General features: G+C 35.7%; 5 protein-coding genes and 1 pseudogene across 5 annotated transcripts; 3 read left to right on the top strand and 3 right to left on the bottom strand.

Annotated features, from left to right (window-relative positions):
• Positions 1 to 32,780: 32,780 nt before the first annotated feature.
• On the top strand, positions 32,781 to 37,656 carry LOC107813663 (ras-related protein RABB1c-like). The gene is made up of 6 exons (XM_016638947.2): positions 32,781 to 33,211; positions 34,601 to 34,740; positions 34,952 to 35,034; positions 35,678 to 35,882; positions 36,000 to 36,068; positions 37,314 to 37,656. Exons 1-6 carry the CDS (start codon positions 33,166 to 33,168, stop codon positions 37,404 to 37,406), a joined length of 636 nt encoding a protein of 211 aa, XP_016494433.1. The 5' UTR covers positions 32,781 to 33,165; the 3' UTR covers positions 37,407 to 37,656.
• A 2,314-nt stretch (positions 37,657 to 39,970) lies between these two features.
• LOC107813664 (chlorophyll a-b binding protein 8, chloroplastic) lies at positions 39,971 to 42,365 on the bottom strand. The gene is made up of 3 exons (XM_016638948.2): positions 42,094 to 42,365; positions 41,090 to 41,151; positions 39,971 to 40,698 (listed from the first exon to the last, which is right to left on the bottom strand). The coding sequence occupies exons 1-3, from the start codon at positions 42,235 to 42,237 to the stop codon at positions 40,083 to 40,085; spliced, it is 822 nt and encodes a 273-aa protein (XP_016494434.1). The 5' UTR covers positions 42,238 to 42,365; the 3' UTR covers positions 39,971 to 40,082.
• A 2,916-nt stretch (positions 42,366 to 45,281) lies between these two features.
• Positions 45,282 to 48,661, top strand: LOC107813665 (ultraviolet-B receptor UVR8). The gene is made up of 4 exons (XM_016638949.2): positions 45,282 to 45,644; positions 47,132 to 47,348; positions 47,542 to 47,854; positions 47,935 to 48,661. The coding sequence occupies exons 1-4, from the start codon at positions 45,328 to 45,330 to the stop codon at positions 48,417 to 48,419; spliced, it is 1,332 nt and encodes a 443-aa protein (XP_016494435.1). The 5' UTR covers positions 45,282 to 45,327; the 3' UTR covers positions 48,420 to 48,661.
• Positions 48,662 to 49,070: 409 nt separating this feature from the next.
• LOC107813666 (uncharacterized) lies at positions 49,071 to 51,259 on the bottom strand. Its single transcript, XM_016638950.2, has 4 exons — positions 50,956 to 51,259; positions 50,460 to 50,496; positions 49,739 to 49,860; positions 49,071 to 49,479 (listed from the first exon to the last, which is right to left on the bottom strand). Exons 1-4 carry the CDS (start codon positions 51,193 to 51,195, stop codon positions 49,417 to 49,419), a joined length of 462 nt encoding a protein of 153 aa, XP_016494436.1. The 5' UTR covers positions 51,196 to 51,259; the 3' UTR covers positions 49,071 to 49,416.
• A 5,908-nt stretch (positions 51,260 to 57,167) lies between these two features.
• Positions 57,168 to 59,213, bottom strand: LOC107831826 (pentatricopeptide repeat-containing protein At2g13420, mitochondrial-like; annotated as a pseudogene).
• Positions 59,214 to 61,871: 2,658 nt separating this feature from the next.
• On the top strand, positions 61,872 to 63,664 carry LOC107831835 (CASP-like protein 2A1). Its single transcript, XM_016659630.2, has 3 exons — positions 61,872 to 62,153; positions 63,061 to 63,178; positions 63,314 to 63,664. The coding sequence occupies exons 1-3, from the start codon at positions 61,975 to 61,977 to the stop codon at positions 63,584 to 63,586; spliced, it is 570 nt and encodes a 189-aa protein (XP_016515116.1). The 5' UTR covers positions 61,872 to 61,974; the 3' UTR covers positions 63,587 to 63,664.
• The last annotated feature ends 8,163 nt before the right edge of the window (positions 63,665 to 71,827 follow it).

The following is a 71,827-nucleotide window of genomic DNA, read 5'->3' as shown; positions in this document are numbered from 1 at the left end:
ATAGTAACACTAGAGAGTAAGATTCTTCATTTAATATATTGTGGAGATTTGATGATTGATTAAAGTGGAATTTGACCTCCATATAATGCATAAAACGAATAAAAAGAATGATTTTTGGCTCGTAAATTAAACCACACCATTTTCCTACATTATATATAGCATGTAATAATGTATGGTAAAGTCTCACATTATTTGAGGCATGTAATAAGTATGTATTTCTAAACGTAGATAGAAGAATCCCGAATGAATAACTAACCGATTCATTTAATTAAGAGAGTTTATGATTGATCCAATTTGGTTCTTCACATACTTAGCGGCGGAGCTAGCATGCTGGTTATGAGTTCGGCCGAATTCAATAACTTTAGTCCAAAATTTATATTTTTTCTAAAGAAATTCATTAAAAATTTAGGGCCTTAAAAGTTGGAAATTAGGATTGACTTTCTTCCTCTTTAGGTTCAAGCTAGCTCTCATACAATTCTCAATCTTTGCACTAGACTCAGTGAAATTGATAGAGTTGAATTGACCAAAAAATCATTAATAAAAAAGGAAGTCTTTTGAGTGATAACAAATTTTATCTAAGGCCAACTAAAAATAACATTTAAAAATATAGTAAAGTACAAAAGATTAAAGATAATATATTCATAATTTTTTTAAAACTCAAATTAAAAAGTGCAGGAATTTGATTAACTATCTAGGAATAGTAATATATAAATATAATAATGTCATAAGTCACTAAATTTATAATTTTAGAACGAAATATTGTATAAATTATAATCAAATATTTTTTAAAAAAATCTAAGAATAAAATATTTGAGACATATAGAGCCAGATAATCCAAAAAAAAAAGTACTTGTTTTTTTTTTTCTGATTGTTATGACGGTAGACATTTGATTATTATATTTATAATAATTCTGTGTACTTGGCTCAATTGGTATAAGCTAACTCTTTGGAGCAGTGGCGGATTTAGAGGGAAAAAATAGGGTACGTGAACCTATGATCTTTCCGAAAAATTAAATATTTATGTAACATATATTTTAAAATTGGTATAATATTAACTGTTGGCATCCGTATTTTAAAAAGTTGAATGGTGCACTTGGTTGAAGGTTGAGTTATTTACTAAGAGGAAGACGGATCAATTCTCACTTAATACGTTGCACCCCTTAAGTTTATGAAATCACTAATGAGCCTACCCAAAAAAATTGTGAAGAAAATAATCGAAAAGGAACACTCTAGCCCTCCCCTCCCCCCTCCCACCCCCCCCCCCCAAAAAAAAAGAAGAAGAATCCTCTAATCTCAGGAGTGGAATTAGTGTATCGATTACGGGTTCGATCTAACTTGATAACTTTTGTTCAAATCAAGTATTTGACTATATAAAAATTATTAATTTAGAATTCAATAATTTAAAAAGATTCATAAGCTTCAAATCCTGACTCCGTTTGCACTCCTAAAAATGCAAATAGTATTACTCCATTATCTAGAATGGTTGGACCTTCACCATTAGTATACTGGTAGAAACTTCTGAATAGAAAGTCTGAATACATCACAAAGGTGGTATATAATGTAAAGTTTCAAATTTTGTCTATAACGGTGTACAAAATATATATACACTTAGGGGTTGTTTGGTTGCTAGCTAGGGTTACAAAGGTATAAGCTAAGTAATACAGAGATTAGTTATATATACATGAATTAGTTTTGCATGAATAAGTAAGTAAGGGTTAGTTATGCATGATTTAGTTATTCGGGATTTAGTTGTTTCATCTTCTACCACACATAAAATAATACATAAATTAACGTACTCATAACTTGATAGGTTATGTGACCTGCTATGTTTTGATGATCTAACAAACTTAAAGAACCAGATGGGGAAGCTGTTCCACATCCTCAAGTGCTCAAGAATAACAAGTCTTAAGTCCGTTACATGCCTCAACAATTCAGAGTCAAAAAAACGACAGAGGAAACAAATGGACATTAGTTCCCTTGCTGACTGTACTAAGTCAATTTCCCACAGGTTGTAAAGCTGCTGCAACTGTCCTCTGCACGCACGCAACACCATAAACAGTGCAACAGTCACTTTAGGGGAATGCCTTTGTACCAAATAATGCTTGCATCATCTGTAACACCCCACATTTTTACTAATATTTGCGTTCTTGATTGAGCATCTTTATATTGAGGAGATATTTTACTTCGCACTTCCTAATGAAATTAACATTATACGAAAATTTCTTACTTTAGATTGTGCTAATATTGACAAAGAAGTCCATGATATTGCTATGTGTAACACTTAATATTATTTTGATGAATTATTATTAATACACTATATAATTAAGGTTTTGGGCTGCCACCCTTTTGTATTTATCTAAATATATTTAGTAGGTTGGGTAGCCACATTTTTCATATTTATCAAAAGTTTAGATATTACCTTGGTAGACATGTTTTTCCATACCCTCCTCTCATATTTTATTTTTTCAAGACAAAGAAAACCCCTACCCTCTCTCCTTCTTATCACCTAAAAAATTCATGAAAACTATCATAAATTTCCACTAAACCAACCAGCAAAATTCGTTCTTGGGGAAGCTCAATTGCTCCTCTCTTTTGTGGTAAGTTACTAAACCCGTTTTACACTAGACAACTATTAGTATTTTCTTCATATCATTTTGTATAGAGCGTCGTTTTAAGTGATCCAAGACTTTCTGGAAAGCTATTTTATAGATCTACAATTCTTATGCAGGAACCAAAACCTAGTTTGTCTTTATTTACCCAAAAATAGGTGATGAAGTACAGGGAAGGTGTTGTCCTGATTTTCTGTTTTACAAACCCTCCCTATACTACTATTAGTAATTTTAGCATAATTGTTTGTACAAAATTGATATGGGGGTGATACAAGATGTTCAGAAATGCTAAGACACATATCTACAAATGTAAAGAAGACCACACAATCTAGTTTGTCCTTTTTTATCTTCAAATCTGAGCCACAACACGAAACAGTGATACTGTCCAAAATTTCTGTTTCAAAAATTTTGGGTAATTTTCAACAATATCATATTTAGTTATACATGTTAAATCACTGAACTTATATAGATATTTGATTATGTATTTAAGATATATATACCCTTGTAAAATCTAAGGGGAAGTGTTTGAGGAAGTGGACAGATTTGATTTGTCTATGGCGTAGACGATTCGAACATCGTCAAGTTGTGGTTGAACTGTTTTGTGGTAAAATACCAAGGTTTGTGTATAAACTTTATACTCTTTTTACTTACTGGAATATTTTGAAATAACCTAATATTTTGTTTTTTCTTGTCTTCAATTAATAGCATTGTATTTGTGTTATATCAAGTATTGTAAGATATTTGCTAAATCGCCCACTCGTACGGATTTGCTTAATCATTTTGCATTCTTGTTGGGATTTTGTCCTTATTGTGGCAGTGACTTTGTCACTTATCTTGGCATGCCTCTTGATTTGGATCTTTTGCCATCTTGACTTTGGGTTCGTAGTTCGTCTTAAATTATGGAACTTGTCTATGTTAAGTACGAACTAGGAAGCCATTTTTAATATGGTTCTTGATTCTCTTGACTATTGGGTTTGACCCTACTTGATTTGGGGATTCGATCCATCTTGATATCTTATTATACTTAGTGTGATGGCATGACGTACATATTGGAGAAAAAAATGGATATGTGGCAAACTCTCTTGGATTGATAGTATACGCTTTCTCGACTCTTGAACATTGTTATTGATATTTGGAAATGCTTCAAGGTTTGATATTTGATACTTTTGATATATTTGTTCACTTATTTTAAATTATATTAAATTTGAGCTGCCTATGACTGAAAAGGGGAATTGGAGAATTTAATGGCTCCAAGCCCAAAGTTTATACGCCACTAAGCTTTATGCTTAGCGATAATTGTTTTCTATCATAGGTAATGTACGGAATGAAACTTGAAGACGGTCTTATGAAGTAGTCTTTTTGGGAGCACTTATGGAGATCACATTTGCATATGCACCTTAGTTTGTATACTTTTGGGACATGTACATGATATATATATCACAATTATATATGTTATTTGGAGGTTTGTTGGATCTTAAGACCAAAATCTTGTAACTTGAATTTGATAACTTATTTTACTATTTTAGGGTGTGTTAATAACTCAAGTCTTTTAATATGTTAAATCTACACTTTGTCTTGTAATTATGTACAAAGGAGAAAACTAGTTTTCCTTTTTATACCCGATAATTTGAAATTTATGTACAATACAAACTTGCAGTGATGTTGAATGAAAGTACAATTTTGTTAGGAAGTTGCTTTAATGTGTTGATTATTCAAGAAGGGTTATATCACCTTATGTTGATATTTTGACATTGTATTTTGTTTTTAAATAAAATTATGAATTGTATTTTTAAAAACAAAATATTACCCTTTGAACCTTTATCGCATGAGCCTATTTCCGCTACTAAATTATTTTGAATGTCTTTTTGGATTAATATCTTCTTAATGTTATAAGTAGTAAATTAGATTTGTTTCGTAAGTAGCACCATCCCAAAGGGAGTTGCTACAAGTTTTGGTATCAGAGCTTAGGTTTCTGATTCTAGGATTCTTGTTGTGATCGTACCTAATATTTGTTGTTATTTTCTTTCTTGAAAATGACTTGGAGATTATAAATTTGTGCATACTTGTTTAATGTAATTTATTATATTCCTTGTGCATATGCATAATGTACATGTCCCTAATGGAATATGATCTTATCTTTTATAGGAATTTTAATATGGTCTCTTCTCCGAATAGAGCTATTGAATCCATTGATGAAAGTTAGGCTCATTATAATGCTCCACCTCACCTCTAGGAAGGATATGAGGAACCCTTGCCTAACCTAAATCATTCTCCTGTTAGTGAAAATAAAGTGGGCAGTAATCCAAAGGCAATGAGTCATAGTACTCCTATTATGACTCCTCCATTTCAGCAGATGGCTGAGTTCTTTCGTCACATGGCTGGGACAATATCAAATTCTAGTGAAATGAATTTTGATAAGATAAGGGAAATGGGTGGAGTTAAATTTGAAGGCAATATCGATCTAACGTAGCTGAATAATGGCTCGAGCGCATGGAGAGGATCTTTGAACAGCTAGAGTATACTAATGCTATCAAATTTAAGTATGCTATCTCTCTTTTACGAAAAGATGCTTATGGTTGGTGGGTAAGTGTGTCAACTGCAAAAGCAAAACCTCTGGTGCGGACTTGGGATGACGTAAGCATTTCGTGCGAAATATGTCCCCCCAGTCTATTGTGATGCTAAGAAAAAAGAGTTTCTGAATTTAAGACGAGGGAGTATGTCTATTGCAGAGTATCAACAAAAATTTCTCAGGTTTTCTCGCTATGTTGGAGGTATTATTGATGGTGAAAGAGACAAGTGCAGAAGATTTGAAGAAGGTTTGAATGGTTACATTCGAAAATCTGTGGCAATCTTTCAACTTGAGTATTTTTCCAAGATAATTTTAGCTGCTCTTACTTGGGAAAGAATTAACAAGGAAGAAGCTAGTATGAGAGAAAACAAGTTTAGGAAGGGTAATTCAGATTATGGCGGTCCGTCCAAGAAGGGAAAGTTTGGCTATTCCAAGACTAAACATGCATAGAAGTCATCATATCATAAGCAAAATAAGCCAAATTTCTCTACTGCTAGTAATCCAAGTTATGGCCAAGGCAAAACTTATACACCTACTTGTGCACAATGCGGGAAGAATCATTATGGTGCATGTAGACGAGCTTCTGGTACTTGTTTTAATTGTGGAAGTCTGAATCATAAAGTGAAGGATTGTCCTAATCATAATCCTCTTTCTTATACACATATAGATGGCTCAGTTCAAAAGCCTGTCACTACTCATTCTCAAGCTAATAGCGGTGCAAGACCTAGAAATATGCAAGCAGCAGTTTTGGGTGGAGCTAATCAGGCTAGTGGGTCGAGATCTACTACACGATTTTATGCTATGAGACAAAATAATGACCAAGATGGACCAGACGTGGTTGTTGGTAAATTTCACTTATTTGGCATATCTGTTGTTACATTATTTGATCCTGGATCTTCGCACTCTTATGTTTGCTCATCACTTGCATTTATGGATACTGTTAAATCTATGAGACTTGACTTTGATGTGTTGGTCATGAGTCCATTAGGTCATCAGACTATTGTTAACAAGATTTACCGAGATTATCCATTCATGATTCAAAATCTGGTCTTCCCTGCAGACTTGCTTGAAATACCCTTTCAAGACTATGATGTTATTGTTGGTATGGATTGGCTCCATAGGCACCATGTATTGGTTGATTATAGGTTGAAGCAAGTGACTTTTAGAACTCCTGCATACTCACACATTGTAGTTCAAGGAGAAAGATCATTGACATATAATAATATCTCTGCGGTCTTGGCAAGGAAGATGATTCATCAAGGTTGTGATGCCTATCTTGCTCATATAGTCGATACACTATTGGGGAGTCCAAGTATTAAGGACATACCAACCGTGTGCGACTTTCCTGATGTATTTCCTGATGTATTTCCTGATGATCTTCCTGGGTTGTCTCCAGAAAGGGAGATTGAATTTCCTATAGAGCTTGTCCCTAGAACTGCTCCTATTTCTATCGCTCCTTATAGAATGGCTCCAGCTGAATTTAAAGAGTTGAAGGCTCAATTACAAAAACTTCTTGAGAAAGGTTTTATCCATCCCAGTATTTTGCCCTGGGGAACTCCTGTTTTATTTGTGAAAAAGAAAGATGGCACTCTTAGGCTTTGCATTGATTACCGACAGCTGAACAAGGTAACAATCAAGAACAAATATCCATTGCCTAGAATCGATGAATTGTTTGACCAACTGAAGGGTGCCAGCTTGTTCTCAAAAATTGACTTGAGGTCTGGATATTATCAGTTGCACGTGAGAGAGCAAGATGTTCCTAAAATTGCTTTTAGGACTAGGTATGGCCGTTATGAATTTTTGGTAATGCCATTTGGTTTGACAAATGCTCCAACTGTATTTATGGATCTAATGAACCGTGTATTGATCAATTTGTGGCGGTCTTTATTGATGCCATTTTAGTCTATTCCAAAAATAGAGATCATGATAAGCATCTTCGGATTGTCATGCAAATTCTGAAAGAGAGGCAACTCTACTTGAAGCTTTCCAAATGTGAATTTTGGCTGAGTGAAGTAGCTTTTGGGGAGCATATTGTATCAGCTGAAGGTGTGAAGGTCGATCCTAGTAAGATTCAAGCTATTATTGATTAGAAATCCCATAAAACTCCAACTAAGATCAGAAGTTTCTTAGGTTTAGCAGGATACTATAGGAGGTTCGTGAAGGGATTCTCTATTATAGCTTCTCCTTTGACCAAACTTTTTGGATAAGAAACCAAGTTTGTGTGGGATGAAAAGTGTCAAGAGATCTTTGAAAAGCTCAAATCCTTGTTGACACAAGCTCCAATACTTTCTTTGCCAACTGAAAAGAAAGATTATGTGGTATACAATGATGAATCTCGTTGTGGCTTGGGTTGTGTTTTGATGCAAGAAGGGAAAGTAATTGCTTAAGCCTCTCGAAAGTTGAAATTGCATGAGTTGAATTATCCCACTCACGATCTTGAACTTGCTTCCATTGTTTTTTCCTTAAAAATTTAGAGGCATTACTTGTACGGAGAGAAGTGTCACATATTTATTGATCACAAGAGTTTGAAGTACTTAGGTACACAAAAAGAGTTAAACTTGAGACAACTTAGATGGCTTGAACTCATCAAAGATTATGATTGCACGATTGATTATCATCCTGAAAAAGCCAATGCGGTTGCAGATGTGTTGAGTCGCAATTCCCTTGCAAGTTTAACTCTAAGTCCTTTGCCTTTGCTTCTTGAATTAAGATCCATAAATGCTAGTCTTTCATTTAATTCTAATGGTTCTATCATTTCTAATTTGCAAGTCAAGCTAGCCTTACTTGAGCAGGTCCAAGAAGCACAAAAGTTAGATGAAAAGCTTGTGAAACGGGTTGAAGAAGTCCAAAATAGAAGAAAATTAGATTTTACATTGAAAAAAGATGGTACCTTATTTTATAAAAATAGGTTGTGTGTTCCTAATGATGATGAATTGAGGAAGAAGATCTTGAATGAAGCACATAGTTCACCTTATGTAATGCATCCTGGAGATACAAAAATGTACCAGACCATCAAGGAGTACTACTGGTGGAGTGGTATGAAGAAAGACATTGCATAGTTAATTTATAAAATGCTTGGTATGTCAACAAATAAAAGCTGAACATTAAATCCCAGCTGGTCTACTACAACCCTTGTCAATACCTGAGTGGAAATGGGAAAGGATGACGATGGACTTTGTTTCTAGAGTTCCATGCACTCAAAGGAATCATGATGTAATTTGGGTCATTATAAATAGACTAACTAAGAGTGCTCATTTCTTGGCAATCAGAATGGACTACTCACTGGAACGTTTGGCAGAATTATACATTAATGAAATTGTGAAGTTGCATAGAATCCTTATTTCTATTATGTCTGATAGAGATCCAAGTTTACATTCAGATTTTGGTCTAGCTTGCAAGAACCTTTGGGTTCCATGTTGAATTTTAGTATTGCTTTCTATCCACAAACAGACGACCAATCTGAGAGGGTAATACAAATCTTGGAGGATATGCTTCGAGCCTGCATTATTTTGTTTGAGGGTAGTTGGGACAAACACTTAGCCATGATAGAATTTTCTTACAATAATAGCTACCAATCAAGTACATGCATGCCTCCTTATGAAGCTTTATATGGGAGAAAATGCAGAACGCCTCTTTGTTGGAATGAGGTTGGTGAAAGAAAATTGGTGGGTCCTAAGATTGTGCAACAAACTGAAGATAAGGTAAAAATAATCAGGGATCGCTTAAAAATTGCTTCAAATAGACAAAAGTCTTATGCTGATCTTAAGAGGCGTGAAATTGAGTATAAAGCGGGTGATAAGGTATTTTTAAAGGTTTCTCCATTGAAGAAGATTATGAGATTTGGCCAAAAAGGTAAACTTAGTCCACGATTTATTGGACCTTAAGTGCTTGAGAGAGTTAGCCTAGTTGCTTATAAACTAGCTCTTCCACCAGAGTTAGACAAGATCCACAACGTCTTTCATGTTTCTATGCTTAGAATATACCGCTTAGATCCATCTCATGTACTTTCTATTGAATCTGTGAGGTCAATCATGATTTGACATATGGAGAAGAACAAATCCAAATCTTAGCGCATGAGTTAAAAGAGCTTAGAAACAAAAGTATCCCCTTAGTGAAAGTTATTTGGAAAAAATATTTTGGCGAAGAAGCTACTTGGGAGAGAGAAGAGGATATGCGAGTTCAATATGCACATTTGTTTCGGGACCAGTACAAGGTAAATTTAGGGACGGAATTTATTTAAGGGGGACATAGTATCCAAGTAACATCACTTGGATAATATTAACATGAAGCAAATCAAAAACAAGTCAATTGTACACTTCCAGAACCGATCAAGCTTTCTCTCAAGTGCGTCAATCTTGCAAATGACTCTCAATGTTTCAAGAACAAAGAACAACATAACAAAGGACTAGTTTCCTGCATTGAGACATTACATATCCTTAGTTGTGTTGCACCTTTGTTTAAGTGATTTATTTGTAATTCCTACTTAGCTTAGTTAAGAAGCATTATGTAGGAAATCGTTTGTAAAATTATAAACTTTGTGTTTGTGTCTTGGCTAGAGTTAGTCAAGTTGTAAGCTTTGTAATAGAGTTATTGCAAAGGGGATTGTAACAGGGTTATTACAAGTTAGTGAGGGATTAAGAGTTGAATTCCTAGGTTACAATAGTTTGTAATCTAAAGTTTGCTCAGTAGTGAAGTTGAAATCCTACGAGTATAGTTCATGGTTTTTAATCTTGTGAGCTGGGAGTTTTCCACGTAAAACTCCATTGTGTCATTTACTTACTGTTGTGTGCGTGTGTTCTGTGAGAACTAATATAGAACCTAGTTTTCTATATAGTTTGGTGGACCCTTAGTTTCTATCAATTGGTACCAGAGCAGGTTCTTTCTATCAGGCTAACACCTATAAAAGATCCTCATGGCTGCTCCACCAAACTTTGAAGAAGGTTAGTCTACCTACAGACCACCGAGGTTCAATGGACAATACTACAGATAGTGGAAGACAAGGATGCACGACTTCATCATGGCTGAAGATTCAGAGCTCTGGTATGTTATCTGTGATGGTGCTTTCATTCCTATGACGACCATTGGTGAACCAACAGTGACAATTCCCAAAACAAGAAAGGAATACAATGATAGTTACCGCAAGTCTATAGAGAAGAATTTTCGAGCAAAAAGGATCCTTGTCTGTAGCATTAGACCAAACAAATACAACAAGATTTCTTCCTATCAATCTGCTAAAGAAATCTGGGAAGCTCTCCAAAAAGCACACGAAAGGACAACTCAAGTCAAGCAGTCAAAGATTGATATGCTAACCACTGAGTATGAACTCTTCAGGATGAAGGATGATAAGTCCATTTAGGACACACACACTCGCTTCACATCTATCATCAATGAGTTTCATTCTCTAGGAGAGATTATTCCAAAGAATAAACTTGTCAGGAAAATACTCAGTGTATTACCTGATTCTTAGGAAAGCAAAGTTAATGCTATCACGGAGGCAAAGGATCTGCAAAAGCTGACCATTGGTGAACTTATTGGCAATTTGAAGAGTTATGAGATGAAGAAGATGAAGGATCATGAGAGAAGAAAGCCCAAAAGGGAGAAGAACCTGGTTCTCAAGACAAACAACAATGACTCAAGTGGTGAGGATGCTGATATGGCCTATCTAACAAAAGGATTTCAGAAGATAGTTTGCAGAAATGGAGGTATTCCAAAGAGGGGCAGCTCCAGCAAGCCAAAAGGCTATGAATTATGTCATAAGTGCAGGAAGCTAGGACACTTCATCAAGGATTGCCCTCTCCACAAGCATGACCAGTATAAACACAATACTGATAAAGCAACCAAGAGGAACCCGGTTCTTGACAAAAGATTCAAGAGAAAAGATATCGTTGATAATGTAGTTAAACAGGCTCTTGCTGCATGGGGAGACTCTTCCACCGAATCCGGAGAAGATGATGAGCAAGGTGATAGCTCTATGATGGCAGTAGAAAGTGAATCAGCTGAGTATGACTCTATTTTTTTCCTAATGGAAAAAACAGATGAGGATGAGGAAGATGACGATGGTGATGTGGTAAACTTTTTGGATGTTCAAAGAAATTTAAAGTCCTATTCTCAAAAGAAGCTTATATCCTTGGCTAAAGTTCTAACTGATACATATCACAATCTCATTGATGAAAAAAATATGCTAACTGTGGAACTAGATGAAATAGAACATGAGAGAGATGATTTAGTGGTGGTTGTAGCTGATCTAAAAGAGACCATTGAGAGTTTAAAAAAGGAAAAAGATATCTTGGCTGAGAGAGTTGCAAACGTAGATCATGAGAGAGATGACCTATTAGTAGTAGTTGTAGACCTAAAGGAAATAATTGAGGAACTAAGAAGGGAAAGTAGACATGAGATCACTCAAAAAGGAAAGGAAGTTGCAAGTGAGACATACCTTAGGCTTGAAAATAAGCTAAAATCAGTGAAATCTAGTATGTGTACTAAACTTGAGAGAAACAGACAACTTCAGGAAGATCTAGGAAGAGTTAAGAATGACATAGAAAAATCTCTTAAATGGACCTAGTCCTCTAATGCAATCACTGCTATGTATAAGAACAACGAGGGAAACAGGCAGGGAATCGGGCTCCAAAGGGAACAAACTCCTTACAACCCGCATAGCAGGTATGTTACTATCCCTAATAATTGGCTCTGCACTCACTGCAGTAACACTGGGAAATTTAAAGAAACATGTAAAGCCATATTTCAGTCCCAATAGAAAAAAAAAGTTTTTGCTGAAAACGTAACTACTACTAAAAAACCTGGTCCCTTATATAAAAAACATGTGATGCCTGCTTTGACAAAAAGAACTTTGATTCAACCTTTTCCTCAACCTTTTCCTCATTACAAAGGATCCAAACTTGTTTGGGTTCCTAAGTCTAATCCTTGATTCTCTTGTGCAAGGAGTAGTGAAAGGAACCAACCAAAGATGGTATATAGATAGTGGCTGCTCGAAGCATATGACTAGAAGTACTAATGATTTCCTTTCACTCAGAGCCCTAGAAGGAGGGAGTGTGTTCTTTGGCAATGGAAAAAAGGGATACATTCTAGGTGTAGGAAGAATTGGGAAGTCTCCCACTTACTCAATAAAAAATGTGTATTATGTGAATGGCTTGAAGTACAGCTTATTGAGTGTTTTAGATCAGCGACAAAGGCAACAAGGTAGAATTTGTGTCAAAAATATGCACAATCACAAAACTTGTGACTGGTGAAGTGATCCTGATTGCAAAAAGATACAAAAACATCTATGTCGCTGATTTTGAGTCCCTACATAATAAGTATCTCACATGTCTGAGTGTTGTAGATGATGATACTAAATTGTGGCACAGAAGGTTGGTCCATGCAAGTTTTACACTATTGAACAAGTTGGTCAAGAAGGACCTGGTTCGTGGACTGCCTAAGTCAAGCTTCAAAGATCGCAAGGTCTGCGATGCATGTGTAAAAGGGAAGCAGATCGGGTCCTCATTCAAACCCAAAAAGGAAATAAGCGCCTCAAGGCCACTTGATCTCATCCATATGGATCTTTGTAGACCTATGAGAATGTCAAGTAAATGAGGAAAAAGGTACATCTTTTTCATAGTGGATGACTACTCAAGATTCACATGGACCATGTTCCTCAGAACCAAAGATGAGACTTTTCCAGTGTTTGTTGCCTTTGTGAAGAAGATCCAAGTAAAAATGAGCCATAATATTGTGAGTATAAGATCTGATCATGGCACAAAATTTGACAATGCACGGTTTGATGAGTTCTGTGCTCAAAATGGTATAAGCCATAATTTTTCAGCTCCAAGAACACCCTAAAAATGGTGTTGTAGAGAGGAAAAATAGGACTATTGAAGACATGGCTAGGACAATGTTGATTGACAGTAGTGCTGCAAAAGGTTTCTGGGCAGAGGCAGTTAACACTGCATGCTACTTGGTGAACATGTGCATGATCAGGTCCCTCTTGAACAAAACCCCGTATGAACTGCTAAATGGGAGAAAACCCAAGCTAACACACTTAAGGACATTTGGTTGCAAATGTTTTATCCTCAACAATGGTAAGGAAGCTTTGGGAAAATTTGATGCCAAAAGTGATGAAGGAATATTTCTTGGATATTCATCACAAAGCAAAGCTTACAAGGTGTACAACAAAAGAACTCAATGTGTTGAGGAAAGCATACATGTGATCTTTGATGAATCACACCACCTATTTGGAAGAGTTGCACATAATAAGGCTGATCAAGATGAAGAGCTATCAAATGTCCTTGGTGAAGTCATTGATATGGCAAATGGAAAAGCCGACATGATGAGTCAGGTCAAAGAATCAAACGACCATGGAACAACTGAATTTCCAACTGATGTAGAGGAACCTGGTCCCTCAATCACAATAATTGAAGCAGAGAACAGAGTTTGTGGATGTTGTGCAAGGAACCCCATATGCTGAGGTGAGAAGCAGGACTCCTGAATCATATCCATAAGAACCTGGTTCCTCTCATAATGAGATTCAGGTGTCCAATTGGAAGCATAAGAGTTCATATTCTCTTTAGAATATGATCACTCCTCTTGACTCAGGGATTCAAACTAGATCAAAGTTAAGAAACTCACTTGTCTTCTCAGCATTTCTCTCTCAAATTGAGCCAAAAAATATCAAGGAAACATTGAAAGATGTTGACTAGATTACTGTTGTGCAAGATGAACTCCATCAATTTAAGAGGATAGCGTATGGCACCTGGTTCCTTGACCTGCTGACAGAACTATTATAGAAACCAGGTGAGTATTTATAAACAAACTTAATGAGTTTGGAAACACGGCAAGGAACAAAGAAAGGCTAGTAGTTCAAGGATACAATCAAGAAGAAGGGATTGACTATGATGAAACCTTTGCTCCAGTTGCTCGAATGAAGGCCATCAGAATCCTTAATGCTTTTGCATCTCATATGGAATTCAAACTGATCCAAATGGATGTCAAAAAATGCATTTCTGAATGGTTTTCTAAAAGAAGAAGTCTTCGTCAAACAATCACCTGGCTTCGAATGTCATGAGCATCCTAAGCATGTTTTTAAACTTGACAAAGATTTATATGGGCTAAAGCAGGCTCCTCGTGTATGGTATGAAAGTTTGTCCAAATTTCTCCTAGAAAATGACTTTACAAGAGGAAAAATTGACAACACCTTATTTTTGAAGAAATGGGGGAGGAACTTGCTCATTGTTCAAGTCTATGTTGACGACATCATCTTTAGTGTAACAAATGACTCTCTCTGTGAAGAATTTGCAAAGCTCATGGGAAATGAGTTTGAGATGAGCATGATGGGGGAATTAGATTTCTTCTTAGGTCTGCAAGTTAAGCAAACTCAAAGGGGCACAATGATAAGTCAGCAGAAGTACATCAAAGAGCTTCTAAAGAGATTTGATATGGAAAGTTCAAAGGTCATTGATACTCCTATTGCCACTTCCACTCGTCTGGACATGGATGAACCTGATTTTCCTGTGAACGAGACCATGTACAGAGGTATCATTGGGTCACTCTTATATCTCACAGCAAGCATACTGGATAGCGCTTTCAATGCGGGACTGTGTGCAAGTTTTCAATCTAATCCAAAGGAATCTCATCTAAAGGCGGCCAAGAGAATCCTGAAGTATCTCAAAGAGACGCAGGACCTAGTTCTCTACTATCCCTCAGGAGACAATTTCGACTTGATCGGGTATGCTGACGCTTATTATGCTGGTTATCTGGTGGATGGGAAAAGCACTTCTGGCATGGCACACTTTCTGGGATCGTGTCTAATCTCATGGGGTACAAGAAAACAAAACTCAATGTCTCTTTCAACTGCAGAAGTTGAGTATGTGGCAGTTGCCTCTTACTGTGCTCAATTGTTGCAGATCAAGTAGCAGCTAGAAGATTTTGGTTTGTTCTCAGATTGTGTGCCACTACTTTGTGACGACATTAGTGCTCTTAACATGGCCAAGAATCCCATTCAGCATAAGAGAACAAAACACATTGATGTCCGACATCATTTCCTCAAAGATAATGTTGAAAAAGGGTTTATCTCCATGAAGTTCTGCAGCACGATCAAATTGCAGATAACTTCACCAAAGCACTGAGCAGAGAACACTTTTAAAGGAATCGTTTGGCACTAGGGTTGATCAAATCAAGTTGAGAACATGGTCCCTCAATGATTAGCTATGAAAGAAATAAACAGGTAAAATAGCTAAAAGTATTTTCTGACAAAGTCTCATTTCTATACCGTTACAGGTAGACATGCACGGCGATTACAGGGCAAACAAGAGGCTAATAGTATTGCACTTTGGCAAAGGATGCGGCTCACATCTACAAAATCTGTCAGGGAACCTGGTTCCCTTGACACAGGTTAGTAGTTCCTTTGTGCTCTCATGCATATTTTTTAAACGGCTAAAAAGAGTGCCACGTCATTAAAATATCAGTTTCTCCATTTTTCTTCTTGGAACCCAAGCGTCCTACCCATTATGAAACGACCCGCCTACCCAGAAAAATCAATACCCGTTCCCAATCGGTCCCTCACCCCCTTTAAATTAATCCAAAGGATGTCACTCTCATAACTCGTTGCTACCATCGCATTTGCAACAACAATTACAGTTCCAGGTGGCAACAACAACGAAAGTGGACTCCCCATTTTCTCCATAAATAGTGCTTTCAGCATTTTCGCCATCTCAAATGCAGCATCACTATTCGCTTCTAGTACCTCTATGTTAGTGTTTTTGTCCGTTCTGACATCCCGTTATGCAGAAGAAGATTTCCTCTATGCTTTGCCTAGAAGTCTAATTCTGGATTTGTTCACACTATTTCTTTCCATAACACTCATGACACTAACTCTGGGTGTGTCCAGGGGCGGATTTACCTTGGGTGAAGCGGTGTCACGTGACACCGCTTCATCGGAAAATTTTACTAATTACTTGTAATTAATTAAAATGCAGAACCAAATAAATATATAATTTAATTGAAGTGACATAGATTAGCTTGATTGGCAGGGTAGCTCATTTGGTCAAGCGCCCAAGCTTTCTAACTCGTGTCAATGGTTCGAAGCTGTGTAGCTGCGTTTTGTATTTTAGAATTTTTAAACCTAAACTAATTGGTCAATGATGCTTCCATAAGTGTTTTGCTAATTTTCTATTTTTTTTCCTTTCATTTTCTTCTCGACGGTGATACTGATTAAGAACATTGGCAGATTAATTATGAGTTTTTAAGTGATTGTTTGGTGCCTTTTATAGAAATGAAAGTACATTTAGTATATTTCGAGTAAGGTTATTTTGAATATATTTTAAAAAATAAAAATTTATCAAGAAGAGTTGTAATATAATTGAGTTTTGTTTTACTAATATGATTCGAATTATGATTTTTTTTAATATGATATTATAGAGATTTATTTGTTGTTCATAGTATAAAATTGTGACACTACTTACGAAAAATCCTGCGTACGCCACTGGGTTTATCTTGTGTCTGGACAGAGGAAATCATATGTTCTTGTGCCTGTGGCTACACTCGCTTGTTTACCTATCATCTCCTTTGTGCTTATGCAGTTTCCTTTCCTTGCTGCTATGATTTCTTCGACTTATGGGCGTGGCATCTTTGGCAAGAAGAGTAATCGCCCATTTTATTGAGGAAATTGAATGTGGAGAATCGCATGTATTGCACCTAGCTACTTTATCAATGTGGAGGGCGTAACTGCAGATGTCCACATATGTTTGTGGTTGATCTTAAATTGTCAAATTTATGTATAAAAACATTTGACGGGAGCCTTGGGAGCGACGACAAAGTTGTCTTGGTGTGATCTACGGGTCACGGGTTAGAAGCGTCAAGATAGGCTACTTACATCACACCCCCTTAACGTGTTACCTTTTTCCTGACCTTATGTGAATACAGGATCCTCTGTACACCGGCTTGCCTTTTTTTTTTTATTGCATAAAACATTTGATTGTATTGAATAAGTACTCTTTTCAGCGTATGCCTTTATGAGATAAACCTATTATTTTGTTTGGCTCTCTTGGTGAAATCTATGCCTACAGTTGGATTTTTTTATTTTTCTTCAAAAGGTATCATGATAGTTATGTATCTTGCTTCTGCAATGTTTTCCAACGATCAATTAAGCAAGTCAACCAGTTTGTGCGTAGTATTTTTTACTTAAATCCGAAGAAAATAGCTTAATTCAGAAGCAATTAATGAGACGACTGTACTGGTTGTTATATATGTAATTGCTAAGTAAAGATCCCAGTGAAAAGGTGTGAGAGGTTAGCCATGGTTGGCACGAGGAGAGGTAGAGACATGCCAAAGAAACATTGGGAAAATGTGATAAGGCATGAAATGCCACACCTTACAGAGGATATAACCTTTGATAGGTGGATGTGGAAATCAAAAATTAGGGTAGAAGGCTAGTAGATAGTCGATTGTATTTCTTTTTCATACCTGTAGTGTCAATATTATCCCCGTACCTTCTTATACTTAAGTATGAAAAAGGGCTAAATTACCCATGTCGTTTTGTTTAACCAAAAAATAGGAATTTCGGTCAAAGCCTATTTTTAGAAGTACTCGGGTTACTGATAATCAAGAAAAGGAATATTTTTGCAATAATAAAGGAAAATTAGAATATGAAATAGCGAAGTAAATAAAGCAAAAGTAAATAATTGTATTTCAGTAATAATCAGAACGTGTCCATACAAATGACATTTCTATTCCTTATAGTCATCTCTAAGTACAATGTCTTTTCCCCTTTATGATCATGTCATTATGAACATTAATGACATTAATGAAACGTTATAATGGGTAATCGTAATTGTTTCGTGAAGATTCTATAACGTTTGTAATCATTCATGTTCATTAACTGTAGACCAATGAGCCTGCCCTTTTTACTGTCTTGGTTCATTCCAATGGTGTCTCTTCAAATTACTAAAGAGACTCGAGCAACTGTTTCTTCTCGTCTCTTAGACGTTTTGCTCGTACCTATTAAGACTCTCGTCTTTTTAAGTACTCTTCTCCAGCTGTCACTTTTCTAATGTCCCACGTGTCTTGCCATGTCAGCCACATAATTAATTTCACGTGTAATATTTATTTTTCCCAATATAGATAGTCCCCCCACTTGCCAATTATTTACCAATTGAATATTTGGGAAGTGGATCTCATTTAAAGCGGGAATTTTTGCCGCCGTTTCTCACATACCATTATTCCTTCTTCTGAACTGATGCGTCGTATGTCACTTCCATTTAATGCATGTGACACATGGTAGTCATCGATTGGCTCTGGAACTCTTCAACGGATTCTAAGGCTTTTTTACGGATGCATCAATCACGAAGTGACAGTTTTCATAATGAAGTTTCCATTATTACCTTTTTTGCATGATGGTTGCTTCTGCGTATAAATACATCCTTTGCCTTTACTTTCACGAAAAAGTTTTCTTCAGTATTCTTTATCCACATCTTGTTCTTCAATACATTCTACTTCTCCATACAAGTATGTTTTCTTCAAACCCTAATCCTCAAAAAGTCCTCATTGTAGACGAACTCTCCGTTGGTCCTACTAGAAGTAGGAGAGGTGGTAGGTTGCGTAGTTTAGGGTCAGTTTATGTACGGGGTTATTCTTCTCAACCTAGTTCTACTCCTCCATCGTCTTCTAGAAATATGGCTTCTTTTTCACATAGATCTTCGGCTAGAAATAGAGTTTCTAGTGAACAAATTCCTGAACCTTCTGTTGATGAGATCATCCCTACTGAACTTTCCTTCTATTCTGATAGAGAATCGATTAGGAATCAAGTCACTTCTATGACTTCTCATGATCGTGCTAATGTTTACCCTTCCCATATTACTGAGGGTTTGATTTTTGTAGTACATAGAGACTGTCATTGGAAATTTGATTTCCCAATTCTGTTCCCCAATGATAACCAAAGGATCACTTCCTTTAAAGTTGGTTTTTCTTTTGTGTATACATATCCCTTCACATTAGGTTTTAAGCCTCCTATTGACCCAGTTATCATTGAATTTTGCCGTTTCTTTGATGTGTATTTAGGATAGATTGGCCCTATTGTATGGAGGATTGCGGCATGCCTTAGGTATTTGGAAAATCTGGCTCAGTTACCTTTCTCCTTTACCATCTAATCCATCTCAACTCTCCCAGGTTATTCCGTCATGGGATTTTTACTCTCGTGGCGAGAAGTAAGAGAGTTTTGGTTAGTCCTGAGACGACAAAGATCGTGGCTGGTATGCCCGATTCGTTGTCGCTCATACAAGTGGGTTAGTAGGTGAAGAAAACATGCCCTTCCCTGAGAAGTGGAACTTTGCACATAAGTTTTTCTTTTATTTCTCTTCTTTTTTGTGAAGAGCTTGTACTCCTCGTAACTGTTTTACTCTTCTCTTTCAGCAACCATGGAAACTATTGAGGAGATTCTTAATTTCCGTAGTTGGGTAGAAAAATTATTGACAATTGCTCCTATGGAAGTAAGGTCTTGGAAGTACCTTTCAAATAGATTTGGATGGGAAGTTAAGACTCACGGTAACTTTTTCTTGTACTTTCTTCTTTATTTTTGTTCTTATCTTAGAACTTGTTAATCTTTTTCTTTATTAGGGTTTCTCATTCGGGGTGTAAGTGTTGAATCAATTACTGCTTTAAGGCTCTCTTTAGCAAAAGATCAGGAAATAATTTTGAGTTCCTTATTAAAAAGAAAAGCTGATAGACCGCAGGATTCCGAAGATGAAGAGAGGGATGAAGGCTCATTGGTTCGTAAGCCACGAGCCAGAAGACGAGTCATTTCAGATGACGTGACGAAACTACTTCTCGTTATGTCTCTGTGTTTGAGCCTGAAAGTGCTACTTTAGTGAGTTCTGATGAAGAGACGCTTGCAGCACCCCGTGACACTACTGAACACCTCTTTTCTCGTGGATTTGATGATGAAAACTTAGGCTTTATTTATGAGGAGGCGCCTCTTGCCTCTTTTCCTATGTCTGCTCCAATGGAACCTCAGTTGCTTGTACCTACTGTTGTCACTACTGCTCCGCCCGTGGCTATTTTGGCTTCCTCGACCGTTCCTACTGCCACAACTTTCCGTGCTGAAATTGGTTCTTCTAGTGGAAGTAGGGCAATGAAACAAGTTACCATTGAGATTCCTGCAGATGGTAACCTTTTGAAGAAATCAGGCCAGACTGACGTGTGGTTGAAACCAGTGATAGGTCCAGTTGAGAAGTCTAAACTAGAAAGTCATAGCTCTCTAACGTGGATGAATGATATTGTGCATTCATCCTTGAAGGTATAAACCTCGCCTTTTTATTTTATGTGATTTTTATTTTACTAGTATCACATTTCTTTTTCTCACTATGTAGATCAATCTCATCGTTACAAAGATAATGAAAAGGATTTTCCATACAGAGTAGCTAATGAATGACTATCATACTGAGGCAGATAATTGGACAGAGTAGTACGAGAGTCTTCAACTTGAAATGGAGGTTTTAAAGGAAAACAAGTGAACCTTGGAGCAGCAAGTAAAGGTTATGGCAGCAGAACTAGCGATTGCGAGAGCCTTTTCTAATCAAGCGGGCGAAGATAAGAACCTCCTTGAGTCTTTATTTGTTGAACAGCTTTCTAAAGACACTGAAGAAATCAGAGGTCTGAAGGACCTATTGAATCAGAAAGAAGTTTACGCTGGTGAGCTTGTTCAAACACTCACCCAATCTCAAAGAGATCTTCGAGTGTCTTCCAACATAGTTCGATTTTTAGAGAACTCACTTTCCCCCTTGCAGGCTTCTTATAATGCTTCCTTAACTGAGAAGGAAGAAATTAGGAATGAGATTGAGCAACAGGAAAGAGATTACGAAGCTCTTGAGGATAAGGTTGCCGTTGAAGTAAGTTGGGTTTTCTTGAATATGTGCCATGATACTTTAATGGAAGCAAGCCGGGAAGGTTTTGACTTAGCTACTGATATTGCAAAGATCAAAGAAACCATTGAGAAAACCCAACAAAATCAAAACTTTTCTTCCCCGTGGCTGACATTCCCAAGGGTGATGAAGTTACTCCTGGCGAGGCAGCTATTCAATCTTTTTCCGCTCAAATTACTCTTCCTGCTTCTGATGATGTCGTTCTTCACCCTACTGGTTCAGATTCTGCCCCTCAGTGAAAGTTTAAGAAAAATTGAAGTGTTGTTTGTTCTTTTTTTTATTGGTAGAACATTTGGAGGTTTACCCCTGGTCCCATTTGGGGTGATGTTATGGAAGATCTTACCCCTAGTCCATTTCGGGGTTTTTTCTAATGACAATGAGGTTGAAACTAAGTTCATACTTAGTTTTAACCAAGTTATTATAAAGTTTTTTGTCCAACTTTTATGACTTCTTTATTTCGAGTTTCTGTTTTACTCTCTTAGTGGTTTGCCCTTACCTTTTTTTTAATAAGTTTGGGGCTTTATTTTCCACTTAACTTTAATGCTTGAGTTTTTGTTTTACCCTTTGTTATTTTAACTTTTGCATTTAAAAATGCTTTGTTAATTTCGTAACTTTTTGAACAAACACGAATTACGAAAGAGGGCCCTTTTATATACGACACTTAATGAAGAAGACGTCTCAACTTCATAATGGTATAAACATACGAAGAAGAAATAGGAACACACATGTTTCTTTGAACTTTCAAACTAAATAATATTTTACATGTATTTAAGTATCATCTATAACTTTTTCGTAACTGTTTTCTTTACGACAAATTTGTAAAAAATTCGAGGGTATATCTTGGCAACCCATGACTAAACATTGCTTTTAACCTATACATTCGTAAAATTTTTGGAATTTGCATCCACGAATGTATTCTTCATAGGTTTTTGAATCAGGCTTGTGGTTTTTGCTCGTGACTTTGCTTTGAACTTTCGATTTGTTGGGTAGACTTTTAGGCTTGACTTGAATTCTGATTGTTTAGTCTTCTTTTCCTTCCTTATATATATATGTATATATATATGTCCCCCAAGTGTTTGAGCTTTGAAGTATGAAATCTCGAGCAATTAATTATTCCTTCCATATGGTCCTTTTCCTGAAAAGGAAAAACATACGGGACTCGGAGGTATAATTTAGATGATGACTGCTTAACCCTTTATATTTCCATCAGAAAGATCGTAACCGTAGATCGGAAATTATGTTGCTTCCGCGTGTCTTTCAGGTCTAATATCATCATTTGGTGTGGGCTTTTGTTTATCATCTAAAATTGTTAGTATAATTTTAACTATACAAAAATAAAAATCATAATTAAGGGATACGTGACCGTGGGTATTTCCTTTCCTTAGAAATAGTACTTCTTCAGATGAACATCATTCCAACTCGAGGGTATAACCTTGCCATCCATGGTTTCCAATTCAGATGTACCTTTTTCAGCGATACCTCGAACCTTGTAAGGTCCTTTCCAATTTGGACTCAGCTTTCCTGCATTGGCTGCTCTTGTGGATTGAAAGACTTTCTTGAGTACGTAGTCCCCAATCTTGAAGTACCTAAGATGAACTTTCCGATTGTAATATCGCTCAGTAATTTGTTGCTGCAACCATCCTTATTAAAGTTGTTTCTCTCCTTTCTTCAAGCAAATCGAGATTTACTCGCATCTCCTCCTCATTTGACTCTTCGGTTGGTTGGGTGTATCTCGTACTTGGCTCTCCTATTTAAACTGGAATTAAGGCTTCAGCACCATACACAAGTGATAATAGTGTCTCTCCCGTACTTATTTTTGTTGTTATTCGGTAAGCCCACAAGACTCCATGTAGCACTTCTGGCCACTTATCTTTTGACTTCTCTAGTCTTTTCTTCAAGTTATTAATAATAACTTTATTTGTTGATTCAACTTGTCCATTGGCCACAGGATGATAAGATGTTGAAGCAATCCTTTTAATTTTCCAACTCTGAAAGAATTTTGTGATTTGAGCACCTATGAACTGCGGGCCATTATCACACACGATTTCTTTTGGAGCCCCACACCGACATATGATGTTTCGCCAAATGAAGTCTCTAACCTCTTTTTCTCGTACCTGTTTGAAGGCACCTGCTTCTACCTACTTGGTAAAATAATCAGTGAGTACTAATAAAAATCGTACCTTTCCTTTGGCTTGTGGTAGTGGACCCACAATATCCATCCCCCACTTCATAAAAGGCCACGATGCAACAACCGGATGTAATAACTCTGTTGGTCGATGCATGTTGTTACCATATCTTTGGCACTTGTCACATTTGGCCACAAAATTTTCTGCCTCTTCTTCCATTTTCGGCTAGTAATACTCTGCTCTAATTAGAGTTTTTACCAGGGATCTTCCTCCTGCGTGATTTCCACAATGTATTTCATGCCCCTTTCTCATCACATACTCCATTTGAGAGGGTCCGAGACACCTTGCTAGAGGACCACCGAATATTTTTCGATATAGATTGCCTCGACCCAAACAATAACAGGAAGCCTTTCGACGAAGTGCCTGAGCCTTTTTCTTATCTTTAGGTAATATTCCGTACTGCAAAAAATTGACGATCTCATTTCTCCAATCCCACGTTAAATTATTAAAATTTACCTCATTTTTATCTCGGTCGAGTACCGAATGAAACATATGTATTACAAATGCATTTTCTTCATTTGTCACTTCTGCAGTGGATACAAGATTAGCCAACACGTCTGCTTCGATATTCTCGTCTCTCGGTATTTGTACGATTTTCCAAGTTTGGAATTGTCTAATCAAATCTCGTACTTTTTTCAAATATTGTTGCATCCTTGCCTCTCTAGATATATAAGTCCCCTGCATTTGATTAACTACGAGCTACGAGTCACTTTTGATTATGACCTGCTCTATTCCGAGCTCTCATGCCAATTCTAAACCTGCAACCACAACTTCATATTCTACTTCATTATTAGTAATAGGATGGCATTTTATGGCTTGCCGTATAGTCTCTCCCGCATGTGGGATTAGGACAATGCCTAAACCTGCTCCTTTTACATTTGAAAAGCCATCGGTAAACAGGGTCCAAGTACCTAGATTAGACCAGTTAAATACTTGTAGTTCTTTTTTCGCTTCTGTTACCATCCCTAGGCTAAAGTCTGCCACAAAATCTACTAAAACCTGTGATTTTATTACAGTTCTAGGTTGATATGTGATGTCATATTCACTTAGTTCTATGGCCCATTTGGCTAACCTACCTGATAACTCTTACTTATGCAATATATTACGTAAGGGGTAAGCGGCCACTACAGAAATAGGGTGATGCTGAAAATAAGGTCTTAATTTTCTAGATGTCATGATTAATGCTAAAGCAAGTTTTTCTAAATGAGGATATCGAGTTTCAGCATCCAATAAAGACTTACTAACATAATAAATTAGAAATTGTTTACCTTTGTCCTCCTGAAATAATACGGCACTTACCGCCACTTCTGAAATAGCAAGGTAGATGAGTATCCTTTCTCTGTTCTTTGGTTTACCCAGCAATGGTGGGTTTGAAAAGTACGTTTTTAAATTTTTGAGCGCTTGTTGACATTCTTCAGTCCATTCAAATTGACTTTGATTTTTCAACACTGAAAAGAACTTAAAGCTTTTCTCCGAAGATTTAGAAATAAATCTTCCCAATCTGCTATCCTACATGTTAACTTCTGCACTTCTTTTTTGCTCGGAAGTATATCCAATATTTCTTCAATAGCTTTAATCTGCACTGGATTTACTTTAATTCCACGGTTAGAAACAGGGAAACCTAATAACTTACCTGACGATATGCCAAATGCACATTTCTCGGGATTTAGCTTCATATTAAAATTGCGGAGAATCTGAAACGTATTTGACAGATGTTAAATATGATCCCCCGCCTGTTGTGATTTGACTAGCATATCATCGATATAAACCTCTATGATTTTCCTAAATGTTCTTGACACATCTTAGTTACAAACCTCTGGTACGTGGCTCCAGCATTCTTTAGGCCGAAAGGCATAACTTTATTACAGTAAGTCCCCATGTCTGTAATAAAGGAAGTTTTTTCCTCATCTGAAGGATCTATTTTTATTTGATTATACCCTGAATAGGTGTCTAAAAAACTTAATAGTTCGTGTCCTGCAGTAGCATCAATTAGTTGATATATGTGTGGTAATGGAAAAGAATCTTTATGGCAATCTTTATTCAAATCAGTATAGTCTACACAAACTCGCCGCTTTCCATTCTTTTTGGGCACCACTACAGTATTAGCTAGCCAATTAGGATATTTTACCCCACGGATAGACCTGATTTTTAAAAGCTTTTGTACCTCATCCTGAATTACCTGGTTCTTGAAGGATCTTTGCTTTCTTCTCTTCTGTTTGACAGGCGGATACGTTGGATCTTCATTCAGCTTATGGGTCATCACCTCCGGTGGTATACCTGTCATATCTGAATGCGACCAAGCAAAGCAATCTATGCTAGCTTTTAAAAATTCAATTAACTTACTTTTCATCTCTGGGCTGAGGTTGGTTCCGATGTAGACCTTTCTGTATGGCCAATCTACAAACAACACCACCGCTTCTAGTTCCTCAATTGTTGTTTTGATATTTTTATTCTCTTCTGGTTCTTGAATAGTATCAGGCCTTGAGTCTACATCCGTTTGTCCATCTAGAGTTGAGGCTTGTGTTGCTAAATCCTCAACTGAATTCTGTAATTGCTATTTTTCATTTGTGATGTCATTTTTTAAGCTTGAATCTGCCAATGAGTTAATGCTTCGGGAAGCCTGTTGATCACCACGGATTTATCTTATTACCCATTGCGAGGGGAACTTGATAACCTGGTGTAAGGTAGATGGAACAACATCCATCTCGTGAATTCAAGGTCTGCCAAGAATCATATTGTACGCCATATCTATATTTATCACTTGAAATTTGGTTTCTTTGACTACTTCTTCTACGAATGTGGTGAGTATTATCTCCCCTTTTGTAACGATGCTCGAGTTGTCAAAACCAGACAAGGTACGTGCTTTGGGTACTAATTTATCATCAGCTTGCATCTCGTTTACCACTCTTAGAAGAATGATATTTATAGAGCTACCTGGATCAATCAAAACTCATTTTACATTAGTATCATGTACAAGTAAAGATATTACCAATGCATCATTGTGTGGGATCAATATGCCATTTGCGTCTGCATCATCAAATGTTATATTGTCTTCTTCCAAAACTTGGTGAACTCGCTTACCATGGGTGACTGTGATTTTTGACACCTTCTTTGTTGTCGTATATGTTACGTCGTTGACCTCCTCCCATCCGCTTATGACATTAACTCTTCTTTTTGGTGATGGAGGTTTTGGTGGCTCCTGCCTATTCTTCATACATACTTGCTTACCCTTCTCACTAAACAATTTGGTTAAGTAACCTTATTTTAATAAGTGCTCTACTTCACCTTGTAGCAGGAAATCTGCTGTTTTGTGACCTTGATCATTGTGAAACTCGCACCAGAAATTGGGTTTTCTCCTATTTGGGTTCGATCTCATTTCTTTTGGCCACCACACTTTATCTCCCATTCTTCTTAAAACAACTACCAACTCGGACGTGCTAACATTAAAATTGTAACCACCAATCTTTGCTTTTGAACTTCTGTCGTTGTCTCGCGTATCTCGTGTGTCTCGCTCCTTTCCAAACCCGGATGACGAACCCGAATCTCTGTCCCTTGATATGGAATAATACCTCATGTTTTCTTGTTTTGAACATGAATCTCTTCCTGCTGGTCCCATATAAGCCTCGAACTTACTCTTTTATCTCTCCGAGACTAAGTGATAATGTCTTCTTCTATCCGCAGCTTCGTATTGTACCTGTTGTAAACATCATTCCAAGTTGTTGCAAGGAATACTCGTAAGCTTTCTTTGAGTCTCCTCATAGCTTCTGAGCTTTTTTCATTTAAATTACTGGCAAATGCCATAGCCGCCTAATTGTTGGGTACACGTGGCAACATCATTCGTTCACGTTGGAATCTATATACGAATTCCCTGAGTAGTTTCGTATCTCCTTTTTTATTTTGAAGATGTATTCCATCCTTTTTTTAACTTTTTGAGCTCCTGAGTATGCTTTTATAAATGAATCTGCAAGCTCAGCAAAAGAATCAATAGAATTTTCAGGTAAAAGAGAATACTATGTTAGTGCTCCCTTCGTGAGTGTTTCACCGAATTTTTTGACCAACACCGATTCAATCTCTTGCTTGGTCAAGTTGTTGCCCTTAACGCCAGTTGTAAATGCAATCACATGATCTCGGGGATCGGTTGTCCCATCGTACTTTGGGATACCGGGCATCTTAAACTTTTTCGGAATAGGCAAAGGAGCGGCACTTGGCTTCCAAAGTTGTTGAGAGTACTTGTCCATATACACTCCTTTGATTATAGGTGGAACACCAGGTATCTGTTCTATGCGATCGTTCTGCTCCTTGAGCTGTTTCTGCAAAGTTAGTACTAAACTTTGTAAATCAGAATTAACTGAGATACCTGACCCTCCATCGCGAGATGCGCTGGGAGTTCCTCCGCTACCTGAATTGGCGAGTCCTGGGCGTGGATTCTCTATGGTTGCGATGTTGTTTGGATGCGTAGTTGGTGGTACAGTTGGCAACCCGTTAACAAAAGCTTGAAGTGCATTATTGACTTGTTCTGCGATTAATTGCTTCAATGCTTGATCGATAGCTTGCTCATCCCCATATTGATCATTCATATGTGATTCAGATCTGTCAGGTGTCCCTTCTTGAGATTGTCGAGGAGAGTTTCGTGGTGAGGCGATTGGAGGTCCATCTCCTTGTTGATTTTACTGATTCAACTGTTGCTCATTTTGTTGGTTTTGTAGGTTTTGTTGATTGTTGTCGTTGACGTTTGACATGATTTTTTGGCAGAAGAATGGATTTGGAAAGTGAAAAGATTATCAGATTTCCGATAACGGAACCAATTTGTTTAACAAAAAAATAGAAATTTCGGTAAAATCCTATTTTTAGAAGTACTCGGGTTACTGATAATAAAAAAAGAAATATTTTTGCGATAAAAAAGGAAAATTAGAATATGAAATAGCGAAGTAATCAGTATAAAGCAAAAGCAAATAATTGTGTTTCAGTAATAATCAGAAAGTGTCCATACAAATGACATTTCTATTCCTTATATAGTCATCTCTAAGTACAACGTCTTTTCCCCTTTATGATCAAGTCATTATGAGCATTAATGCCATTAATGAAACGTTATAATTGGTAATCGTAACTATTTTGTGGAGATTCTGTAATGTTTGTAATCATTCATGCTCATTAATTGAAGACCAATGAACCTGCCCTTTTTACTGTCTTAGTTCATTCCACCGGTGTCTCTTTAAATTACTAAAGAGACTCGAGCAACCGTTTATTCTCATCTCTTAGACGTTTTACTCGTACCTATTAAGACTTTCATATTTTTAAGTACTCTTATCCAACTGTCACTTTTCTAATGTCTCACGTGTCTTGCCATGTCAGCCACATAATAATTCCACGTGTAATATTTATTTTCCCCAATACACATTTGCTAAATGATTTACAGATATCCTCCGTCCAACTATCATTCCAAACCTGCAACCGTAAAACTAGCTCTGCACCCTGATTTTATCTGAATGTTTACTACCTCCTGCCAGTACAAGCACCAAATAATTTTATCTACCAATGTTCATGCAAAATTGTGACATCCAAACATTTATTGTCATGTTGTAAACACAAACATTGATATGCAGGAGTGGCTCAGGGGTGAGGATAGTAAAACCTTTGTTTTAGGCCTCCTAAAATTTTGATGCCTCAAAAAGTATTAATGGTGGAATACATAATAATATTTTTGCTTAGACAACATTAAAGTTTGTAAAAAGGATGCAAAATATGTATAAATAATTAAAGAAACAAAGAATGTTTACTTTTTAACATTAGAATATTTTAGAACATTGAATTAAACTAATAAAATCTCCATATTAGTAAATGAATTTTTTTACAACAAGATCCATAGTAATGTATTACAAATACATGACTAATTATATCTTATTAACTTGAACTAATCCTTGCTAATATAAATAATAATATGTGAAATTAAAAGTTTTATATCTTGTAAGAATGGAAAGACAACATTAAATTTTATGCATGTGTGTGTATAACTATATAAAATTTGAATGTTTATTAAAATGTAGCTTTAGATGAGCTGCCCTTAATATTCAGTTACATTTATGACTGAACAGGTGAAAACTGTGTCTCTATTTTAGGTTACGAAGAATCTTAAAAGAATAACATACATGTTTCAAGAATTAGACACAACATTTATACTGTACAAGAAGAGGACTCGAGGTTACAACATAAAGCTAGTAATGTATTTAAAATTGTGGTCACTGTCGTAACCATATTCTTTGATATCACGCCGCACTGTTCGTCTTGGTCGCTTGCAGGGAAACACAGTGTGTTATTTTTATTGAGTGAATACCCTAAAACCTCCTAAACTATTACATTAGTGTCAGCTACCTGCTTAAACTATTCGGTGTCCCCAAAACCCTCTTTAACTATATCCCCTATACATTAAAAAATTCGAATGGCCTCAATTGACCGCGTCTAATGGTTAATTATTGTTACTCTCTTTAAAAAAATTCAATTGTTCTATTTTTCCTCTATTTTCTTTATATTCTAGCCTTCTTCTTCATTTTTTTTCTTTCTTCTTCCTTTCTCATTATGGGTTTCATTTGAAATTTTTCTGTTCGCTTGTTTCTTCTGAAATTATCTTTCTTTTTCATTTAGGTCTTCTTCTTTCAATATTATTTAGTACACCAAAAGCCTATAATTTTTATCAAACCCTAACTTTTTTTATCCCAAATCTCGTATTAAATTAAAATTTCCATTGAAATTGAAGGTTAATGGGTCCAATATTTAATCAAATTTCAGTGGCAAAAATCACGATTGAGACATGGTATAGCCATTATTGGAGGAGATGGAAGAGTTTATTTATTTATTTATTTATTTTTATTTTATAAATGACCATGTGTTTATCCATTTGTTTTTTATTATTAGTTAAAAATCTTAATTGAATTGATATTTAGATTAGGCTGTAAATAAAAGAGTGTATCACACACACCACTAAAAAATGATGAGAGATTTTTAATATATATGGGTATATAATTAAGGGGGTTTTAGGGACACCCAATAGTTTAAGTAGGTAACTGACAAATACGTAAAGTTTAGGGGGTTTTTAAGGTATTCACTCTTTTTTTATTTTGCTGTCTTTTCAGTCCTACTTGAGGTAATTAGATCCGTTATCTGCAGATGGTATGTCTATTTGCGAATAAACAATGTGAAAATTGGTGTGAAATATCTAATTGGGCTGATAAAAGCTCTCCAACAAGATATCACACTGATAATGATTCAAATATCTCTACAACTGCCTGTAAAAACTCAAGACTCAATAGAGTCCTTGAATGCACAAAGATGAGCAGATGAATGTCGAATTGGGATGCCAAAAGGAGAATAGGATGCAAATGGTGGATGAAGATACAATGAAGAAATCATATAAGCTTTTAAGGAATATAAAAATGATGCAGAGGAAGTTGACTCAAATGACATCTAGTGACATGTATAGTAGATGGTATAAAAAAAAATACTCATTTTGTACCATCTGTTGCTATTGTAGCTGGTGCGTTTTGGTCGGCAACCTCCCACATGCTATTTTGCCATAACATTAAGGCAGCGCACTAAGGAAGTCAAATGAATACTTGCTATGTGAGGCGAATGAAGACCCTGTCTAACTAAATAGCTTTGTGTTAGTTAGTATCTGTAGTTTTTAGTGAGTATTTTTGTAGTACTTAGAAAATTGAGTATGTGCTACTGCTTTTAGTTTATTGTGTTTACTAACTTGTTACCTTCAAGTTCATTTCAAAATTTTGTAGCTTGTTTCGGGCAATAAAATGACTGGTACCATCCTAGTCAAATTAGAAAAACTTTTTGATGAAGGTGCCATTATAAGGCGGACCGGGCCCAAGTCCCCTGGAAGGGGGCGCCAGAGAGGGTGAGAGCCCCGTTGTGCCCGGACCCTGTCGCACCACGAGGCGCTGTCTACGAGTCGGGTTGTTTGGGAATGCAGCCTAAATCGGGCGGTGAATTCCGTCCAAGGCTAAATACGGGCGAGAGACCGATAGCGAACAAGTACCGCGAAGGAAAGATAAAAAGGACTTTGAAAAGAGAGTCAAAGAGTGCTTGAAATTGTCGGGAGGGAAGCGGATGGGGGCCGGCGATGCGCCCCGATCGGATGTGGAACGGTGTTGAACCGGTCCGCCGATCGACTCGGGGCATGGACCAGCGTGGATTGGGTAGACTTTTGATTTGGGTGAAGTTACTTGTTGATTGATAGAGCTTAGCTTCTTAATTAGCTTATTCCTAAGACATTTCCTTTTCGGACTTCTTAAATTCTAACTATGTTTAGTTGAATGTTCTAAAGCATACATAGAACAATTTGTTGCTAAGTAGAATAATCCCCTGCTTCACACTTTACCCACAATTCAGTTTGCATTCCATAGTAAAAGTACTATTTTGGGGTTCAAGAAAAAATTTGAAACCTTTCACTTGGGGAATTTACTTTATCAGGCTCACGAGTATTTTTTAGTTTTTTTTTTTTTTTTTTTTTTCTGGTAGTTGAAATTTAAACCTATTATCAAAGCAATCAAGAATACAACATACAGAGTGTTCTTTTTGAAAGCTATGTATAGTTATAGTAATTTGTTCTTGTGATATCATTTCAAATGTGATGGGATTTTTCTTTTATCTAAGGGGAACAAGGAAATTCTGATGGGATTTTGTTAAAGGTTACCTAATTTTTTTTCTACATGTTTCCATTGAATCTATTAATAAACATGCAACATCAACGTACCAGTGAAATTCCATTAGTGGAGTCTAGGGAGTGTAGTGTGTACGCAAGCCTTATCCCTACTTTGTGCAGGGAGATAAACTATTTGTGATTGACCTCAGACCTGCCATTGTTAACTCTCACATCTCCTCACTGGTATATATGCACCCTCTTCACGTGCCCGAACTATCTCAGCCTCTCTTCCTACGTCTTGTCCACCACGAAGGTCACTCGCATCGTGTCTCAGATATCTTCATTCCTGAACATTCTCCCCTAGTATGCCTGCATATCCATCTTACCATTCTCATTTCTTATACTTTCATTTTCTGGACATGATAATATTTGATTGGCCAACACTACGCCCAATACAACATAGTTGGTCTAATCATCATTCTGTATAAAGTTTTGGTGGCACATTCTTATCAGAAAAGGCACCGTATACAAGCCTCTATCTTATTCACTCTGCTCCAATCTCCAATACGATGTGCGATATACTCGTTAATCTCTCCATTATCTTGGATTACTGACCCAATGTACTTAAAACTTACTCTCATAGGGATAATTTGTGTATCAAGCCTCACAAAATAGTGGATAATAAACACGATCCGTTAAATATTTGATAGAGACCAAAGTGTTAACTTTTGATAAATTTAAAGGATCGATAACTTTCAAAAGTATACTTAAGGGACTATTTTAAACCTACTCCAAACATGAGGGAATATTTTTGTCGTTTTCTCCTTCCATGAATATAGGACACACGTAAATATTCCAAAAGCCTCTGCAAATTCTGTCTTTCCCTCGGCGTTCACCATAGGCGAGAAGAAGATAAAATATAGAGAGGCTCTCCAAAATCTTTTATTGACCTAATTACCTGTTTTATAGAGATAAATATTACTATTATTTATTATTACTCCGTCCGTTTCAATTTATGTGAACCCATTTGATTGGACACGAAATTTAAGGAAAGAGAGAAACTTTTTAAATTTGTGGCATAAAATGAGTCAAATATATTTTGTGTGACTCATAAAAGTAAATTGTTTCCGAATAAGTCATTATTTTTGGTACGGACCAAATTATTCTGTCGTTTTCTCCCGCTCACAATACAATTTATCAAGTTCTTTCTCTATTCAGATCTCCTTCTTTCCCTTCGTATCGGTGAACCATGTCGTACGCCTATCTCTTCAAATATATTATCATCGGTGATACCGGTAAATTTCATCTCTTGTTTTTATTTTTGTTCGATTTGATTCCTTAACTTTTGTTTTTCGACAAGTTTGAGTGTTTTTTTTTTTTTTTTTTTTTTTTTTTTTGCTTTTATGATTTTGCATCTGATTAATAGGTTCTGTGTAATTTGGATATCAGTGATGCTAATTTAATTGTTTAGAACTAGCTGTAATTGTTTACTAATATTTTGCATCTGATTAGTAGTTTCTCTAATTAAAAGGTTTTGTATTATTTTGGTAACCAGTGATGTTAATTTAGTGTTTTTGCACTTCCTGTAATATATTCATGATGTAGTAGTAGACAACCAATCATATATTCATGATATTTGTAGCAGTAGCTACCGTCAAAACTCACAATATCAAACAGTAAATGCAATTGATTGTATTAAAAGGAAGAACAATTACAACTTCTGAAATTGCAGCAATAAAACAGTAACCAACATGGAAAATACTAGGAGAGTAAGGATAGAATCAAAGAAGGGGAGATGAGAGGGAACAAAGTTGTGCAGAAGGGATGAGGATAATCAGAGATTCCACAACTTTTAGCCTGCTATACTGAGTGCGTGAGTGGCCTATTTGTAACAACCACAGTCTATTCTCACGCATAAAGTACGTGCCCGCTATTAACCTGGATTCAAAACGTAGTCACCAAGTCTTTTATTTGGAATTCTCACCCTAGAGCTTCTCCTAATTGTGCTTGTTACCTCGGCATTCACATTTTCGCATCCAAACTCTTCAGTGTTCATAACAATATTTCTCTAATTGATCATTTCAGAAGGAAAGGATTTTTTTTTCTGGCCAAATTTGGTGCTTTATCATCATGATATCAAGGGAAACTAGAGTTTCAGTGCCTGATTTTATCAATATTAATTGCTTTGTTGTCACTGAGATTTTGGGGACACACGATAGTTTAAGAGGGTGTTTGGATTGGCTTTTAAGCTGGTCAAATCAGCTTTTAAGCTCTTTTTAGCTTTTTTCAGTATTTGGCAAAATAAAAAAGTGTTTAAAATAAGTTAAAAACTGCTTAAAACAAGCCAAAAGTAAGAAGTTGGACAAATCCAACTTATTACTTTTTGGCTTAAAAGCTATTTCTACTGAAAAATTACTTTTTTTTAAGCCAGTCCAAACATGCTCTAAGTATGTAACTGTCAAAAAGTTGATAGTTCGGGTCTTCGGGGTGGGTCTTCGGGGTTTTTTAGGGTATTAACTCTTTTAGTTTTTGCTGTGTCATGTATTAGTGCAACCCTTCCCTCCCCCTCTTTGAAAGGTCATTTCTTACAAAGTATTGGATTCTGTCATGTGATGTCCATACATATGTTACTTAAAGTCTTGTGTGAGACATCACTTATAAGGATATAATATTTCTCTGTACAGGAGTTGGAAAATCATGTCTTCTTTTGCAATTTACGGACAAACGGTTTCAACCTGTCCATGACCTGACGATTGGGGTTGAATTCGGGGCTCGAATGATCACAATAGACAACAAACCAATTAAACTACAGATCTGGGACACGGTTAGTGACACAAATTTTCTCTCTTCCTCTGTTTTTTTGTTAGTATTAGAAGGTCCGAATAAATGCCTATAGAAGTCCATAATTCAGTTGGTCATCCTTTATTGATCATTTTTAGTTTAATTAAAATGCAGCCAAGTCCTCCTAGTTTTTCGTCTCTGGGTGTGCTTTCCCTAAGTCTGAAAGTATGTTCTAATGAATGTTCTCGTTTCAGGCTGGTCAAGAATCATTCAGATCCATCACAAGGTCATATTACAGAGGTGCTGCTGGGGCATTACTTGTTTATGATATTACAAGGTAGGACAAATCTTTGACACTTTCATAATGCATGTAACTCTATGTTGCCTGGCATATATTTTCTCTCATATTTTAGAGATATGCTTATTTATATGTAATTTTGGTTAGAGATTCCTGTATAAGTAACTTATTTCCCAGGAATCTCATTTAAAGTTGCCGCATCTCAAATATATTGTAGTTTTTTAGCTTAACTGATTGTGGAATATCACATTTTAGTCCTTAACTTGTCACTGGGAAAACATATCTGATGGTGTTCTGATCGTGATATAGCTAATATGTCGTTGACAAAGAGAGCAATATAAAAGATGCTAAAGATAATAATAAAACTGCAAAAGATAGTGGATAAGTACTGAACTTCCAGAGCAGCATCTCTGTTGGTCAGTGAGCTAGTGTTACGATAGTTTTTAAACGTTTTTCGGTTCCTAAAATTTGTAATTGACTTAATATTCTTCTCTGTCCAATTGAAAACTTATGTGGAAGTAATGTTACGCATCTGTGTTTTGAAGTCTACTTCTGTTCAAGAATGCGAATGGTGAGCAAAACATATTGTATATGAATCGGGTAGCCCAATTTGCATGTCTATTTGCGTTGCCCGAATATTTTGTTAGTGACAGGTGTTGTATGTTTTCTCCAAACTAAATAGGAGGGAAACATTTAATCACCTTGCTAGTTGGTTAGAAGATGCAAGGCAGCATGCAAATGCAAACATGACCATAATGCTGATAGGAAACAAGTGTGATCTGGCTCATAGAAGGGCTGTAAGCACAGAAGAAGGTGAGCAGTTTGCCAAGGAACATGGCTTGATATTTATGGAGGCCTCTGCTAAAACAGCTCAGAATGTTGAAGAGGTAAGAATTCTCCTATCTGGTACTTCTCTTGAGGTTTTATCTCCACCGTGGGCATTTTCCCTAATTGTATTTCGATATTGGCTGTTAATCTTGTGCTTCCTTTTCTGCATTATTCAGGCTTTTATCAAAACAGCTTCAACAATCTACAAGAAAATACAGGATGGTGTGTTTGATGTCTCAAATGAGGTATGCCACTGTTGTTATAGAATAGTTCTGCTCAATATTTTCTGCTTTGGTTATTGGAAGCATATGTTCTTACCTGTTTGAGAAGACGTAACTTTTGCTAAGATGTATTTATATGTAAAAGGCACCTTGGTAAGAGAATCTGGAAAAGTAGAGGGAAACTATGTTTGGCATCCCATTAAGTAGACCACATGATATTTACCAAGTATTCTTGGTTTTCATTATTTAAAGAACATAATGGAAAAAATCCAAGGATCGTCTTTCCTGCAAAAGTATGAGAATTTATCCACAACTAATCAGGTGAACTAGCCAACACTGCTCATAAGTCATAAACCAACATCAACCACTGGGGGTCACCATTCTCCAGATACATGTCTCATCTGGTTCAAGTGCTATGCCCGGCTCAATGCTATTTACAGCTTCTGTGATCCCTATTCCCTGAAATATCTGTGAAATATACTACGACATATCCAACTAGTATTAGCTGTTGTAGGACGTACTGATTAAGTTATGTAAGAAAGACATTAACACAAACACTCATAATAGGCTCTTTGATTCGTCCTACTTTTGACTGCTAAAAGTAACATTTATGGGGAGATGTGGATGTTGAAATTCGTACTTGATTGAGAAGTCAGAATCCAGTCCATACAACTTTGGAGTCACATACCATATCAGGAGGGTTAAGAAAGTTAATGTGATCGAAGATGTGAAAGATTACTAGCCAACTGAATAAGACTGCCTGATGGATTTAATCTGTGTTCTTATACTCTAAGGGGTCGTTTGGTTTGAAAACAAGTTATCCCAGGATTAATTATCCCGAGATTAGTTATCCTACCCTCCCATAGGGATAAAAATAACACTACAATCCCAGGATAACTAATCCGCGGATTAGTTATATCGCAATTTCATCCTAACCAAATGTGGGGTAAACTCATCTCAAATTTAATCTCCTTTATCCCTCGTACCAAACGAGCCTTAAGTAGCTGTTAGGATCCAATCAAGGCTTCCAGCAGTTGAGCATATCTTTTTAGTTAGGTCCTTGTTTATCAGTTCGGTACTGATGACAACTAATTATAAAAGAAAGAAGTTTGATATTGATGACAACTGTTGATGATTGAATTCATTGTTTTAAGAATCAGTAAAAGGAGTTTGCCTAAAGCTTGGTAAATGCTTCTGTTCCACAAAGAGTAAATTCTCATCGCATTGTTTTTATATAATTCCCGTCTAATTCTTGAATACTTTTTGTAGTCCAATGGAATAAAATTTGGATATGGAGGCCTTCCCGGTCCATCAGGTGGAAGAGATGGAGCTGCTTCTCAAGGAGGGGGTTGTTGCAGTTGAAAGTTGAAAATTATTCTTCAAACTTGATACATGTGGTCATCGTCTATATGCCATCTTCACCGGTCCCTTTATCTTATCTTTCAGAGGTTTCGTCGATTTGTTATAGTGATGTTATCTGTGCAAAAAATAAGCAAATTCATTTCAATGATGGACAGTCCATCTTTCCAAACCCCCCCCCCCCTCCTGTGTATAATATTTGACATCTATCAAATGTGAATAGAACTTCCCACATCTTGTGTACTTGTGTAAATGAGAAATGTTAAACTCCAGTTGCCCACCCTTCTCTCTCCTGTGCTCCACACCTTTGTGTCATTTTTTTGGCTTGTTCAATATCTTAAAACAAGGTATAGGTAATGCTAGTTTTTGCCAGAGTAATTCGGCACAACTAGCCTTAACTACATCTTATATTCGTCGTTTTTGAGAATGCAGAAAAAGGGAATTACTTTAGAAGTGTATTGGTGTACTATGTAATGAAAATAAACGAAGAAAAACCATTGGCGTATCAGGCCTTTTCATCTACTGTCCAAATTCACCTAAATTAGCTTCTACAATTGTGAAAATTACGGGCTAGCCAGTTTTCGGATTGGTAATTGAAAAATAGCCGCTATTTTGCTGCAACACGGAAAGTTCCAGCATAATATACTGGAGATTGGTGCACCAGTGTATGAACTTCCAGCATATTATGCTGGAACTTTTCGTGGAGTTCTAGCATAATATACTGGAGATTGGAGCACCTGTGTATGAACTTCTAGTATATTATGTTGGAACTCCAGTACACGGAAAGTTCCAGCATAATATATTGGAGATTGGAACATCCGTGAATGAACTTCCAGCATATTATGTTGGAACTCCAGTATATTATGCTGGAAGTTCACATGTAAAAAATCCGAACTCCAGTATATTATGCTGGAATATTTTCCGGACTTTGAACAGTGTTTTCGTTCATATTTATCTTTACATAAAAAATGGCTAAATTTCGATTACTTTTGAAACTATAGCTATTTTTCAATTACCACTTGTAAATCTGGCTATTTTAAATTTTGCCCTCTACAATTTCATTTCATTATATAATTTTGATTAAATGGCCAAGAATCAAGACATCAACCTTGCTATTGGCCCCATGAGCTCCCACATGATTGACATTCACTGTCGCCTGTGATAGATGCCATGGACTTGATTTTGAATTATATTGCATGCTGGCACTTTCTTCCAATATTACGTTTATATACTGTAAATAGTGCCTTTTAGTAGAAATATTCATATAGCACATTCTAAGTTAGCGTTTGGACATAAATTTGATTGAAAATTGAAAAATGAATTTTTGAAATTGCGTGGAAAAATAACTTTTAAAAGTTCAAGTTGTGTTTGGACATGCATTTTATTTAAAAATATTTTCATTTGAATTCTTGCTGTGAGTGAACCCTATCGACTAAACTCTTTGCGTAAATAAACTGAAAAATATTCATCTTGTTTATGTGTGTTTATGGTTGGTGACTGATACAAAGTTATATGGATCTCGTCGCCAGGAAATTCCAACTCTGGATTAGTGAATGTTTATCAACACTAGCAACAACAATAACTACGCTTTAGTGTCAATCTGGTTAGATCGACTATATGAATCTTCACTAATCATGTTGTTGTTTAGCAATAATAGCATATCAAAGTTGTTAATGAGAAGTCCTAGCTTTTTGCTCTTTGCTGAAAAGTTGTGTGTTTAGTACTGTATATTCTGTTTTTAGTCTATTAATGCTTTTTTATTCGAAATTTCATTCTTCTCATAGCACAGAATTCTTGTTTGATAGAGAAGATTGCAATTGATATATAATTTCAACAGGACTCATTGCTAATACAACAACAACAAGCGCAGCCCGGTGCATTAAGCTCCTGCCAGGGGCGGATTTACATGGACCCAAGCGGTGTCACTGGACACCGTTTCGTCGAAAACTTTTACATACATATACATACATATATATATATATATATATATATATATATATATATATATATATATATATATATATATATATATATATAGAGAGAGAGAGAGAGAGAGAGAGAGAGTGACACCACTTACATTGAAATAGCTCAATAGTCTAGCCGTTTATAGCTTCAAGTTTGATGTGAGAGGTCTTGGGTTCGAACTCCCCTCCACAAAATATTTTTGACTGTTACGGGCCTATTGATAGAAATAGCGACACCGCTTATAAAAAATCATGCATACACCACTGGCGTCCGCTATGGGCGGGTTCCGGAGAAGGGCCGAACCACAAGGGTCTATTGTACACGGTCTTACCCTGCATTTCTGCAAGAGACTGTTTCCACGGCTAGAACCGGTAACCTCCTGGTCATATGGCAGTAACAACAAACCCAGTGAAATCTCACAAGTGGAATCTGGGAAAGGTAGCATGTACGCAGACGTTACCCCTGCCATGAGGAGGTAGAGAGACTATTTCCGAAAGAACCTCGGCTCGAGAGGATAAATATAAACAGTCAAATACCAACAACAATAGCCAGAAAAATGATAACAACAATGTAAGAACTAGAAAAAATAGACTCATTGCTAATACACTAAAAATATATCAGGCTTTTTAGACCAAATGACATACAAAATAGTATATGCACATAGTGTTACACATAAGAGGAGGAAAAGGTGGGAAGAAATGACTACAAATTTACTTAGTGGAATTTGAAGTTGGTCAAGATGTTGTTGTTTACAGGATCAGCCAAATGATCAAGAAGGTTTTGGTAAGGTCCAACACCAGTAACCAAACCTTGTATAAAATAGCCCAAAATTGCCAACATAGCCAATCTTCCATTCTTAACCTCCTTAAGCTTCAAATCCTTCATAGATTTTTCATCTTTTCCAAATCCAAGAGGGTTAAAGAATGGGCCACCCGGGTAAGCCGGTTCACCGGAGCCACCTAAGCCTTTTTCCAGGCCCAAGAAGTATTGTTTTCCCATTGAACCAGGCTTGGCCCAATCTTGAAATCTTCTGTGTTCAGCAAAGCCCATTAGTGCCATTTCCAAAACAAACAAAGTGTAATTGTCAGCCCAATAGTTGTATGTTCCAGCTGGTGGGATTACACCAGTTTGGAACCAAGGAAGTGCTGTTTCTGGTGGGATAAGACCAGCTTTTCCAAGAATCTCTGGTGCTATGGCTCCTGCTGCTCCTAACATGGCGAATCGCCCGTTGATGATTTCGCCGTATGCTAGCCATTTTGGCTCGATGAATCCTCCGGTTCCTTCGGGGTCTGAGAGTCCCAAGGGATCAAATCCATAATCACCAGGAAGACTGAATCAACATACAAGTGAGTATATTATCTTGAATAATTGGTCTTAAGATAGCATATGTTAATGAGTTTAACTTATATACACTAACAATGTAAGGAAATGGTTACACTATTAGGTCGTTCATAGGATATCTATAGGTAAAGTACAGCCTGGTGCACCAAGCTCCCGCCATATGTGGAGTCTGGGAAAGGTCCCGGACCACAAGGGTCTATTGTACACAGTCTTACCCTACATCTGTTTCTACGGCTCGAACTGTAGCGATTTATAAAAGGTGGGGATTTATAATCTTGAAAATAAGGCAGTTTATCTGCTATAACACGTAAAGATAATCTAATACTGTAAAAATTCTTTACGCTAGCGGTACATATACCCTTAAGTCTCATAGATCTTACCTGCCATCCAAGTATGAAAGACTTTGCTTGGAAGCAAACCAGAGAGGCCTATTTGCTCCTTGCTGTAAAATAGAATTGAGTGAATCAATACTTGTGTATAGTAATAAGGTTTTTATCGATTATTGAAACATACTTATATCCACCAACAATACAATTCAATGCAATTTTAAGAATGCAAATTCATTTAACTATGTCAGTGATAAAAATTGATGTTATATTTTCTCTGAGTGAGTTGGAGGGACTTTCGCTGAACAAGCGTAACCTTCATAACCAAAGCGTCACAACAACAGCCAAAAATAACCCTTAAATTTTTAAGTAGGAACATTGACCATGACATAATCCTCTTTTTGCTACTGAATACATTCCAGACTTTCATCAATCGTAACTCAGTTTCCTAGTGGCGAAGGTAAAATGAGCAATTAAATGTTAAAAGATTGATGTTATATTTTCTAAATCAAAGTAATTGTTAACTATAACTTCAATGCTTCAACTACTACCAATACAAAAGTCAATTTAACATTTGAAGATCCGTTTCTAGTTAAACATCGTTATATAAAATGAAGGAGATACGCAGAGGCGGACCTATGTTTGTTACAGCAGGGTCACTGGATCTCGTTAACTTCGGCCAAAGTTCTAGATATATATGTGTATATATGTTGAAAACAATAATATATTTTACTTGGAACCTTTAAGATAAAAAACCAATAGGCCCCCTGGCTAAGCAGTGACTGACTTCACAGTTCAAAACTATAACTTATAGGTCACGCGAAAACAACTTTATCATTGCTTCATGATTTTCCTTCTTTCCGTTTCTACCTAAACATCGTAATATGAAATGAAGGAGATAAGACTACCATACACAATAATTTTTTTTACTTGAACCCTTAAGATAAAAAATGGGGGGCATTGGTTGAGCAGTTCGTTCATGTGCCCCCACCAACTTCAAATCTTGGGTTCGGCTCTGGAGAGAAGAGCACTATTAACAAAGGAGAAGAAGAAGTTACCTTAACAGGTGGAGTGGAAGCAGCCCTAACAACAAAGGAAGCTTTCTTGGTAGAAGATTGAGAAGATCTTCCTCCAAGAATTTGTCTGGCATTCTCCACTGAGGAAGTAATAGATGATGAAGAGAGCAATGCTTGTGTTGCCATTTTTCCTTTTGGATTGTATTGATGTTAGATTTGCAGTTGAAGAATGCTTTGGAGAAGAAGAAAAGAAAGAATGAACAAAAGGTGGCAAATAAGTAAGTGACAAACTAAATGCCACCAAATATTTTGTGGGGCTAAGGAAAAAGTATGAAATTGTGGTCTATATATGAAAAAGATAAAGTTTAGATCTTGTTGTCAAATGAAAAAGGAACATGTGGATTCATTACTCAGATAAGAGATATTCTGCACTCCTAGTCACATAAATGAAATCTCAGATATTCTTGTTGCCACATGTCTTTTCCTAGATTCTCCATATGATCAAATCATATTTAATTTACTATTTTTAAGCTTTAAATTAAGGTGAAAATGTATGTTGGTAGATTAGTACTATGATTTAATGATAAGAATAGTGGGTGAAATTCAAAAAATAGTCAAATTTATAAGTGGTAATTGAAAAATAGCGACAGTTTTAAAAGTAATCGAAATTTAGCTACTTTTCATTTAAAGATAAATCTGAACGAAAATATGGTTCAAAATCCAGAAAATATTTCACCATAATATACATGAGTTTCCGTATAATATACTGGAGATCCAGCAGAATATACTGGTCCAGCATAATATGTTGGTAGATTAGTACTATGATTTAATGATAAGAATAGTGGGTGAAATTCAAAAATAGTCAGATTTACAAGTGGTAATTAACCTATAGCCACAGTTTCAAAAGTAATCGAAATTTAGTCACTTTTCATGTAAAGATAAATTTGAACGAAAGCACTTTTCAAAATCCGGAAAATATTTTTCCATAATATACAGAAGTTTCAGTATAATACATTGAAGTTCCAACATAAAATGCTGAAAGTTCATACGTGGGTGCTCCAATCTCAATATATTATGCTGGAACTTTCCTTGTGTTGGAGTTCCAGCATAATATACTAAAATTTCATACACAGGTGCACCAATCTCCAGTATATTATGTTGTGACTTTCCATCTTGCAACAAAATAGTGGCTATTTTTCAATGACTTAGCAAACGCTGGCTTAATTACCAATCCAAAAACTGACTAGCTCGTGCTATTTTCACAAGAATAATATGTTAAAATATGTATCATGTATTCAGATTAAATTTCATAAAAGGTCATATAAATATGTTTTTTTTCCATCAAAATCACATAACTTTAAAAATCACAAGTTATTATACTAGTATAAAAGTTACAATGTCGAACATCGCGACGCATTGTAACTTTTTACTCCAACTCATTTTTTATTTTTAATCTAATAAAAATACTGATCTAACTAACAAAAAGTAAGATTTGAATGTCCTTTATCATTACACTAAAACTTGCCTGATATAGAGTAGTTTATACATAACAAAAAAAAAAAAAAAGTTACTTTTACATTATTTTTGTCGTATAATTTTTTAAAACTACCTTATTAGAATTAGCTTAATTTCAATTTCAAAAGCTAGGTCCTCATTTTGAAAATTTTCATCCTCTGTTAAAGTTTATATTTGAAAGACAAGATTATTTATGAGGAATCAACTAAATTGGTCAAGAAATAATGTAGTGTTACGTGTTCAAATTTATTGTCCAATTAGGTGTTTCTTTCTTAGTAAACTATATATCAATAAACTAGGTTTCAAGTCCAAACAAGGATTGATTGCATGAAACTATGAAAGTTGGCTGGTCAATAACTCTCATACCCAGACGCTAAAAGTAGTTGAAATGAGGATGTTGAGGTGGATGTGTGGGCATATCCGGTTGGATAAGATTAGGAATGATGTTATTCGGGAAAAGGTGGGAGTGGCCCCTGTGAAGAATGAGATGCGGGAGGCGAGGTTGAGATGGTTCGGACATGTTAAGGGAAGTACAAAAGCCCCAGTAAGAAGGTGCGAGCGGTTAGCCTCGGTAGGTAGCAGAAGGGGTAGAGGTAGGCCTAAGAAGTCATGGAGAGAGGTTATTAGGCGGGACATGGCACAGCTGGAGCTGACTGAGGATATGGCCCTAGAAAGGAGGGTGTGGAGGTCAAAGATTAGGGTAGAAGATTCGTAGGTAGTCGAGCATTTCTCTTTGTCTTACTCAGTTCACTAGCATTAGTGTTAGTATGATATCTTCTATCCATAGATGGCTATTACTACCTAGAGTTTGACTGCATTCTTGGATTCAATCTTATTTTATCTTGTTGTTTTTCTTACTTGTTGCAATTGCCTTTTCTTTTTCAGTCGTTCTCTAGCCGAGGGTCTATCGGAAACAGCCTCTCTGCCCTTCCAGGGAGAGGGGTAAGGCTGCATACATCTTATCCTCCCTAGACCCCACTTGTGAAAAACTACTGAATTTGTTGTTGTTGTTGTAAAGGATTAATCATAGTTAAATCATAGTTATTTACATCAGGTAGCCGCTTTGTGGCCTATATTTTAAATTTACCATAATTTAAAAATATATTGTAAATCTAGCCACTATTGGCTACACAACATGCGACTTCTACTTCCTATCTCCTCTTCTTTTTCCTACATTTTATTATTTTTCTGCATCTTCTTCTTCCACCCTCTCTTTTTCTTCCTATTTCGTCGTCGTTATTTGCTTCTTTTAATTTTGATTTAAAATTTGACACAAGTACTAGATTGAAATTTATACCACAGGTGTAACAGTTCAAACTTGAGATTTCTTGTCTAAAGTTAACCTATGGTACTTTGACCTAAAGTTTACTTTTTTAGCTAAAGTTGCACTAATTTTTAATTTGTGGACATAACTTTTAAGAGCAGCCTTAAAAAAAGTGGCTATCTGTGCAAATGGCTCGAAAAATTCTTCGTAAAAATAAAGCCAGATAGCCAACTCTAAAGGGCTGCTATGTAGGAATTAGTCAGTGCGTCCTGTATTTCGGTTTTTCATTACAAAAATTATCTGAATTGTCTTGAAGTTAAGATTGTTAGTTTAAAAATTTTGGACAAAATAAGTACTGGCCATTTGCTAAATAGCATCCCTGAAAATGGCTATGTATGCACTTGCCTCACATTCTTCCATGAGATCCGACCCGTTTTAAGTTTCTGAACAGTACAAAAAAAGATCCAACGACCACTTACAATCGGGTCGAAATACAAATGATGTTACGGTTACTGAAGCACGGAAGAATTCCGGCGAGTGATCTCTCCCGCCGGTGGATGAGCAGCAGCTGTAGTAGGAAAACTACGGTGATGAGCTTCGGTGATGGAAGCCACGGGGCATTGGGCTTGCCGTCGTCCATCATTGGTATGGGCTCCGACGCTTACGAGCCCACTCCTATTCCGGGCCTTCCGCCCGATGTTGTTACCATCGCCGCCGGTCACTTCCACTCCCTCGCCGTTACTTCTGAGGGTCATGTTTGGGCTTGGGGCCGTAACAATGAAGGCCAGCTTGGCCGTGATCCTCTTTCTCCAAGGTCTTCTCGCCCCCTTTATACATGTGTTTGTATATGTATTTTCTATTAAAAATTAGCAAGTGTGTTTGTTTCATTTTAGCTTGATATGAGAAAATTGACATTGTTTATGTGCCAATAAGCTTTCTTTCTCTGTGTACATTTGGTAGCATATGGCTGGTAGAGAATTTTTGAGTAAATATGGCTAGTAGAAAATTGTTAATTTCGTTATCTCAATCAACTGACTCTTGTTAAACACAAATTTGTTGTAGCTAGGTACATGAATCCTCTATATCATTTGGCTTTATTCAGGAGACGTGCCCCGAAGTTAGTATTGAGGGGGTTGTTAAACTATTTTTAAGTTCGTTATCAAGCAACGAGGGTCGGATATAGGCTTTAAGAGGATTCGGCAAAACACAATAGCTTTTGCCCAAGCCCCTCCACTAAGCATGTACAAAAAAAATAGTTACTGAACTTGAGGTCACTTTCCTAAAATCCTGAACACATAAAATTCAAATCCTGAATCCGCTCAGTACTTGCAACCCTATTCAAAGAAACTACTCATATCTTTTAAATTCCAATCTGATAATGTCAAGTTTATGACATTGGGATTAACTAGTAAGAGGAGTTTAAAAGCTGAAGATTCATATATCTTAATTTTTTTCCCTTAGGGCATTTTTCTCTTAGAATTTCTTTAGTCTATGTCTATTTCTTCACCCTCAGTATTAAGGAAAGATCATCAATAAACTAATTTCAACCTACGCGAGTCACTAGAAGCTGGCTGCAAATATTACAGATGAAAGACAGTTGTCGGGAGGAGGCTATATCAATGAGTATTTAGTGGTCATTGGAAGTCCTTGTTCTCATTGAATCAATGAATTATAATACTTTCAGAAGGGTTATCCTCTAAGGCAATTAACTTACTTTTGTTTCTGAGGACACTTGGAAAACTCTGATGATTTGCTGCTATATATGTAAATGACTAACATTCCAAGAAAAATTCTGTCCAAAAGATGATCTTGACAATCTGATGTAACTGAAACCATTAGTTCCTTGATCTCTGGCAACAGAAAGTTGTAATAGCAGTGGACAACTGGTTTGGTCAATCAGACAACCACAGCCTACTTGCAAACTTCCTTTAAAGAATGTTGCCATGATAATGATGACAGAAGCACATTTCTCCATTGCACTGAAAATAGAGTTTGTTTTTCTTAATGCCTTATTTCTTTCTTCCTTTAGAATGTGTTGTGCTAGAATGTGGTATGAATATCCATTTAGTTTTTTCTCTCTTTTCTTTTCTGTGAACTAGAAATATTATGGAATTAGGTTTCTCGCTTCTGTTAGTTGTTTCGGTTGTAATGACAAGAAATTAAGCCCTCTTCATCAGGTGCTCTGTAGCCATGTGAATTGTTCTTTTTCTTTGTTGCATATTTTTATTTTCCGAAGAAACTACATACTTTTCCTCCTCGATTCTGGCTAACATGGAAATCCCTTTTGTCGACCTTGTTCAGAGAATCGTGGAACGAACCAAAAAGAGTTGAAGGATTAAATAAAGTGAAAGTTCAAGCCGCATTTGCATCAGGTGCCATTTCTGCTGCCATTGGAGACGATGGATCTCTCTGGGTTTGGGGAAGTTCCAAGCGCGGGCAGCTTGGTCTTGGCAAAGGAATCACCACAGCTGCCATACCTTCTAGAGTTGAAACACTTTCTGGACAAGACTTAGTTAAGGTGGTCATTCGAACATGCTTAAGGTAGAAGAATTTTTACTTGTCAAAAAAATAGGTGGAAAAAGTTAAACTGAAAACACATAATGATATGATGAACAATAATAACCAAGTTAAGTAGATGGTGAATAGTACTCAATTGCTTCAAGTTATTTTCGGAAGCATAGGCTTGTTGTCAATTCTTTTGGTGTTGGCAGGTATCATTAGGCTGGGGGCATGCTCTTGCATTGGCTGAGAATGGGAATTTGTTTGGCTGGGGATATTATTCAGATGGTAGAATAGGCAATATAGGAAGAGAGTTGGAGATCTCTCCACTGGAATCAAACAGTACTAAACTAAGTTCAGGAGAAGAATCTTCTGCAATTGAAGCTGCTGAGAAGTCAGTCATGGAAGCCATGGAGAAGGAAAAGGACATGCCTATAATTTGGGAGCCCGGTTCAGTTGAGGAGTTACATGGGTTAAAAGTTGCAGATGTGGCTTGTGGACTCGACCACTCTTTAGTCCTTTGCTGTAAGTCACATTATTTGATGTCTATATACTTGAAATGTGCATGAATATGTGGTGATGGTGGTTTTATTTTCTAATTTTAGGCGATGGGGCATTATTTAGTGGTGGAAGCAATGTTTATGGCCAGTTAGGAAGACTCAATAAAGACTTGGGGATGCGACCTGTTGATATACAATTCCGTCCTCTCTCTATAGCTTCAGGTTTAGGGCATTCTTTGGCAGTTTGTCATGGTGCTTCATCAGAAGCAACAGAAGACGCAACAAGAGTTGTATCTTGGGGATGGAACCGAAGTTCTCAACTCGGGAGAGAAGGTCCAGAGGACATTCCTCAGGTTGTAGAGGGGCTGGCTGGCGAGACGCCTATTTCTGTGTCAGGAGGACGTGCACATTCCCTTGCTCTCACAGCTAAGAAAGAGGTTTGGGCTTGGGGCTGTGGGAAGAATGGGAGGCTTGGGTTGGGCAGCTCGACTGATGAAGTGGAACCTATGCTGGTTGAATATTTGGAGGGTACTGAAGTTATTCAAGCTGTTGCAGGGTTGGATCATAGTCTTGTTCTGGTTGCTGAATAATGCAATGAGAAATACGGAGTACATAGTTGTAATTTTTCCTGAAATTTCTTTCTTCTGTTTGTGTTAGCTTCACTTGCTCTACTTCAATAAAATGGTAGAACCACTTACGTTTGCCGTATAAGATTAGCTTTAATATTGTCATTTACCACAAAGAGAGTGGTGAGCTCTTTGTGATGTAAACAAGCTCTAGGCTGTCAGCATAGTTTAAAATATGAGATTTTATAAATATTAGCTTTTGATTGTGAGAATGGCTTCTTTGCTTAAGGCATAAAGCGATTTGACTTATTTACAGATGTCAAACAGCCTCTTGCAGAAATGAAGGGTAAGATTGTGTACAATAGACCCTTGTGGTCTAGTCCTTCCCCGGACCTTGCGTATAGCGGGAGCTTAGTGCACCGGGCTGCCCTTTAAATTGTATAATCATGAAGGGAACTTCCTTGACTTATTAATTCATCAAACATTTCAGCTCTTCCCAAGTTGGGGTGTAATATTGCCTCCATTGTACATCATCTATATTTCTTAAAATTGTATTAGAGTAGGCTGTCTACATCACACCTTTAGGGGTGCGACTCTTCCCGATTCGCGCGTGAATGCAGGATGCTTTGTGCACCGGGTTGTCCCTTTTGTTCTGTAATCTTAAAGATGAATCCATCAAGCTGAAGATCTTAATCTTGAAATTTCTGAAAAAACTCCATGAACAAATGTTTGCTTTCAAAAATATCAAGAAGTAATGCTTGGGAAGTTCTCAAATATCAGTGTATTTCGACCATGAATGGGGAAAAGCATCCTGCTATTGAAGATAGAGGGTATGATCCTACAAAACAGGTGCTTCGTCTTCATCATCCCTCGGACCGGTTGATGAGATTTTGGACAATTGATATGAGCGAACATTTGGAATCATGAAACTGTCTGTATTAGCTCGTCCCTAGTGCCTCTGTACTGGCTCGTTCCTAGTGTCTTTGAACGAACTAAAAGGCCTCTCTTCAACTCTCTAGGTTCAAAAGTTTGCAGGACTATCATCTAACTGTTTCTCATCTTCTATATCTACCTCCAAGATTTCCTGGAAAAAGAAAAAGATTCAAGAAAAAGCATGCTACTATTTAAAAAGTTACCCACAAAAATGAAAGAACTACAACAACAACAACGACGACGAACCCAGTGTATCCCTATAAATGGGGTCTGGAGAGGGTAATGTGTACGCAGACCTTACCCCTACCTTATAAAGATAGGGAGGTTGTTTCCGATAGACCCTCGGTACAAAAATGAAAGAACTGAGCATCAATATTAAGGAAATTAACACTGATATTTTAAATACTCACTGGGATTCTTTGCTTCAAGTAATTACCCAATCTTGCTACAACAGTAGAACGTTTATGCCAAAACTTGCCACTTAGTCTAAGCTTCACATAAGGTCCATCTACTTCTGCTAGTTCTGCTTTCCCTGTAAATTTTATTTCCTTTTTTTAGTGCAAGAAAAAAAAAACTTAAATTCCATTATTTCGCTCAAGGGTGTAAAGCTTAGAGATTAATGAAGTTAATGAATTTATGCGAGATCAGAGTTCAAATTTCAACAGAGGTAAAAAAACGTTGGATGATTTTTTTCATTTGTCTTAGCTCCCGTCTGGCCGTAGGGCTTTTTCTTGAAAAAAAAAAAAAAAAAAACTTTTTAAAAGAATATTTTGAAAACATTATTTGGTAACAAGTGACCAGTTTTTTGGACAGTTTTTGAAGATGAATTTTTTGAGTTTCAAAAAATGGTTTAAACTAGTTTTTGAAGTTTTCTACTTACAATTTCAACTTCTTTTTCAAGTAAAACGTATATCTAAATACAATTTCAATTTCCAAAAACAATTCACTTTATCGTCAAAAACTCTTTTTTTTCTTCAAGTTTCAACTAAATGTATAAACGCTAACGTATTCATGTACTAGTGAAATGTAGTGGGTATTTATTGAATAATAGGGTACATATAAGCTAGTCCGAATAATATGATTATAAAAAAAAGGACTTAAATTCAATTATTCTCTTTGATGAGAAATCACCTGTTATCCCAACTGAATTATCAAAAAGTTGTGCCAACTGCAGAACCCAAAAAAGAACAAATAAATAAGTAAAGAAGATTAATAAAACCAGACTCAAGAACTAAGGGCTCGTTCGATGCAAGGGATAAAGGATAATTAATACGGGATTAGATTTGATATAAGTTTATCCCACGTTTGGTTTGGATAAAATCGCAATATAATTAATCCCGTGATTAAATTTGTTATAAGTTTATCCCATTGTTTGGTTGGGATAAAATCACGGTATAACTAATCCTGAAATTAGTTATCTCGGGATTATAATATTATTTGTATCCCTATGAGAGGGTAGGATAATAATTCCGAAATAACTAATACCGAAATAATTATTAATCCTAAAATAACTTGTTTCCCAACTAAAAGATCCGTAAATCCATATCTCCGCTAGTTGAGACGAGTTTATCTCACGTTTGTTTGGGATAAAACCTAGTTCAATATTGAAAGAAAACAAAGGATATACCTCAGCCTTAGCATCTTCTAAGACTTGGATGATGTTGTCTTCTGTCAAATCAAGAGGTGAAACTGAAGCTGATATAGGCCTTCTTTTTCTTATTTTTGATGATATTTTTTGACTTTTTACCCTTGTTATTCCCCCATTTAGCTTTGAAATAGATAGTGTCTGAAAATTTGGTAGTAAAATAGAAGCAGAAGTGAATTTAGATAAGTGTTGTAGATGGCAGTGGTGAAGTTTCAGTGCCATCTTTTCTCTTGTTTTCCTTTCCTTTTGCAGTTTGTTATCCTTTCTTTTTTCTTTCAGATTGAATTTGTGGCTAGTAGCTATTGACTTAAGAAAAGCCTTCTCCCAACCACAAAAAAAATAAAATAATAATAATAATAATAAATAAAAAAAATCTTTCCTTATCCTTGCAACAATAACAAACTCAGTGTAATCCTATAAATGGGGTCTGGAGAGGGTAGTATGTACGCAAACATTACCCCTATCTTATAAAGGTAGAGCGGTTGTTTCCGATAGACCTTTGGCTCAGGGAACAGTAGAGATAAGATAAAACAGTCAAATAGTAAACAATGATAACAGCAATGCAATATGGTAAAAGAGTGCGAATGACACATCATGTAATAATAAAGAACCATGATACGATAATACAAAAATAATCCTAGTACTACTGGTAAGCCGAGGAGGAACACACTACTATCAGTCAACCTATGACCATAATCATCAACCTCCACACCTTCATATCGTGGGTCATATCCTCGGTAAGCTAAAGCAATGGTATATCCTGCCTAAGTACCTCTCCCCAATATTTCTTCGGCCAGCCCCTTTCCTCGTCCTTGCAAATTGCAAAATTTTTTCTCTTTTACAAATTTAGTTCAGCGGTGTCTATATATTTATAGGATTTGGCTACGAACCAACCTCGGGTAAATTAATGTAATCTATCTATATCTATACTATATTAAAAGTACAAAAACCCTTAACGAAATGTTGTTCGCCTTTTTTACCCTTTAAAATGAGAGTTCATACCGGACAAAATAGTCCTTTAGTTATTTTTCTATTTTAAAAATAATCATTTAATTGATTTCCTAATATTTAGAAATAATTATTTTCCTAATATTTAGTAGTTTGAAATCAACTAAAGTTTATATATCAAACCGTTTTTTATTTGAACTATATTTTGCCTTATTTGAATTTTGAACTATGAAAGGAGTTTTAATAGTTAGCTCTTTAAAATTCAATTATTTTAGCTTTCTTTTTCAGAACTCACAAGGAAAGAAAAAATAATACGTGTTCATCTTTTCTGTAGGTAAAAGAAGATTTTCGAATGCAGACCTACAAAAGATTAGTCAATTTCACAAAATAATTTAGGAGAAAATAAATTTTTATTAGTGTTCGTCTTGACTTGTGATTATAGAATATCTATATTTATCCCTTAGTGAAATATCGTTCGCTTTTTTTACTCTTTAAAAATAGAGTTCACATTAGATAAAATGATCATTTAATTATTTTTTTAATTTTATTTAAAATCTACTAAGTTTTATTTACCAAATCCTTCCTTATTTACACTATGTACAAAATCCTAATATTTAAAACTTAAAAGTCTACTCAGATTTCACCATTTCAATTAAACACAAACGTAGAATAAACATATATAATTGAACACTAACCTAAATATCTCAACTTTTATGCAAATTACAACACATATAAACCAATGGACGATGGAGTAATCATTAAAAGATAGTGAATACTTATGTAGGCCTACTTATATAATTAAACTAGTCTTAGGGTACGCGCTTTGCGCGTGTATCCTATATTCGTGAATATACGATTTTGAGAAAATCTCTCTCTATCTTTCTTATATATACCACATAATATATTTGAGTTGTAAAATACAAATTAGAAAAAGTAATCTATCATCACATAAGTCCTCAAATGTCTTATTATTATTTTTTTCTCGTTTGCCTCCGCCAATGTTGAGTTAATATTTTACAAGAAGTAATGTATAAAAAATATAGGGAGTTACCATTCTTTATAGTGAATCATGAAAAATTACAACTCATTTAAAATATGTTTTGTCTTCTAATGTTTTATTCTTGTCGATTCAAGTTTGCTCTATCTCTAATTTCTCTTTTCACCAATATTTTTCTTATAAAAATAAATTTATGTACCATATGAGTTTTATCAACTTGAAAAATAATTTTCGTATATGAATAGTTTTAAAAGAAGTGAAATGAATTTATTTTGCTATTAATTCTAAAAACTCAAGTATTTATTTAAAAAATCGTTTATTTTTATTCATATTTTAGTATGAAATCGTCAAGAATTTTACATTTTTAACTATAGTTATAATTTTATCCAATAAAAAATTATTTTTAAAGGGTAAAATATCTATCTAATATTTTACTTTGGATCATCATATTTGCAGAATTATTAGTGTTATTGACTCTTGTCAATCATGTCTCTTTATCTCTCGTTTAAAGTCTAAAATTTTTTACTATAAGTTCCAGATTATTAATGATAATAAAATTATTATGTACCTTAAGAGTTATATTAGTTAATTATCTTTTTCAACAAATTTTCTTATTCACTGTTTTCTTTCATGGGTTTGGGAAGGATATACTTTTAAAGACCTTGAGGTTTAACCTTTACATCACTAAAATTAGGGAGTATACTAACTTTTCATCACCAAACATTATAAAGAACATTCATAAGCATTATGAAATTAGAAGATGAAGAGAAAATCAAGTGGTTGGTATAAATGGGGCAACTTGGTAAGCATTATATTTTAGAAATATTTATAAAGTTCAATATAGATATTAGTAGTTTTTACTACATATTAGTAGTTTTTACTTAGTTAAAATATAGAAAACATTAATGATCAACCTATTTTTAAAATTTCAAACTCCTAAATATTAGGATTTCAAATTTCTAAGTATTAGAAAAATAACCTAAATAACAATTTAGTCCATTATGAAATTAACAAAATAAAAGGTAAAAAGCGAACGATAATTTCTTACTTATTCTTTGTTGACTTTGTTATTTTTGGTTTCCTTGTTCGTCGTTTATATCCAAACTCATTTTTCTCATTTGAACTGATGATATAATAATTTTGATCAAATTTTTCAACTTAAAGAGAAGATAATATATCTTGATATTATCGATTATTCTTTGATCCAAAGAAAAATTATTAAAGTGTGTGCAACTTAGTTTGGTGATATTCAATATTCACGATTGTTATTAGATCTTGATAAATAAGGAATTGAATTTAAATTTTTTCTTTACTTCTTAGGATATGAATTTGACTAAAGATTATTTTACGCAATTCAGATAAGAAAATAAGTTATATAAGTTAAAATTTTGTTTGATGTTGAATTTCTAAATATTAGAACTCCCTCCGAATAATCCAAATAAATAAAGATTAATAGCAAAATGTTAGTTAATTTTAAAGTTTTAATGTTATAATATAATTTGAATGATATAATATCTGACATAAAATATAACTTACATGTTATCCATCATTAATGATTAAAAGATTTACATTAAAAATAGCAAATTTATAAGTCAACTTAAACTCGTTGCGCACATGTAAAAATTTGGATTAACATTGAAAAATGCTAATGATTCCTACAAAAATTAAAACGAAGGCAGAAACTTGCAAAAGTCTTCTTTTATAATTCTAGAAGTGTTAAAACTTGTAAACATGAAAGAGTCAAATTTGAGAAAAATTGTTACACGATTTAAATAAGGAAAATATTTATAAGTAAAATTTTACTCAATTTAGATCCTAAATATTAGGAGTTTTTAGATACCTTAAAGGAAAAATATTTAATAAATAAAATTTAGCTTATCTTAAAGTCCTACATATTAGGTAAATAATTAAACTACAATTACAATTTTGTCCAATGTTAAAATTTATTTTTAAAGGGTAAAAAAGGCAAACGACATTTCGTTAAGGACCTTCGTGCTTTTAATGTAGTATAGATAAGGAACCATATATAAATAGTCAAGCTATATATGTCATATAGGAATGCTAAAATAAAAATATACTCGTGTACAAATTGATAATAGAGAAATATCGCATATGTATAGAAAATTATCAAACTTCTACAGAGTAGAGTGTCTTACTTTATTGAGTAATTAAATTATTAAGATCAATAATTAACAACAACAACAACCCAATAGAATTCCACTAGTGGGGTCTGGGGAGGGTAGAATGTACGCACACCTTACCCTACCCAGAAGGGATAGAGAGGCTGTTTTCGGGAGACCCTCGGCTCAGAGACAATAGATCCGTAACAACAACAGAAATCAGAAAAATAATATCAACATCGTAAAGTACAACAAATAAATGGAAATGCCAAAATGTAAAAGACAACAAAAATGTGAAATACAACAAAAACCGCTACTAGTCCTAGACAAAACACTATCAGGCTAGCCGGTGCAGCAAGGAGAAACGCTCGACTACCCCTAACCTACAACCCTAATGCTCGACCTCCACACCTTCCTATCAAGAGCCATGTCCTCGAAAATCTGGAGCCACGCCATGTCCTGTCTGATCACCTCACCCCAATACTTCTTAGGCCACCCTCTACCTCTTCTCATGCCTGCCAAAGCCAACCGCTCACACATCCTAACTGGGGCATCTAGGCTCATTAAGCGAAAGTACACGAGCAACGCGCGTATCCTAAAACTACTTTATATTAAAAGCACGAAGGCCCTTAACGAAATGTCGTTCGTCTTTTTTACCCTTTAAAAATTGAGTTCACACAGGACAAAATAGTCATTTTATTATTTTTTTAATATTTACGAATAGTCATTTAATTCATCTCCTACTATTTAGGAATGGTCATTTAATTATTCTCCTAATATTTATAAACGAAGAAAGTTTCTCATTTTTCTAATATTTAGGAATTATTTTTTAATTAATATCCTACTATATAGGAATAGTCATTTAATTATTCTCCTAATATTTATAAACTAGGAAAGTTTTTCATTTAACTCCATTTATATTTAGGAGTACCAAATTTCTTCTTTTAGGTTTCCAAGGAGGTTATTTTAGTTAATAAAATTCTGCCTAAAAGTTTCAATATTTCTTTAGTTAATAAAGTTTTGACGTAGGAAAGTTAGAAAAGTTTCGCTACCAGCTTTTTAGGACTAATTTTTTATAAAATATATTAGGTGAAAAATGAGCCTTTTGAACTTATTTGTGGATTAGGAGTCTGTATTTATTTAATAAAATTTTCTTTGTCTATTTGAACTATATATAATTTTACCCTGTATAAATTTTCTTTGTCTATTTACTCGTAATTTCAAAAGTGTATTGTGTAAAAGTAGTAAAAACCTAGAGATTGTACCTAAAAAATTAAAATTCATTGTAATTTAGTTTTTATGGATCCAATAATAAGACATCAGAGGACTGTCGTTGGACAACATTTTTTCATTTTTTAGGCACTTGCACTTTCATCAGTAATTTTTCTAATTACTTTTGTAAAGAATATTTCATAATGTTTAATCTTAAAGTTTTGTATACAATGATATAAGATACACGTGCAACACGCGTACCTAAAACTAGTTTAGTATAAATATACGGTGTGAGTAAATTTTTCGTCGACCTCATGCCCATCTATTAGATGACCATCTAACATTTTGAATTGAGTAATGGTAAGAAACTCCCGGTGAATCAAGACATACCCTGGGACGGATGCAACATAGGAGTGTCGGGTTCAACTGAATCCAATACTTTCGATGTGGAACCAGTGGCAAAACTAGGAATTTTCCCAAAGGTATTCAAATTTAAAAGAAGTGAAGAAAATTCCCAACAAAGGGTATTCAATATCTATCATATACCTCTAAAACGTAATATTTTACCTATATACACAGTTCAATTTTTCGACGAAGGGTGGTCATGTGGCTTCGCCTGTGCATGGATCAGATTTAGCATATTTCAGATCGGATTTCGAATTTTGGATTCTAGAAAATGCAATCCGAATCCGATCCGAATTAATATCGGATCGGATCAGATTTTAAAGTTTGGATCGGATCGAATTTTCGGATTTTGGATCGGATTATTATGCCTCAAAGTTGCAAACTCATATGTATATTTTCTTTGCAAAAGAGGCAATACAGTAAGAAAAATTCATGCTTATGCAATTATGAGAGTACTATGGCGCCAATATAGCTAAATCGAGCAATTGTAAAGGTAATAACTTGGAGGAAGATGTAAAGGAAGTACTGACTATCCGAAATTAAAGTTTAGTATTTATACATACCCTAATAATTTTGGATTTCGCATCGGATCAGATTGGATTAAAATTATACCAATCCGAATCCGATCCGAAATCCAAAATTTTAATAAACACAATCCGATCCGAAATACGAAATTTTAATAAACACAATCCGAAATCCGAAATTGAACGGATCGGTTCAGATTTCGGATATATGATCCAAATGAACAACCCTAGCTTCGCCACTGCGCGGAACATATATTTAGGTGTAAAAATCCATCAAAACTACAAAAACTAGTAAATATGAACTCATAACTTTAAAAATACAATGGGTTCATTGCTAAGAATATTAGAGGTTGAACCCATAGAGTTCAAATCCTAAATCCGCCTTTGGACATACCGGTTAGCTCTAGTTTAGCTTGACATCAGCCCTTTCAAGACTTGATCAGATCACCTTCTATAAGGCTTGAGGTGATAATTTTCGAATTCTGAACCAAAAGTTATTGTTTCCTCATCAAGCCTTTTCTTTAAACTTCTCCAGGTTCTCAACATATTGGATTGTATTAAGCCTCTATAAAGTGTCTCAAAGGTCACCTTGTGCGGCAGAAATCCTTTTTCTATCATTTCCATAAAGAATTCGCAGGCCGTTTTCCATTTTTGTTTCTCGCAAAATCCATGAACCAACAATGTATATGAATCCAAATCAGGCCCTGATCCAGAAGCCTTCATATCTTCCCAAATATCTCTGGCCAGCCCTATTCGACGCAATTTCAATAACATCCCTAACAATATATTATACGTACTCACGTTAGGTGGGCAGAGGGAACCAACAACAACAACGACCCAATAAAGTCCCACAAAGTGGGGTCTGAGAGGGAACCCTGCTTCATTTTCTCGTATAACCTCAATGCACCATCGACATCCTTCCTCCCTTTGTACTCTTTAAAGAAGCAATTGTAAGTTGCGGATGTGGGAGTCACTCCATTAGAAACCATTTGCTCGAGTAAAAGCTCAGCATCTTCAATCCTACCACAAGAGCAGAGGCACTTGATGATTGAGCTATATGTCACAATATTGGGCATATCCCTTTGCGTCTCATAATCCTTAATTTATCAAGTAATAACTCCGGCTTATGAGCCCGGCTATAGACATGAAGTAGTACAGAATAGCTGGTCACATCCGGTTCCACACCTCGTTCAGTCATTTCATCAAACACCTTCTCTGCTTCCCTAATTACCTGCTCAAATCTTCCTTCAGGATGCAAACTCGCTCTCCTGCAAATCCCATTCAACAACACATTGTAACTCACCACGTTCGGATGAATTCCCTTCTCCAACATCTCTCCTAGAAACATCCTAGCCATATCTATATTCTTCACCTTACACCAACCATATATGAGAATGGTATAAAATCTTACAATTGAGCTCCAATCTCCACTTCTCCTTATTGAACACTTGAGTAGCCACTTTAACATATCCATATTTACAAAGGGTGTCAAGAAGATAACAAAAATACGACTTCCACACTTGATCTTCACTTTCTTTATCCATAAATATATGCATTTCACTGAATGCCCGAATGGCTTGACGGGTCAAACCAGCAGAAATAAGCCTACAGATCAACAAATAGAAAGTAGTGAAGTTGGGTTTAATGCATTTCTGTTCCATTAGGATAATAATCTGCCACGCAACATCGAACTGGTGGACTTTGAGATTCAAAGTGTTGGAGTCGAGGGAGTAACTGGGAATACTGGAAAAAGGAGAGGGCAATTTTGGAAGAATTTTTTAAGCGGAGGAGGGTTTGATGGACCAGGAAAGGGGTGAGAGAAATGCCGTGGAGCTGAAGAGAAGATTCCATGGCGTGAAATGGATTGTGGTGTTGGACGAGCACTTGGGAAATCAATTCGGCGTCGTTTGAGGGTTCCAATTGCGGCAGTGACGGCGGCCGTTGATTCACTTCTGAACAACACCAGAAGCGGAGGAAATGGAGATAAGTAAGAGCCAGCATGGCTTAGCTTATTCAGATTAGCTAATAAGCATTAGGTGCTGAAAAGAATTTTAAGTGATGAAACTGATTTAAAAATAAATAGTTATGTATTTGGATAAAAGTGCTAAAATTAATAATATGCAACTGAAGAACTGTGTATACGAAGAGTTTTGTTTTAAAAAAAAGTATTTTAGGGATAGAATAGTAAATATTTTGGTCAAACTTAAAGTGTTTATAAGCTGAAATTTGATAAGTTGGGGGAGACCAACTTATGGCTTTTGGCTTATTTTTGACTTATAAGCACTTAACTTACAAGCACTTTTAATTTTACCAAACATGTGATAAGCCAAATAGTGCTTATAAGTCAGTTTGACCAGCTTATAAGCTTAGTCAAACACCCTCTAAATAGGGTTTTGGTTTTGGTTTTCGTTTTAGAGAAGAAGAGAGAACGGGCTTGTTCCATTTTGATCGTTGTAAAATTAAGGTTCGAAACGTAGTGGCAAATGAGTCTAAGGACGGTCTAGTCAGTTTTCAGACTGTTAATTAAAAAATAGACGGCGTTTACAAAGTCATTGAAAAATAGCCATTATTTTGCTGCAACATGTAAAGTTTCAGCATAATATACTGGAGATTGGTGCACCTACGTATGAACTTCCAGCATATTATGCTGGAACTCCAACACACGGAAAGCTCCTGCATGATATACTGGGAGGTTGGAGCATCAGTGTATGAACTTCCAGCATATTATACGGGACCACTATATTATGCTGGAACTCTAGTATATTATGCTGGAATATTTTTCGAATTTTGAACAGTGTTTTCGTTCAAATTTATCTTTACATAAAAAGTGGCTAAATTTCGATTGCTTTTGAAATTATGGCTATTTTTCAATTACCACTTGTAAATCTGGCTATTTTTGAATTTCATCCTTTTTTACTTAAATACAATATTAGATTTATGTCTTGCCACAGTTCGAACCTGCACCGTATGTTTAACCTATACATCACGCGTTATAATTTTACCACGAGATCAAAGCCCTTGGCCTTTATTATGAAACTAAATTTGAGCTTAATTACCTTATATTCAGGGGCGAATTTATAGCCCCAATAATGGGGTACGCAAACCCGTACTTTCACCGTTAAACTAGGTATTTTATGTACATATTTTTTAGAATTAGCCTAATATAATCTGTTGATATTATATTTATGTCTTGGCACAGTTCGAACCTACATCACGCGTTATAATTTTACCACGGGATCAAAGCCCTTGGCCTCTATTATGAAATTAAATTTGAGCTTAATTACCTTATATTCAGGGGCGGATTTATAACCCCTATCATGGGATACGTGAACTCGTGGTCTCACCGTCAAACTACATATTTTACGTACGTATTTTTTTAGAATTAGTCAAATATAATCTGTTGGCACCCATGCTACAAAAAGATTGAATGGTGCACTTGGTTGAATATTGGGTTATTTATCCTGAGGGACAAGGATCGATTTTTACTTAATATTTTTTTTCCTGTTTTTCTTAGTGGTGCACCCATATTCAAGAAATCCTAGACCCGTCTCTGCTTATATTGAAAAAATGCTTGTTTGTCAATAGAAATTGGGATAAAGCTTAGGGGTATGACATACTTTCTCTGGCCTACATTATTTGATTTTTTGGTAATTTTTACACATAATAAGGAATCCAATTTCTAACATTAATTAACAATGAAATTGACCATATTAACTTTTACTATCTCTTTAATTTGTTTATTGAAATATAACATATGCTTCAAGACTCTTTACTTTAAGGATAACTTTGAAAAAAAGGAATTAACTCCTGCTTGATAACTACAACAACAACCCAGTATAATCCCACTTAGTGAGGTCTGGGGAGGGTAGTGTGTAAGCAGACTTTACCCCTACCCTAGGGTAGAGAGACTGTTTCCAAATAGACCCCCGGCATCCTTCCCTCCAAGAACTTCCCACCTTGCTCTTGGGGAGACTCGAACTCACAACCTCTCGGTTGGAAGTGGGGGTTGCTTACCGTCAGAGCAACCCCTGCTTGATAACTAAAAAATTAAATATTGTGGCCACAAAAAAGGTCAATTTAAGTGGATGACCGAGGAAGTATACTAATTTTTTATTAGAAAAGCAAGCTCATATCAGTTTTATTTTCACCTGTTTTCTATCATAGAAAATTTACTGAGTGCAGCAAATTATAGAAGTTCTCTGCCATATCTCCAAGAAACAAAGATATATATCTTTAATATTCTCCATAAATGCATTAATTGGAGGATCTAAAGGGCAAACTGGCTCTTGTTGTCATTATGGAAAAAGAGATTTCTATATATGTTCTCCATAATGCATACAACAACAACAACAACCCTTAATAATTCCACTTAGTGGGGTCTGGGGAGGATAGTGTGTACGCAGACCTTACCCCTACCCTTGGGTAGAGAAGCTGTTTCCAAATAGACCCCCGGCATCCTTCCCTCCAAGAACTTCCCATCTTGCTCTTAGGGAGACTCGAACTCACAACCTCTTGGTTGGAAGCGAAGGATGTTTACCATCACAGCAACCTCTTGGTTCTCCATAATGCATAGTTAATACCAATAATGAGGTTGCCTTAATTTGTTGCATAGAAATGTGTGGCAAGTTTTTATATGCATTAAATGCCAAACTACCCAACTTCTTATCTAAGCTCATTATTAGTAAGTAGGGGCCATCTCTCTTGAATCTCCCTCTCACTTTCTCCATTGCCATTATCTTTAGTCAAGTATAGACAGAGGCGGAGCTACAATATTAGTTACGGGTTCGGTGCTGTAATGGGGTCACCACAAGGCCTAGAGGATGAAAATGGTAGCAGCAGCAGCATGCGCACGGCTGAGACAATGCTGCGCTTACTGCCCATGGCACTGTGTGTAGTGGCTCTTGTAATCATGCTCAAGAACTCCCAAACCAATGACTTTGGTTCCCTTTCTTACTCTGACCTTGGAACCTTCAGGTAACTATTTCCCTATAATTTTAAGTTTTCTGCAGGGCAACTTGGTGCACTAAGCTCCCGCTATGTGGGTGGTCCGGGAAAGGATCGGACTACAAGGGTATATTGTATGCAGTCCTATCTTGTATTTTTGTAAGAGGTTGTTTCCACGGCTTGAACTCGTGACCTCCTGGTTACAGGGCAACAACTTTACCAATTACGCCAAGGCTCCCCTTCGTGATAAGCAATATCGTAGACACCTTAAGTTTTACTAGAAAATTACGTTGTGCAGCTAGGTCAAATTTTTTTATGCATATATATTAAATCCAATTAGCTTATTCGTGTGTACCTCTCAGTAAATTCCTGGTTGCACCACTAATGATAGCATTAGTGATTTGACTAGCGAACTTGGTAAATTAGTAAATAAACTATTATAAAAAGGTTAAACTACAACGATCACGTAAATAAATCTTTATATTGTAAGTGTATACACACGCACATTATCTATTCCTCATATGTATATGTAAAATCATCATACTTCTGAATTTTCATATACTTTCTTGAGATAGCTATTAGCCTTCTTTCATGTTCTATCTATCCCTATGGAAATTCTTTTTTGTTATGAAAAAAGTCTGAAATTTAGCAAAAATTGACCCCGATGGTTGGTTTCCAACTTGTAAATTAAATAGCAACTTGCATAATGTTATCATAGGAGGAGCCATGAATTGAACTTTAAGGGTTCTAAATTCATAAGATGGCGACATACGGTGTTAGTCATTGGGTTCAGAACTTTATTTTTGTATATATTTAGTGAAATTATTAATATAAATACAGAATTTGGACAAACGCTACTGAGTTCGACTGAACCTGTACTTCAGCCTCTAGCTCCGCCCCTGAAGCTATGTGGGTGAAATGTTTGAATCTGCTGCAGGTACCTTGTACATGCAAATGGAATTTGTGCAGCTTATTCCCTTTTATCAGCTATAGTATCAGCTGTTCCTCGTCCTACAACTATGCCTAAAGCCTGGACGTTCTTCCTCCTTGATCAGGTTCTTTTCCCATTTATAGTACAACAAACGTCGATCTTATTCAAGTTTTAAAAGCATTCCTACATCGATTAGACAATAAGTCTTTCTTTCGAGTTTAACATTTATACACTGACAGTATAAAGAATTTACTTTCAGATCTTGACGTATGTAATATTAGCTGCTGGAGCTGCATCAACAGAGGTGGTATATTTGGCGTATAAAGGCGACACGGCTGTTACATGGAGTGAAACATGCGGTTTATTCGGAGGTTTCTGCAGAAAGGCAACAGAATCTGTGGCCATTACATTCATTGTAGGCCTTTGTTATGTAGGGATTTCTCTGCTTTCCTCTTACAGACTTTTCAGCAAATATGATGCACCAATTGGGGACTATAAGAACAAGGGAGGAATTGAAATGGCTACTTATTGAGATGAATATTGGATTGTCTATGTATCAAGATATCCATTGTATTGATAGCTAAATGAGTACTGTCTCTAATTTTTGGCTGCACTGTCCCATGTATACTGCAGAATGAAATAAATATTGACCTAAACGAGTTGCTTCACTTCAATATCATTTATCATCCTCTAAACATGAAAACTTAACTAAAGAAAAGGAGCACAAAGCATATAATACAACAACAACCAGTATAATCTCACTTAGTGGGGTATGGGGAGGATAGTGTGTACGCAGACCTTACCCCTACCCTGGGGTAGAGAGGCTGTTTCCAAATAAACCCTCGGCATCCTTCCCTCCAAGAACTTCTCACCTTGCTCTTGGGTAGACTCGAACTCACAACCTCTTGGTTGGAAGTGGAGGTTGCTTACCATCAGAACAACCCCTCTTGTCTAAGCACAAAGCATATACTAAAACTTATTTGAGACTGCAAACTTACCAATATGCAAATAAAATAAAACACATTCACAAGGAAACACAAAGTTACGAAGGTTTTAATATACCAAATGTTGCACAAGATCTTGTTTTAAATTTGAGCTTTCCACATGACTCAACCATAGTGTGAGTTTACATTGAACTTGCCAATGCACCAACAAAGAAAGTTCATGCTGAAAAGCATTTTTTTTCACCATAGCTAATAGCTATTACATGCTAAATTTTGTACTTCCATAAGAAAAGGACTAGCTGCTTCTCTTGATCAATTGCGCGTTGACACTGAATTGGTTTCAAGCATCACCGAGCTTCATACTGCACAACTGCACCAAAACACCATAGCCTTAGGACACAGTAATACATGTAGAAATGAAGAAGGCTTGAGAAGAAAAAACACAGAGAATAAAATACTGTAGGTTGGATTCAATCCTAATGGCAAGAAAGTAGAGAAATGTTTCGAGACAGTGTCTACATCCTGATTTGTTGTAACACTGTTAATAAGACCTGAAACCTTGTACTAAGTAATGGTTCATTTAACTTTAGAATCTCTAGATTTACATAAAAGAAAAGCAAATATATGCATAATGTTATGAAATATAACTCAAAATAACAATAAGGAACAAACAAGCTAAGAGATATAGAGAGAGAAGAAATTCTTATTTCTTCTTCAATTGTATGTATTTTCATATCTATTATAAGGCCTTCATATAGGTATGAAAGGTAAAGAACAATATATCATTGAATATGTCATTAATCATTTGAGAGGAAGATTGTGGAGGAGGTTATGGAGTTACAATCATAACTACATAATTATTAGAGTATTGAGAGTTATGGAAATAATGGAAAAGGGTAGACATACACCATAATTTAATTTTCTTATAACATTCCCCCTTGGATGTCTATACATGATGTGCCTCGTTAAAACCTTATTAGGAAAAATTCTATGAAAAAAAATCTTAGTGAAGGAAAAAGAGTTCGCATGTTCAGAAATACACCTTTTGTTGTCCATGAAAAGACGTATTTCTAAACATGTGTATTTCCAATAATAGTTACATTTAGAGCCCGTTTGGACATAAGAAATTATTCCCTTTTTTTTCAAAATTTTTTTACTTTATTTCGAAATCAGCGTTTGTTCATAATTTTTCAATTTTCACTTAGAAGATGCATTTTGGAAATTTTCAAAAATTTGAAAACCTCCAAAAAGCTGTTTTTCAAAATTCACTCAAATCACTCACAAAACTTTAAAAACAACCCATAATTATATTCATGTCCAAACACAACTCTAAATTTTAAATACAATTTTCACTTGAAAATAAATTTTTCCCTATTTTGAAATTTTACAATTCTTATGTCCAAACGCCCACTTAGTCTTTTGCTTCAAGCGAAAAAATTGGTTTTTCCATTCTCCACATCAGCCGGTGCCAGCTCCACGGGCAAGGGAAACAGCGGGGATAAGGTATCGGTTGGTTTTGGGATGTTCACTTTTAATGTGTGGGTCCTTTGTCCAATAAGAAACCATAAAGCACTATGCACTCTACATAAGATAAAAAAGTTGGAAGTGGAGGAGAGAAAAAGAAGCAAAGTTAAATCACCTACAGCATATTTTTTAAGTCATTGTTGTTGCTATAGGCATGACAGATAATAAACACGCCACCAGAAATGTCACCTCATAAATGTTAAATATGTGTACTATTTTTCTTTCACTAGGATTTTTTCCAATAAGATTTTAATGAGGCACATTATCTATGGACATCCAAGAGAGAGTGTTATAAGAAAATTAAATTATGGGGATGTCTACTCTTTTTCATTATTTCCATAACTCCCAATACTACAATAATTATGGAGTTATGATTGTAACTTCATAACCTCCTCCATGATCTTCCTCTCAAATGCTTAATGACATATTCAATGACATATTTTTCTTCACTTTTTATGCCTATATAAAGGCCTTGTAATATATAGGAAAATACACACAATTGAAGAAAAAAGAAGAATCTCTTCTCTATATCTCTTAACTTGTTTTTCCTTGTTCCATATTGTTACTTTAAGTTATATTTCATAATACGTTATTCAACACGAGACTCTACCGTCTCACGAAGATCTTTGAGAAGACTAAAACGGGCAGCCCGGTGTACTAAGTTCCTGCTATGCGCGGGGTCCGGGGAAGGGCCGGACCAACAAGTGTCTATTATATGCAGTCTTACCCTACATTTTTGCAAGAGGTTGTTTCCGCGGCTCGAACCCGTGACCTCCTGGTCACATGTCAACAACTTTATCAGTTATTGCAAAGCTCCCTTTGTATAATCTTTGAGAAGACTAAAATATAATTTTTCTCAAATTTGTTTTTTTTTTTTAATTATGACTGATATTGTGAAAAGAAAATTTGTTGCTCTTGAAATTTCGGGCAACTATATGTGTTGGATGCTGAAATCCATTTAGATGCAATGGGTCTTGGAGACGCCATTAAAGATAAAAATAAAGCATCTACCCAAGACTGTGCTAAGGCCTTGATTTTCTTACGCCATCACCTTGATGAAGGGTTGAAAATAAAATATCTCACAGTCAAAGATCCACTTGTTTTATGGAATGGCTTAAAGGAAAAATATGACAACTTAAAGTTGGTCACTCTTCCACAAGCACGATATGATCGGGCTCATCTGAGGCTCCAAGACTTTAAGTCTTTTTTGAATATAATTTTGTGATGTTCAGAATTACTTCTAACTTGAAACTCTATGGAGATAATGTCGGTGACTATGATATGCTTGAAAAAACGTGCACAACGTTTCATGCCTCCAATATGGTCTTGCAACAGCAGTACCAAGAGAAAAGTTTCAAGAAGTACTCTAAGTTGATTTCTCTTCTACTTGTGGCGGAACGAAACAACGAATTGCTTATGAGAAATCACGAAAATCGACCCACTGGGTCTACATTATTGGCTAAAGTGGATGAGCTGTATTCACATTATGCTAAGCGTGGAAAAGGTCGTGGCCATATTCGTGGTCGTAGCCATGGAAAAAAATTTCTTGTTGTTAATCATTCCCCAAAGAAATATAACTTCCAAAAGTGGAAAGGGAAATATGAGAAGCCAAACACAAAGGATTCAGAAAATGCTATCGTTGCGGTGAAAAAGGGTATTGGGCAAATATTTGTCGCATACCAAAACATTTAGTTGAGCTTTATTAAGAATCTTTAAAGAATAAAGGCCATGAAGCTAATTTTGTCAATGAAAATGAAGTTGTCATCACCCACTTGGATGTGTCAGATTAAATTATGGTGGATGTCAACTCTTCTCCATTATTTTCATAACTTCCAATACTCTAATAATTATGGAGTTAAGATTGTAACTTCATAACCTCCTCCGTGATTTTCCTCTCAAAAGCTTAATGACATATTCAATAACATATTTTTCTTCATTTTTCATGCATATATAAAGGCCTTTGAAATAGATAGGAAAATACACAATTTGAGAAGAAATAAAAATCTCCTCTCATATCTCTTAGCTTGTTTTTCCTTGTTCCATATTTTTACTTTGAGTTATATTTCACTAAGACAAGGACACTAATTAATTAGATATTAGTCCTTGTTTGTGAAATTTGTGAAACAATGACTCTTCAATTTTTTTTCTTTTCGGAAATACATATATTTTTAAGAACTACATAAGCAGAATTATTGAGCGCAATAAAAATTACATGATGTTTATTCATTAGATACTACGAATACGAAAACATAAAAATCAAACTGCTCAATCATCTTTAACCACAGTTCCATCACCGATTAAGTGGTTTATCTTTCCCTCAGGGTGATCAATAAAATCTGCCACATCGAAGTGAGTGATGTCAAATTCATTGTCATAAACAAAATTAGCTTCAGGGCCTTTATTCTTTAGAGATGCTTGATAAAGCTCAACCAAATGTTTTGGTATGCCTTGCCCAATGACCTTTTCTACCGCAATGATAGCATTCAATTTCTGAACCATTTGCATTTGGCTTCTCATATTTCTCTTTCCACTTTTGGAAGTTATTTTTCTTTGGGGAATGATTAACACCAGGAAAATTTCTTCCTAAGCCATAGCCACAACCACGACCACAAACATGGCCACGACCTTATCCACGCTTAGCATAATGGGAATACACCTCATCCACTTTAGGCAATGGTGTAGACCTAGTGGGTCGATTTTCGTGATTTCTCATAAGCAATTTGTTGTTTCGTTCGGCCACAAATAGAAGAGAAATCAACAGAGAGTACTTCTTGAAACCTTTCTCTCGGTACTGCTATTGCAACATCATATTGGAGGCATGCGACGTTGCGAACGTTTTTTCAAGCATATCATAGTCACTCATATTATCTCCACAGATTTAAAAGTAATTCTGAATATTGCAGAATTATATTCAGAAAACAGACTTAAAAGTCTTGGAGCCTTGGATGAGCACAATCATATCGTGTTTGTGGAAGAGTGACCAACTTTAAGTTGTCATATCTTTCCTTTAAGCCATTCCACAAAACAAGTGGATTTTTGACTGTGAGATATTCTATTTTCAACACTTTATCAAAGTTATGGCGCAAGAAAATCAAGGCCTTAGCACAGTCTTAGGTAGATGCTTTATTTTTTATCTTTAATGACGTCTTCAAGACTCATTGCATCTAAATGGATTTCAGCATCCAACGCCCATGTCATATTGTTCTTGTCGGAATTTCAAGGGCAACGAATTTTCTTTTCATAATATCAATCATAATAAAAAAAACAAATTTGAGAAAAATTATACCTTAGTCTTCTCAAATATCTTCTTGAGACGGTAGAGTCTCGTGTTGATAACGTATTATAAAATATAACTCAAAGTAACAATATAGATCAAGGAAAAACAAGCTAAGAGATATAGAGAGAGAGAGAAGATTCTTATTTCTTCTTCAATTGTGTGTATTTTTCTATTTATTACAAGGCCTTTATATAGGCATGAAAAGTGATGAAAAATATGTCATTGAATATGTCATTAAGCATTTGAGAGGAAGATCATGAAGGAGATCATGGAATTACAATCATAACTCCATAATTATTAGAGTATTGGGAGTTATGGAAATAATGGAGGAGAGTAGACATCCACAATAATTTAATATTCTTATAACACATACTCCATTCGTTCCAATTTATGTGAACCTATTTGACTGGGCACGGAGTTTAAGAAAAAATGAAGACTTTTGAAATTTGTGGTCTTAAACAAGTCAAAAGGGGGTCCAGAGTATTTGTGTGGTTATAAAAGCTTCTCATTAAGGGTAGAATTGGAAAGTTAAGCTTAAATATTTCCAAATTTAGAAATGGATCATTCTTTTTGAAACGGAACAAAAAGGAAATAGGTTCACATAAACTGGAACGGAGAGAGTAACAATTAACACCATCTTAGGACTAGTACTCCCAAATTTATCTTTCTGATCTTCCATGCTATCGCAGTTGCTATCAACCAAAAAAAGAAATTGCAAATCACAATCCAGTGGAGGACTTGGAGCACATCAGTGGATGCGGGCTCACCTGCTACCTTTTTGAAGAGTTGAGCGATTTTTAAGTACATATATATTTACACTTTATACTAAAGCCTCAAAAGAGCAGTAGGTGTAACAGTGCTCCACATCCTCTTATAAACTCCTGGATTAGACTCTGAAACAACCTTTATTAGTTTAACATTTGAATAGAGACTCCACCATTTGCTAACAGTGTGTGGACCATTAACAATGGTTAATGTCAGCTGAACACATGTATATATAGTTTAAACAAACAAGTCATGTCTTATACCAGATATCAACGGGAAATTCACCTAAAATGCTCAAAAAGAAAAAAATCTAGTTCACCACCATGAACAATATGCTCCAGTTATCTGCAAACATATTCAGTTTTATCCAATAATATTTTGTTGCTATTTAACTTTATTTCCTTGAATTTTTATCCTTAGAACCTTAGGTTACTGAGAAAGTGAGGCATAGATAGGCTTTTGGCTTCTGTTACTTGGGAGCTCTGTCCAAGTTTCAGTTTCGTTTTTAGTTGTACATATCACTGAGTTGGTAAATAAAATTTGTTTTAGTTACCAAAAAAATACTTTATTTCCTATCTGCCAACCACAACTAGCCAATCAATGAATCAAGACAACTATAAGTCTATAACACTAAAAGACACTGACATATTAAGGACACTATATGAGGCAAAGAACTTAAAATACTACTTAATTGTTGATAAGTTCCATGGTTGTCTTTACCAATTAGCAAGCATTACTTAATAAACACAATAAAAATAATCATAAAACCACAATTATGATTACCACATAATTTTGAGACTGTTAAACCTTTTTCTGAGAGTTCTTTTTAACAACAATTCAACATTAAATGAAGTTTGTACAACTCAATAGAAGCACAGCATTGCTGTTCCCTGCCATCCCATTAATTGAGAGTGAATAGCACCTGAAATTCACTTAATCAAAAATTACAGTACTTTATAAATTCAATATTTCTAAGATCAACCAATTTATCCAACACCCTTTGAGACTCAATTCTATAGCCTAACAAAGTAAGAACAAACAGAGCCACAAGCCTTAAGCTGCTAATCTATTCTTAAGGAAAAATCCTACTGGAACTGAATCACTACAATACCAAAAGGGGTTGACCCTACAAGGTTCCGAAAACCTATAAGCCTCAGAAATAGGCATGAATTTAGATTATAAAATTCTTTCCAAAGAAAGTGAAACATCTATGCCAGCTCAAGCCTTAAACATAAAATCCCTAAATTTAGTATTATAACAACATGAAGCACTAGGCAGGTCCAAATCCTAACAGAATGACAGAGGCAAATAACACTAGGTGATTTCTTCCAATCTACCCAAGTGTTGATGGGCAGAGTTATTAACTCTAATACCTGTGTTGGTGGGTGGTAGAGGCATTCAATAGAGTTAATTGAGGTGCAAGCAAGCTGGCCCGAACACCGACATCATTAAGGAAAGTAGCTACTAGTAATCTAGTATACAAGTTAAGGTTGGTGCGTGTGAGCTTGGTCAGATTGCCGGTCTCAAGCTCGGATAAAGGATAATTGTAGTAGGCTGGCAGCTAGCGTAAAACTTGGCAGTTTCATGATAAATCCTAAATTCAATGATTTTTAAATTATAATCTAGGTTTTTTGGTCAGCTTGATAACTTAAATCAACTTAATTTATGTTTATAACATTGTTGCCAGACAAGATAAGGCGAACAAATCCCTAAATCGAGCGATTACTAATTAATAAATAAAATTTAAAAAAAAAGAGTAGATTATAGAGAGAGAGAGAGAGAGAGAGAGAGAATTAAATACTTCTGCGGGTTCGTTTCTTGTAGAGAATACGATAACCACATTCACGGCACTGTATCACATCACCGGGCTTTAGGGTATTCTCCTGTCCACAATCTGCAAAATCCAATAATAAAGCTCGTTAAACCAAAAAAAAAAAAAAAAAAAAAAAAAAAAGACACCGCAAATATCAAAAATAGGAATGTTAAGTACCTCCGCAGATGTAGCTGACTGGTTCAACAGGTTGAGAATCCATTGGTAATCAACAACTATAACTATAGCAGAGAGAGATGAAAACCTTGTTTTGACTTTGAATACCAAACAGAGAGAAATAGGGGTTTTGGTGGGATTCTAGGGTTTATATATAGAGTGTTTGTACACGGGCTTGGACCGGGTTATTATCCTTCCCCTCTCTTAACGGGCTGGGCCGAGTTGGTGAATATGTGAAGAAAAAGACGGGATAAATTCAAAAATAGTCAAATTTAT

The sequence above is a fragment of the Nicotiana tabacum genome, chromosome 1 (genome assembly GCF_000715075.1).
Source record: "Nicotiana tabacum cultivar K326 chromosome 1, ASM71507v2, whole genome shotgun sequence".
NCBI classification, from domain to species: domain Eukaryota; kingdom Viridiplantae; phylum Streptophyta; class Magnoliopsida; order Solanales; family Solanaceae; genus Nicotiana; species Nicotiana tabacum.
This window is presented reverse-complemented; position numbering and strand designations above follow the sequence as displayed.

Excerpts from the sequence above, each read along its gene's own strand:
- LOC107813664 (XM_016638948.2), bottom strand. The coding sequence starts at position 42,237 with ATGGCAACACAAGCATTGCTCTCTTCATCATCTATTACTTCCTCAGTG. Across the intron at positions 41,152-42,093 it reads CTTCCACTCCACCTGTTAAG|CAAGGAGCAAATAGGCCTCT; the intron begins GTAACTTCTTCT and ends TCTATTTTACAG. Across the intron at positions 40,699-41,089 it reads CTTTCATACTTGGATGGCAG|TCTTCCTGGTGATTATGGAT; the intron begins GTAAGATCTATG and ends ATGTTGATTCAG.
- LOC107813666 (XM_016638950.2), bottom strand. The coding sequence starts at position 51,195 with ATGGCACTGAAACTTCACCACTGCCATCTACAACACTTATCTAAATTC. Across the intron at positions 49,861-50,459 it reads TAATTCAGTTGGGATAACAG|GGAAAGCAGAACTAGCAGAA; the intron begins GTGATTTCTCAT and ends TAAAATTTACAG. Across the intron at positions 49,480-49,738 it reads ACTTGAAGCAAAGAATCCCA|GAAATCTTGGAGGTAGATAT; the intron begins GTGAGTATTTAA and ends TTCTTTTTCCAG.
- LOC107831835 (XM_016659630.2), top strand. The coding sequence starts at position 61,975 with ATGGGGTCACCACAAGGCCTAGAGGATGAAAATGGTAGCAGCAGCAGC. Across the intron at positions 62,154-63,060 it reads TCTGACCTTGGAACCTTCAG|GTACCTTGTACATGCAAATG; the intron begins GTAACTATTTCC and ends AATCTGCTGCAG. Across the intron at positions 63,179-63,313 it reads CGTTCTTCCTCCTTGATCAG|ATCTTGACGTATGTAATATT; the intron begins GTTCTTTTCCCA and ends ATTTACTTTCAG.
- LOC107813663 (XM_016638947.2), top strand. The coding sequence starts at position 33,166 with ATGTCGTACGCCTATCTCTTCAAATATATTATCATCGGTGATACCG. Across the intron at positions 35,035-35,677 it reads CTTGTTTATGATATTACAAG|GAGGGAAACATTTAATCACC; the intron begins GTAGGACAAATC and ends CAAACTAAATAG. Across the intron at positions 36,069-37,313 it reads TGTTTGATGTCTCAAATGAG|TCCAATGGAATAAAATTTGG; the intron begins GTATGCCACTGT and ends TACTTTTTGTAG.
- LOC107813665 (XM_016638949.2), top strand. The coding sequence starts at position 45,328 with ATGATGTTACGGTTACTGAAGCACGGAAGAATTCCGGCGAGTGATCTC. Across the intron at positions 47,349-47,541 it reads CTGGACAAGACTTAGTTAAG|GTATCATTAGGCTGGGGGCA; the intron begins GTGGTCATTCGA and ends TGGTGTTGGCAG. Across the intron at positions 47,855-47,934 it reads CCACTCTTTAGTCCTTTGCT|GCGATGGGGCATTATTTAGT; the intron begins GTAAGTCACATT and ends TTCTAATTTTAG.